General features: G+C 36.0%; 1 protein-coding gene across 3 annotated transcripts; it reads left to right on the top strand.

The window, feature by feature from the left end:
• The first annotated feature begins 46,605 nt into the window (after positions 1–46,605).
• Positions 46,606–59,013, top strand: Pcdh18 (protocadherin 18). Of its 3 annotated transcripts, none has more exons than XM_027926718.3 (4): positions 46,606–49,497; positions 50,246–50,334; positions 50,425–50,588; positions 57,031–59,013. In XM_027926718.3, the coding sequence occupies exons 1-4, from the start codon at positions 47,011–47,013 to the stop codon at positions 57,696–57,698; spliced, it is 3,408 nt and encodes a 1,135-aa protein (XP_027782519.2). In that variant the 5' UTR covers positions 46,606–47,010; the 3' UTR covers positions 57,699–59,013. The 3 variants fall into 3 exon arrangements, with proteins under 3 accessions (XP_027782519.2, XP_027782520.2, XP_071470769.1); XM_027926719.3 differs by having other exon boundaries at positions 50,249–50,334; XM_071614668.1 differs by having other exon boundaries at positions 57,026–57,103.
• Positions 59,014–72,089: the final 13,076 nt, after the last annotated feature.

Here is a 72,089-nt window from a genome sequence, read left to right on the forward strand (position 1 = left end):
TCTACATTCATTTGTATTTGCAAGAATGGATAATGGTGGATGGGATTTTAAAAGATTGGATTTTTTTGTGTCAAAGAAGATATGTTCACCAGCAAATTTCCACAAGGAAACATAAGTAAGCCCATACAGAAGGGGAGAGACCACCAACACAGGCCACAAAAGAGCAATTTAGGGTTGTATCAGAAGTTGGAAACTGTTCCTTCTCTTCTAGCTTTAGGATTCAGTTCTCTAGAATTAATTAATTAAGTTTTCTGTGTAAAAAAGATAAAGTTGAGAACCTAAGAGTCTGTAAAACATGAGATTCTTTTTCTTATTTTTTCTTTTTAGCAAAATGTTTTTTTCCTAACTTGCACTCAAAATATATTTCTTCTGCCTTAGCTGACTCCAGTTTGGCAAATGAAAACTTAATGGAGATTATGGAGCATAATATGTCTTCACAATGGCAGTATTTACAGAACAAATTGCTCTGCTGCTGCAGCTGCAAGTAAGAGTTCAGAGGAACTCTAAATGCCAGGAAACTTACAAAATGAAGGGCCTTTTAAAATCAGGATGTGTGTGTGCATGTGTGTGTGTGTGTGTGTGTGTGTGTGTGTGTGTGTTGTGTTGTGTGTATTAAGGGATCTCATGATTTTTCTTATTTCCCGTAAAATTTTTTTGATATTTCAAAATACTCCAATAGATTGATTTAAATAGATTGAAATGTACATTGAGAAGAAAATCTGACATATGATTTTATAAAATATCAGTGTAAATTATTTATCGTATGCCAATTGTGATAGATATATTTAAGGTAAGTAATAAATATTGTGGTTGCCCAGAAAGCTAAGTTAAAAAGGAATATGAGACTGTCCCTTCTTTGACTTCATTTGTTAGGAGTGCTACGATTCATAACCAATACAATCTATGGGAGGGAAGTAACAGTACTTCTGCTTCATATATGTCATTCGTGTTATGATATTAAGTTTACAATGATTTATTACAGAGGGCTGAAGATATAGCTCAGTGGTAGAATGCTTTCCTAGCATGCGGGAGGCACTAGGTTCAATCCCCAGTACAAACAACAACAACAAAATGCCCCCCCCAAGAACTGGTAGAGTGATTCATTACATAGAAAATAAATATACTTACAATCAATTTCTATTAAAATTTCTATATTTCTCAGAATATTTTCAATGTTTTCCTTTCACTGGTGGTTTTCTCTGTGCTTTCAAATATTTGTAACTCAACTTTCAAGGGAAAATTTATTTGCCTATACCCATGGCCCCATCTGGGAACTTTTTATTCCTGGAATCCTTTGCTTCCAAAAAAAGTGTACTGTATCCATCTGTATTAGGGTTTTCCAGGGGAACACAATCAATAGGATGTGTATGTAATTTGGAGAGGGTGTTTATTAGATTGGATTATACAAACAGTAGCTGAAGCATCCTATAATATCTGTCTGCACACTGGAGAGTCAGAATCTTATATCCATGCAGGATGACAGCAGCAAAAGAATGCTCCGGTTCAGGAAGAGTGGAGCTGGTACATGTGTGGGAGTTTCCCCTTCTGCTTTTGGATCCATCTGGTCCCATATCCATCAGCCTGAGCCTCCCATATTCAGGGAGGGTCTTCCTCACTCAGTTACTGACCCACTTGCCAATGGTCTCTGAGCTCCCTTGCAGACACACCCAGAGGTGTGTGTTTTACCAGTTTTCTAGGCACCTCTCCATCCATTCAAGCTGACAATAAAAACCACCATATCATGTTAGACTTTCTCTAAATCAGTAACATTGAACGCAACTGTTATTTTCCCACTAGGACTCTACATCTTGATTGCTAGATTGTATGCCACTTTATCTGCTGTCTATGAAATTGATAATATTTCCTACATAGTTAGATTCTGTGATCTGTTATGACAGACATGACTATGTCACTGATTTCATAGTCACCCTTTCATTGCTGTCACCAAAATACTTGACAAGAACTACTCAGGAGGGGAAATCTTTACTTTGGCTCACGGTTTCAGATGTTCCATTGCTCTGGGTCCCAGACCATCAGGGCCAAGGGCATGACCAGAGAGCACTACTGTGCTCATGGTGGCCAAGAAGCAGAAAGAGAGAAGGAAGAGCCAGGGAGAGGAGATAAAACCTCTAAGTTGTGCCCCTAGTGACATACTTCCTCTAGGCACACCACACCTGCCTACAGTTACCACCCAGTTAGTCCTTTCCAATTATTATTCCACCAAAGGAATCGAACCACTGATTTTGTTACAGTTCTCATAGTCTAATCATTTCACCTCCTGCATTGACACAGGAGATTTGTGGGGACACCTCATATCCAACCATAATATTTTACCCTTGCTCCCAAAACCTCATGCCCATCTCACAGTGCAACATGCATTTAATCCATCTCCAAGAGTTCCCACAGTCTGAAAAGTTTTGGCATTGTCCAAAAGTTCAAGTCCAAAGTCTTCTCTGAGACTCAAGGAAAACTCTTGTCTGTGAGTCCCTATAATAATCAAAAGCAAGTTTTATACATCCAATATATAATGGCACAGACTAAACATTCCCATTCCAAAGAGAGGAAATGGGGCATAGAAAGAAGGGTTAGGTTCAAAGCAAGACTAAGTCCAGCTGAACAAACATTTCATGTAGTTCCACCTCTAGCATCTGGGGCTCATGGTGACAAGATATATACTCTGCAGGGCTTGGGGAGTCCTGACCATTTATTTGCCTTGTTGGTTGCACTACTCAGGGCATCATCTCTCTCAGCCTGTGTCTATGTAGACAGCAGCTTTTCTCAGGAGAAGAATCCATGTTATTGGTATTTCTTAATTTCTGGATTCTCCATTCCAGTTTTGGCTTCATCTTCACACCTTCCTGCATTGCCCTCTCAGGGGGTGCCTCCAGGAGTTTCAACCCTGACATATTTTGCCTGGCCTTTCCCAGGTCTTCCTTAGAAATCTTGGTGAAAGCCTCCATGACCCACTAACTCCAGCATCCTTGCACTCCTGCAGAATCAGCACCAAGTTGATGATGCCAAGATCAGCTGCAAGCTCAAGTAGTACCTGGGACCCTTAGGACTGCAGTTTCAGTGGTGTCTGAGTGCTAGGAGCAAGGTGGCATAAGTCCTTGGTACACAACTTCCTGGGTACTCCTGTATAAGAAGGGTGCCTTCATTCTCTTTTAAAGTAGTTTTCATTTCTAAATCCTTGGATCTTGGGCATGGTCTTGCTGATTCCTGAGCTGTCCTTAAGGCATAATTCCTGTTGACTCTGTACAAACCATCTCTTTAGTCACTGTAATCTCTTCAATAACCACATCTTCCTAGACCCAATTTTGTGCACACTTTTCTGAACAAACTGCAAGTTTTAAAAATCTTTTTTCTCTGCTTTTTGCTCTTGATTCTTACAGTACAGCTAGCTAAAGACTGCCAGTAATATTAATGCCACAGCCTGAATGCTGTGCTGCCTTGACATTTCCTCTGTCATATTAATTAGTCCATCAACTTTAAATTCAGCCTCATAAAAAATCTCAGGACATGGACAAAAATGCAGACAAGTTCTTTCCCAGAATGTAGCACAGGTGGCCTCTGGTCCAATTCCCAACAGAGTTCTCACTGCTCTCTGAAACCTTGTGAGCACAGTCTCTAGTGTCCACATTCTTAACAGCATTCTGATCTTCTGAACTCCTACCAGAATCACCAATTAAGTTCTGCTTACAGTGTTCTAAGTCTTCTCGAGCCTTGCGTCTCATATCCAACTTTTCCAAACTCCTCCTACAGAGCAGTTCCAAAGGCATCTGAACCCCATGGTCGGGTTAGTCACAAGGATGACTCCACTTCTCAGTATCAATTCCCATGTTAGTCAGCTTTTTGTCACTGTCACTGAAATAACTGACAAGAGCAAGTTAGAAAACAAAAGTTCATTTTGGCTCATAGTTTGAGAGGTTCAGTGTACAGGGGGCTGACCATTGCTTTGCCAAAAGTGAGGTAGCAATTCATGGCAGAAGGGTGTGGCAGAGAAGCACTGCTGTGCTCAAGACATCCAGGAAGAAAAGAGAGTGAGAAGGAGAAGCCAGGGGTCAATGCATAATTCCCAAAGTCATGCTCCACCTCCCTGCTTAGTCCTTTCAGATTATTAATCTATCAAATAAATTAACTCACTAAACTAATCATTTCACCTTCTGAATTTGTTACTATAGGAGCTTTTGGGGGACTCATATACAAACCACCACAGCCACAGAGAGTAAATATCATAAGGAAGTTTGGCTTCCTTCCCCACAATTCTGCTCCTTCCATAAATTTCAATGTTTTGCTCCTTTACACTCATCCTTGTACATAATTCTTCTGGCCAAGAGAATGGTGTATCCATCTTCACAGCCCAATCTTCTAGTTAGGTTTTGGAACCCAACTCTCTGCTGCTGCATGATTCTGCTATTAAAATTTTCCCATTCTCCCTTGTGCACATCACTGCCAATATATTGCCCAGCAATTGAACAAACCTATTCCTTTTTTTAAAAATTACAATCATGCCCAAAGGAATATCTCCTTACACTATAAATCACATTCTTATTCTAGGCCTATTTCCTTCCCTTCTCAGGCAAACTTCTCAAAGTGGAGACCATATTCTCTGTTCCATAAAAGAGGCAGTCCACCATGATGTGAACAAATGGATCTGGAAGTCAGTGGAAGCTGGAATCCTGTTCAACCAGTTGCTTGCCTTCATAAGGCAAGTTATGTAAACCACCTTTGAACTTTCTATATTTATGAAAGTAGAAAGAACGTGCTTTATATGAACATGTGATGACTAAATTGCTTAGACTCCGCAAGGAATTTAGCATGTAAAAGTAACTGCTTTTATACTGACCAAATGAGTCTTCTTTAGCAATTCTTTCCACATCTTTGTCCACTCCCAGCAGTGCCACTGGTTATATTTTTGATTTCTCACCTAGAATATTAAACAACTTCCAATTTGTATTATTTTCCACTACCTATTTGTTTTAATTTATTTTTTTACTCAACTACTTGTGATTTCCCAAAGAAATATTCCTTTGTGATTATCTGGTGAATACTTTTAAAAGACTTCCATTATCAAACAGAGATTTAAAAGTGTCATCTTAATCTAAGGGTGTACCTCACTGGTAGATCTAAGGTTTAGCATGTGTGAGGTTCTGGGTTAAATCATCAACACCAAAAAAAAAAAAAAAGATCTGATTTATTTGCATTGTGTTGCTCAGTGGTAGAATGCTTGCCTAGCACGTATGAGACACTGGGTTCAATCCTCATCACCACATAAAAATAAATAAATAAAATAAAGGTATTGTTTCCATCTACAACCAAATAAATAAATAAATAAATAGATAAATAAATAAAATCACATCAGCTTCTGTTTAAAATGAATATACTAGAGCCATATTTATGGAAACAGGATTTTTAGGCAACTATAAGCAACATGGCTTTACAAGTTGGATTTTCATTTCTCATTTACTTTGCATTAAATATAAGGCTCATTTTTTATCTGGCCATTACTCTCCTTGAACATCTTGTTATAGCATACAGAATTTCTATTGAAGTTTCCCAAATAGAACATTCTGTCATATCTCATGACCTTTGTGACTCTTCAACAACCTAGAATATTTCTACCATTATTTGATTAATTTTGAAAGATTCCTCTTCTCCAAGAAGTTTCCATTGACCATAAATTTCTATTTTTTCTATCCTGATGTGCATTTAATGCTCTTTGTGTATTTATATTCTGTCTTTATTATCAATCTAAAGTATCTGTGTTCAGTTCTATAATATACTTATCACTTTCCTATAAATTGTACTTTTGTTGAAGAAAATTAAGTCTTATCTTTGGATCTTCAATACCTATTATATTTTATTGTTCATAATAAGGACTAAAAACTCATTTGTCCTTCTATCAGTCTACTTACCTATATAGTTGACTATGTATTTATTTGTATATTTATTTTTGTTTGTATATTTATTATAATAGCACTAGTTTATATAACTAAATACATTGATACATGTAACATCTATATAAAATTTGATAAAAAGAAAATGAAACCACTTTCTTAAATATAATCTATATTCAATCCAAAATTTTGATGCTTACCATAAAGATTTACATTTCTGTATTAAGACATGTGAGATTTGTCTTTTTCAAAATGTCCACAAGAAAATCAATACTATCAAACTATTCAAAGAGAATTCTCCTTAGCTCAAGAATACTGAAATTAGAACAAAACAAAATAACAAAACAACAACAACAAAAACCACCTTTCACAATGACATTCTGCTAAACCTATATGCTATTTCTGTAGAATCCAGCAACTGTATATTGCAGAGCAATTAAGTGAAGCCATTTGTCTGTCCAGTGCAATATGGGATAAATAATGTTCATCCAATCTTGGCACACCCCTAAAATAACTTCCATGAGATCTCGCAGGCTAGCTCCATCCCTTTTCTCTGATCCTGTTGCAAAGGAACTAGAGAGAACTCAGACCCTTAAGATGGAAAAGCCACTACATAGAATGACCCTGAGTTTTTCAATCACCTAAGAGAACCTTCACCAACTAGGCACAACTTAATGAGAAAACTTTTATTCTGTTAAGTTACTAAGACTTGTGTTTTAAAGTATACAGAAATCAGCCTATTCTAGCTAATAAAAAAACATTGTTGTAGCAGATTCCTCAATGAGTGCTTAAATGCTTTTGTTTTTACGATAACTTTTTACATAGTAGCAAAATGAAATAAATGCATTTTTTCCTGAAGTTTCAATGAAAGTACTGGATAAAGAACTATCTGGTGATCTAACCAATCTTAGAGTATATTCTCAATTTATGAAGAGTTAATTAGATAACAATGTTTTTATTTTTTTAGTTATAGTTGGATACAATACCTTTGTTTTATTTATTTATTTTTATGTGCTGAGGATAGAACCTAGTGCCTCACACATACTAGGCAAATGCTCTACCGCTGAGCCGCAACCCCAGCCCCACAATGTATTTTTAAAGTAATCTCTCAGTGTTATGTTTCTCATTTTGGCATTTGACAAATTTTACTTGCATGTGAAGCAGGGCACTTTACATTTGGGTGAAAGAGTGAACCCACTTAATATATCTTACCTTCTTTCTATATCTTCAGGTGTGAGAGCAGAGAACACAGTAGATGGAAAATAGAACAGATGTCAAAATCTTCTGCATATGAAGAAGAAACACTAGATTTAAACCTATTTAAGAACAGATTTACAGGAATGGTTTCCCTATACTTTAAAGCTGCAGCATTAATCTTTCTGCTAATTCTGATTCCAACCCTATCCTTCAGGTAAGCTCTAAAATGTCCTGAGGATATAGAGTGACATTAAATACAAATCTAGCTAGAAATTGGTAAGAATCAAGTTTCTTTTCCACTAATAATCCTAAAGGTATTGCAGACATTCATGTAAAGGAGGAAATCTCAGAAACAACAGTATCTTATGTAAAAGTTCATTTAAGAAAGTTCCACAAAAAGACATGTGTGTTTTGGAGGACCCTGGTAACAGATATTGAGACATGACTATTCAGTGTGAATGTGTTCAAATCAGGAATGGAGTCACTGATAGGAGATCCTTTTCAGAAGCAGTGATTAGTTTCAATCTGGGTGGAGACTACATTTTATTTTCTTATTCAGAACAGGCCTCCACAACCATCACCTCTTTCACCAAAGTTAAGGCAGTAATTCTTGCACAGTTCTGATTTTCTCATCAGATTGAGTACTTCCTGTTCCCATTAGTAGTCTGGACAGTGTGACAGGAAGTGCTTCCCAATTTTCCCCTGTTTTCCTTCTGCGACAGAAGTTAAGGAAGGGTGTAGGCATGTGAAACAAAAAGAGGTAGGGAAATGGATGATAATAAATATCTGCAATGTTTTTAGTAAAGGACTGGGTCCGTTTTTCAGTTCATTCCATGTAAACCCCATCCTTAGATTTTAAAAAGCACCTACTACAAGGTCCATGAAAATGGTAGTGAACCACAATGCACCAGAGATACAAGTTTATTCGAGAGGGTCTGAGATCCCCTCATCTTCCTCATCTATCAAAATGGGGGAAAGTACTACAGCCTTTTCCTTTTAGAAAGTGTTATAGCTTCAATTACTTCACCAGGCCGTAAGTAAGTAAGTGGTGTCTATAAAATTGTGAAAGTAGTTTCCATAAACCATTCTGAGAAAGCAGTCTCATTACCGAGGTCTCACTGACCTTGCCTAAGGGAATAAAAACAGGTCCAAGTCACCCTCTCTCTTGCCCGTGTCAAACACCCTGTATGGTCATTGTCTTCCCAGTCTTTTTTTCTCATTTGCATGCCTCTTGGCCTCCATTTCATTAAGCTGTCAGTGTCCTGCAGGAGGAAACGTCTCCTTATCTGAGCTGATAGATAGCAGTGAAGCTTGTTCCCTTGTGTCTGCATCTTTCAGTGAGGAAGCGAGATTGGGAAACAGATTTATAACAATACATGGATGCACTGAATTAGAAAAGACAGTTTCAGAGCAATGACATGCTTTTTTTCCCCTCTAATGCACACTCCACCAAGATATGTCAAAAACAGTGCGTTAAAGCTTTACGAGTTCTGAAAGCTTCCCCGACCTCTTCTTTTGTGGTTTGTTTGCTGTTGTTCTTTTCACTTCCCCTTGTTGTCTTTGGTTTGTGTTTCCTCTAAATTAGGAAGACCCTTTCTAGATTGCTGTTAGGAAGAAGGTTATAAATGATAGTTCCCACTCTTGCATTCTAAGCCTAATTGCTAAAGAGAGGATCAGCAACTATATTTCTTGAAGGAAAAGCTTTCAAAAAAGTAAATCTGTCATGTCAGCAGAGCAGGCCACATCCATCAATACAGGAAGAAGTTCTCCTGGTTTATCATAAAGAGCTGTTGCTGGAATAAAATTACTTTGAAGATCATTTCAAAAGTGAACTTATTCACTCACTTGGAGGAAATGAAAAGTTGGACAGGGCCTACCTGTATCCTAAGTTTGCAATCTTCATAGCCACCAAATGGAATAATGAGCATTTGATAGATGATTTGTTGTAACTGATATTTACCTGATTCCACAAGTTCTGTCTAAATATCAAGGTTGTTCAATCCTTGTACATAAGAGAGAATAAGTGTTATGTTTTCAGATGTCACTTACCAGGTATTACATTTTCCTAAGCAAGATTAAACTAGATAATAAGTTTCTATTTGGTGTCTGCGAATGTTCTTGAACCCAGTATCCTTGTAATATATGAATGTTTTCAACAGTATTCCAGACAGGGTAGGCATACAGCCTGTTTGCCACTCTCCCCTGGAGCTCTATGAGCAGACTGTTGAGTTGGTAATGACCTTCCATCCAGAGTAGGCATACAGCCTGTTTGCCACTCTCCCCTGGAGCTAATTCCTCTTAGAGTAATAAAACAACTGCCTCGAAGTTTACCATTACTTCTCTGTACTCCAAGCACAAACACTCAATAGAAATCCATTGAGGTCTAGGAACGTGGCAGACAGTACACTCACTGTTGAGACATACAGATCTTACCTCACCATTAGGAACCTTATTATCTTATTTGGGATGTAAAATATCTGTAGGTTATTACAAAATAATGTGACTTATAACATGATAATGATATTCACAGATGGCTATGGATGACTATGTGAAGTATATGTGGAAATGATGCCCCATTTTGGACTGGGGTTCCTGAAAAATTCCATGAGAAGAACAATGTGTATAATCAGATTGCTAAATCCTAAAGAAGAATTAGGAAAATGAAGCAAGAACACAAAAGAGAACCACAATTGTGGTTGAAACCAGTCTAATGTGGCTGTTCTGGTAATTTTACTAAGCAAATTAGAGCGCTCCTATATATTCTTTACAACAGTTGAATATAGTTTAAACTCTTAAATCCTGCTTGCAAGCAAGGAAATTAAAGTTCAGAGAAGTAAATAGATGATCTATGACCATACAATCAATAAATAGAATATCGAACTGGTGAACATCTTTCTCTAGGAATGATTGTAACCTCAATGAACAACGGGGCCATTGCACATGGGGTGCACTATATTTTTGAACGTTGAGTTAATGAATGATTTCAATGCCATTCACTTATTGTTATATTATACCTTTATTTTACTGGGCAGAAAAAAACATTTATATAAATGCTTGAATGCTAGGTTATGCATGATTGATGCTTTTAGAGATTTGAAAGTGCTTCAGCTTAACTTAAACTTTTATTTCTTATTTTAAAATTCCCAAATGTAGCATAACACACTTTTTCCTTTTAAATTTTATCGACATTGTATAGTAAGATAGAAGCCTGATACCTATTATTAGATGTCTCCCTGAAACTGTGGTTTAGGGGAAGTAAAAAGTTAGATTTCAGTTTCAAGGGAGCCATTTGCTAGATGTGTAATCATGGAGAAATAAAAATATGAAAGTTTTCCCATGTGTAAAATGTCATAAAATGATATCTGTCCACCAGCTTATTGCAAGGTTTAAATTGCGCTGCCTATGTTTGTTCTCTTTTATAGTACCTGCCAGTATCAGGCACTCACAAGATTTTGGTATCCTTTTTCTTGCCCAATTTTTGAGTTGAATTTATTGCTTTTCATGTGTTGATAGTATTTTGTTATACTATATATAAAAACCCTACAAATCAGCTTTTTCCAAGCTATACAATAATTATTCTAAGGTTTAATTTTTTGGAGGTAGAAAATACATTTTGTAGACCTGTATCTTGCAGTACCTAAACTCTAACTTTAGTATTGAATATAACTTTTATTATAATATTAAACATGATAAAAGTTAATATAACTAATTTCTAGTTGTGTGATTTATTTGAATGAAATCTTCAAATCATAGTTTATTTGTCTTTAGAAAATAAAAACTGCAACTATGAACTGTTGGACTTTGTTTACCATTTTTCTATATCCATATGCATGGATACCTAGTTGGTACAGGGGACTGTATAAGGTGCCACAAGGCCTATAAGATGTGCTAGTGGTCTATATAGGATGTGAAACAACTAGAGTAGGATTGGCAAGAAATGGTAAGAGGACAATGAGAAAGGTGTTTTGGAACATAGAATCACATGATTTAAATAGTGATTCATGGTTGCTAACTCAAGAAGGTAAAAACTGAGATATGACTAAGGCTTTATACTTTATAATGGGAATGGTGAAGTCATTAATGGAGAGGCGAACTGAGCAGAAGGAAGGTTTTGAGAACACTGAGCTCAGATCTGCTCTTGTTGGACTGGCTACATGAGATGGGTAAATTGAGTTGTACTAAAGGACACTTGGAGTTTGATACGTAGCGGAGAATTTCAATGCCATTTGACAAATGTTGAAGTGACCATTAAATGAGCTTTATGTGAGAAAAGATAAACAATGGTAGATATCTACAGACATAAATTCTAAAAGTCCACAATGGAACCTGAACTAAAGGAATATTTTTACTTGCAGGGTTGGAGGGAGAGGCCTATAGAGAAGCCAGCCAAGGAAAACAATAAAGAACAATTTAAAAAATGTGAAAAAGAAAGAAAAAAAGAAAAAAGGATAATCTAAAGAAAGAATTGTTCTGAGAGTTAATTAAAAAATGCAGATAACCTAAAAAGATGAAAACTAAAACGAGGCTATTTGATTCGGCAAATATACTTTTGTTCATTACACAGTACTCAGTTTTTACTGCTGACTTCTTATTTATTATTAAATTACTAAAAGTAGCAATATAAGAGAGATTCATATATATTTGCCAATAGCAAAGAGTAAATAATATTTTTTCATAGTTCCTAATTTAGAGAAGGATCATTAGAACAAACCATATTTTATGGTTTAGTCTTGAGATATGCCCTAAAAACTCATGTGTGAGACATTTCAGGAATGTTCAAAAGGTGAAATGATTAGATTATAAGAGCTGTGACCTAATCAATGGATTAATCCAACTGATGGATTGAAAATTTGGAAAGGACTGAAGGGTATCTGTAGGCAGGTAGAGTGTGACTGGAGCAGGTAGGTCCCTGGGGCATGACTTCTGGGTTTACATTTTGTCCCTGGTGTCTTGTGCTCCCTCTCCCTGCTCTCTGGTTACCATGAGCTGAGTAGCTGTCCTCTGTCACTCCCTTTGCCATGATGTGCTGCCTCACTTGGGTCCAGAGCAATGGAGTTGTCAACAATGGGTTGATCCTCTGAAACTGTGAGCCAAAATAAATGTTTTCTCCATTTAATTGTTCTCATTGGGTATTTTGGTCACAGCAACAAAGACTTGAATAATGCCCTGACTTACTTTTATTTATTTAATTTTTGGTAACTTCGGATATAACATGTATATGTGTAGAATAGGTAGGGTTTTTTTGTGTGGGGGGCACAATGTAATTTCACTGAGATTTATATATTAATATATCATGACTAAAGTATTATTTTACTAGTATTTTTGTCAACCCAATAACTTCAGATATAATAGAATAAAAAGTAATAAAATAGCTCAGTCAGGAGAAACTCTTCTCATTAAAATTACAATGTTAATCATCATTAAAACAATATCTGCTTGTATTTTTATCATGTCTCCTAATTAAATATAGTTGCCAATATAAGTCCCCCCCCACAGTTGTCTTTGTTCTTATAGAATTGAACTTTATATAAAGTTGGTCAGTTATAAAAATTATCTCATTCTACCATTTTGCTTCAGTACCTTAGCAAAATTTTTCTTCCCAAGAAATTTATGTTAGGTTATTCAACCTTTCAAGACTCCACAACACAGGCTTTCTTTTAGGGTTTTTTTTTTTAAAAATATGTATTTTTTGTGTGTGTGTTCCTATATTACTAATGCTTAAAGAATAATTCAGACAAGCAATTTTATAAAACAGATCTTTTAATAATGCATTTTTCAAAAATATTGTTTACTTTTACTAGAATTCTTTGGTTTATGTGGGGTTTTTGTTGTTCAGATCATGATCATTCCAGCTATATTTGCCCCTAAACTCTTAGCATTCTTTAAAACTTATTCTAGCCAATCTTGGCAAGCTAAGGTTTGATGCTTTATTCAATCCAAAATATATAGGGATCGATATATTTAAAATGAAGAGAAAACATAGACAGTTTAATCTATGTAAATGTCAGAGACTATGTGCAAGAATTCGCATACACCTGTCTGTGAGTCAGGACTGCTCTCTTTATCCTGAAATCATTAGCTACAAGTCTGGAGCAGCAAGTGGCCAAGTTCCAATTATGAGACTCTGTCTGGAAATGAAGTTAATGAGAGATAAACAGAGAGACACAGAGACAGACAGACAGACAGAAAAGACCAGGAGGAAGTGGTACTTCGTTGACAGACTGAGCATTATATTACCTCCTGGCTTTGTGAGATGTGAGAACTAACAGATTACATGTTAGTCTAAGGTAGTTTGAGTTGAGTTTATGTCCTTTGGAGTTGAAAACCCCTGATGATTTCAAGCATAATAGATTTAGTTTGAGTTTTTCTTAGAAACATACTTGGATTAGAAGAAAACAGGAACATGATACTGAGCCATTATTCTAAAAGTCTTTTGAAAGTCCAGAAGAGTATCTATCATTTGTTATTTATTCATTTATTCATTTTTTTGGTTTTTAAATTAGGGTCTGCTTTGTGTTGGGGTGCTTTTCTAAGAATTGCAAATGCCAGCATGATCTAGATAGAACCTAAAACCTCTCAGGTAGAGTGGTGTACATTAAATAAACAAACAACCAAAAAAATTCAGGTGACAACAAGTGTTACAAATAAAAGAAAGAAGGACTGTGCACTGTTAGGGATGCATAATTCAGGAAAGCCTCTTGGAGACAAATCTTAAATAACAGAAGTAGCCTAGCACACAGTGATCTGGATTTCAAAGAAAGGATAAGCTTGTCTTACTCAAGAGACTTAAAGAAGGCCAGTGCATTGAAAAGCAGTAAAAAAGGGAAGATCAGTGGACAATGACGTCAGAGAAGAGACTTGGTTTTATATTTATTCTAATTGCAAAGGAAAATTTTGGGAAATATTTCATTAGTGAAACCCTGTTGTTGTTGTTTTTTTTTTTTTTTTTCTTTTTAACTCCTTCTGTCTGTTCTAATGGAGACTATCTCAAGACCAACAAGAAGACTATGAAAGAGAAAGGAAGACAAAGACACTCTCCTGGATTTTTTTTTCTGCTGTAACCAAAAGACCTGACAAAAACAACTTTAGAGGAGGAAAAGTTTATGTTGGTACTCACAGTGTCAGAGGTCTCAGTCCATAAATGGCCAGCTCCATTGCTCTGGGCCCGAGGAGAGGAAGGACATCATGGTGGAGGGCATGGCGGAGGAAAGTAGCTCAGGACATCACACCAGGACACAGAGAAAGCCCCTCCCCTCACCATGGACAAAATATAAAACCCAACGACACACCTTCAGTGACCCACCTCTTCCAGTCACCCCTTACTGCCTACAGTTACCACCCAGGTCGTCCCTATCAGGGGGGTTAATGCACTGATTAGGTTAAGACGACCATAATCTGTAATATCACCTCTAATTTCCTTACATTGCCTTACATATGAGCTTTTGGGGGCCACCTCGTATCTAAATCATAGCAGAAGTTATGGATTTGAAAATGAGTGCTTAGACTAATTACGTACTTTGGAAAATGGCACAATAAAACCTATCAATGGTAAAAGGAATTGGAAGAGGGAATGGTCTATAGTTAAAAGAAAACATTACCAAAGGTGAAACTGATGTGGATCAATGGGAAAGGGAAAGAAGTTTGTACCCCTTGACTGCCCTTGTATTCAGACTGCAAAATGAAAGAATCATGGTGGTTTAAATATTTCCTTTGAATTCAGAAAGATCTGAGTTTGATTTCTGCTACCATTTCCCAGATTTGTACTCGCTGTCAATTGGTGCAGCAGTGTTGATCATTCACGGCCTTCTGTTGTCATTGTGGGTGAAGGCGAGACAAAGATGAACACGGGGAGTATAACCTCTGCTTTTCGATCCCAATACAGAGACAGGTGAAGGTGACATTAAAAAAGAAAAAAGTAAAAAAATTCTATACAGCAGATAAATAGGGAGTAGGAGAGATTGACTTTACGTGGTGTGTTAGCCACGACGGTGCTTTCTGCTGAGGTGATACTTCACAGTGAAATCCCAAAGCTGGGAGGGAACAAATCAAGCAGATTGAGAGAAGAATGTTCAAGAGGTCAGAGAACATACAAAACTGGCTTGGGGTGTGAAGTCCTTCAATAAAGGGAGCTGTTGATAATCTTCATACCAATACATGAGAATTAAATAATAGCAAGATCATGCAAAAGTACATGTAGCTCTAGCAGCATATTCAATATTAAATGAAGAGTAAGAAATTCTCCTCATTAGCAGTCTTGTTAAAACTGAAAGTTAGTATTGTATCAGCATTATGAGTTCTGGTTTTAGACATTGTTCCTAGCTACGAAACCCAGGTCTCCTATGTACAAGCTGAATAATCTTCATTTTCTTATTAAGGAAGCTTAGGTTCCTCTTCTGGAAAATGGGAAAATGTGTGAAGTCCTGGGAGTCCAGCCACCAGTTAGGGAAGACAAGGCCAGGGGATGTTTTGGAGAAACAAAAGAAAGTAATCAGGACAAGGTCATTATCCCATGACAGATGAGGAAGCTGATGAGGTTCATGCAGTCACTAAGGACTAGAATCAGAGTTCAGATCCAGGCAGTCTGGAGCCAAAACCCATGAGAGATTTCTGATTGCATAACTGGCTCTCATTACCTGCATGTTTTAACGCTATTTTACATTAAGTTCTCCTTGAAGGAAACTTTAAAGCTGAAGACTGTGGAGGTGACCTTACATCTACTTAGGAAACAAGGAATCTTTCAAGGCTTCACAGCAGTCACTCTCAACCACAGAGTAATTTTCACCCTTCTGCTCACTGGAGGACATTTGGCAAAGTGCAGAGACATTTTTATTTGTCACAGCTTGGGAGTGGGGAGAGAGTAGTATCACCAGTACCAACAGAGAGGCCAGGGAAGCTACTCAAAAGACTCAGCAGACACCTCCCCTCCCCACAAATGGTTATCCATCTCAGTCTGGCACTGGTATCCAGGTTGAGGAACCCTGAATCAAGAGGTAAATGTTCTAAGAAAGGAGTGAGCGGTGTATACAACAAAAACAAATTCCAACCCTACTGAAAGGTGTGAGAGAAAAAGATCCAGGAATATTTAGAAAATTTTTCCTAAACCACAATAGACAAGAATTTTCACTTCCTCTGAAAGCTATAATCTATAAGAATGGCATGAGGGATGGCCTCTATAAATAACTGCCTTTTGATGTAACTCACTCTTAGAAATATAATATTGCTTTTCAAGGTTGTAAGATGGAGGAAGGAAAAGAGTTTTAAAACCTAGGTATTTTGCAAACCCATCATTCTTCTGTGTAATTTTTGAAGTATGTGAAGACAAGTAGTTGAAAGATCAATCAGCTCTTTCAGGAACGAGGGCTAAAAGCTGGCGTATGTTAAATCCTATTGATACACACGCTTCTGATTAGAAGTATGAAAATTCATATTCAGTACTTCAAAATCTTGTTTCCACCCTGCAGGGCTCTTTGTCAAATTTTACAAATTGAATAATTATAATTCCTTTGGTGTCCTCACACTCTGGCACAATTTTTTTTTTTTTTGTAGAATGATCTATTTCAGATATTATGGGGTAACAAGGTGACAATGAGATGGAGAGCAAGAGTTGATTGACTTCACCAAAACTTTGAGTCATAACAATCGTTTCAGGTTTCTGACACAAAGTAGGAAGAGTTTTTGTTAAAGTTGGCATATGTTAAAGTCAAACTGAGGGAATGATTAAAAGCATAGGCTCTGGATCCAGATTTTCTGGGTTCAAATATAAATATAAATTTTTACTATTTTTATTGTGTCTTTAAGAAAGTTATTCAAAACTCTACTGGACATTAATGATAATGCTTCCTTCATAAAGTTTTTTTAAAGAAATGGATTGCATAAAATTTGTAAGTATTACTCAAACATGGTTTAATACTTTTCCATAAGTATCATCCTATACAGGAGTGTGTGATCAGCTAATAGAACAACTGGAATATTTGAATTTATTCCAATAACAAACCACATATATGAAGTTAGTCTCCACATATGTATGAATCCAAATTAAAGCTATTGAGACTATCAAAACAGAATCTTCTGGAATTTGACAAAAATATACTAAGAAAATCTTTTCAAAAACAAAAAGAATTATCACCAAATCACACTTGCTATGACTTTGCTGTAAAGGATAACTCAAGAACCAAAACTAATGTGGTCTATTTTTTTTTGGAGGGGGGGGGGTCTTAACTGATTTTAAATCCAAGTCCCTTGAAAAGAATGATAAAATGAATAAAAGTGAACAAAGGCAACTCTAACACAAGCTCTTCCTTTGTAGATTCTCGTAGGTACAACATGAGGAGCTCTCCTTCTTCCTTGGAATGGGGAACATGGATTTGCCTAAGTAACAGTGATACTCCAGTGAGATGCTGTTTTGAAAAGCGATAGGACACTCCTCATTTACAGGTGGGATAGGTTATAGGAAGAAGAGAGTTCTAGGATAGTGTTACCTAGGGAAGTGAAGTCAGGAGATGCATAGGATGGAGAAGGTTATGGTGTTCTCCTGTGTTCTCATCTTGGGAGCAGTTCACTCTTCCTAATACTTGAGCTGGGAGAATTGGATATTTAGTGATTTTTGAAAAGGGATATGGAAAGTTTGTTAACATTTAACAGCAAATACAGGTGCCTAGGATTTGAACACTCTTTAGACTCCTTTTAGGGCAGTAGCACTTCAGTTTTAGTTTCTCCACTAGTAATGGGAGAATAATGCTTTATCTAAAACCAAAGACAAGCAAAGTGTCTAGAGATAGAATCAATAAGAGGTCAGCAGAAAAGCCAGACAATTGAATTCAGAAGGGAAAGATGGGTCAGACCATAAGAGTTGTACACATCTGGTGAGCAGAGACAGAAGCTTTGAGTCAGAACTAGATGACAGCACAAGAAGGCTCTGTATTTTTTGGTAGTGGCTACTCATTGCTTTGACTCATACCTAGGAGTAGTGTAAGGAGCTCTGACAATAGGACAGTAATGAAATCAACACCAATATAATGGAAGTTATTTTTCTTTTGGTTTCCTCTGAAATAGAGGGAAATAGGAATGAGAAGTCACTCTGTGATGAATATAGAACATCAGAAAAATCATTTCCCATCTGCTAGCTAAATAGACAAATAACCATAAATCTTTTAAATGATAAAAACACTGAAAAATAGTACATATATCAAAAATATTATTTTGACATCTCCTACCAGAAACCTAAAAGGAAATATTTGTTTAATATTTAATGTGCTGATTATTTTTGTAGTGAAATCAAAGCTAAATTAACATTTTTAAAGAAACAATGTTATTGATAAATGGAGAATTTTAAGTTATTTTAAGTCTTTCTAATTGTAGTGCTCCTTAGGACACAGTCTTTATGCCTGACGAACGTTTCCTTAGCTCAATCTCATAGCGACATTTGTAAATAACATTACTATGGGTTTTTAATAAGGTGCATTAAAGCTTTTCTTTGGAAAGAGAGAGAGAGAGAATTTTTAATATTTATTTTTCAGTTTTTGGCGGACACAACATCTTTATTTTATTTGTATGTGGTGCTGAGGATCGAACCCAGCGCCCCACGCATGCCAGGCGAGCGCGTTCCGTTTGAGCCACATCCCCACCCCTGCATTAAATCTCTTGCATTGTCCATTTACTTCATGTGTGATATTTTGAAAATTCAGGTTTATCAGGGTACAATTTATATAATTCTTGCCCCGTTTAAGTGTATGGTTCTATTAGTTTTAACAGCTACCTCTGTGTTGATTAACACTAGTTTAGAGTCTTTGTGAGAAAAAATTGTTAAGACAAAATCCTGAATTCCTAGCTCTTCAATGTTGATTCTGAAGCTTGCTTGAAAATTCTCAAGAGAATTTCAAAATTGAACCTTTGAGACAATGAATACACATTAATTTCTCTCTTTGAATAGGAATGAAAAAAATATAGACATACATGTATACACGTATACACACACACACATATGTATTCACAGGTACTAAGCGTAATAATATGAAAAAATGTTAACACTCAAGAATAATAGATAGAAAATGATCACTGCTTATTATCATATTTTGATTTTAAAATTAAACATCTTATACTACAGGTATATACTTTTTCATACTTTCAATTCAATAATTTGATGTGTTAATTGAATACTATTACCTGTTCTAAAAAAAATTATATTTTATTGTCCAAACATGGATTAAATGTTTTCTCAGTTTATTTCAAGTTGGATAAGCTAAATATTCAGGGCATGTATTTATAACTTAAAATATAAGTGGCTTTTGTAGCTTAATAGTTTTCAGAAAAGGACACACGTTCTTTATTAAGATCCATAAATGGTGAAATTGATAAATTTTTCAAGTGTTTTAGGTTGGTTGCACAAGAAAATAATAATGATAATATATGATGTCAGAATAATGTTATATATTATTGCAAACTAATAACCTCCAGGGTGCTTGACTTCCATGAAATTCATTTCATATCTCATCTATTATGGAGGATCTGTGAAAAATAGTTTACTATTCCCCTTCTGAGATATTTGGCAATGCAGGCTAGGCTCATGAAAGCAAAGAGATTAGATATTGTCATTTTCAAAGGGTAAAATCTGTGAAAGCTGTTTTCTAATTCTAGAAATGTCTGAGTGATAAAAATCCCTTTATGCAAATAATGAGGAAGGAACAAAGCCCAGTCATTTTTTTTCTCAGCTTTCAAAGTACACATATACTTTTCCTTTAAAGCAGCACACTTATCAGAGAGGATTTTTCTAGATACACACATACAATCAGGGATATATGCTCAATCAGGGCTGGTTGATGTTCATTTCTTGAAAGCACTTACCCTTAGTATTGCGAAAGGGTTTAGTCCTTCCACACCTGGGTAAGAGTCATCAGATTTCTAAGTCAACGTTGCACCCCAAGTTCTGGTTGGTGAAGATGACATTCACAAGGAACACAGGGCTTGCTGACCCTTTTTCAGAAAGCATGTGGCATCGTTCATATTTTCACTGACTTCCACTGTCTACAACCAGGGTTCCTTGATGGCTCAATAAGGCCTTCCCTGAAACTCTAATAAAACAGTGTACAGAATATTACCTGAATGTGCATATGAATATGAGAAGCAAGAGTTTCCATTGAATCCCCACAGGAGTTTGAAACCAATATGCTACAAATACCTTTCAACAGGGATGAAATATAGAAAGTCTATATTTACTTTTCCTTTTTGACCTAAAATGCTAGTTTTGTCACCTTAAGAACGCACCTACTTGGAATTCGCTCTCCATTTTTATATACCTGGGCTTCTGCTGATTCCCTTCTTTCCATTCCCACCTACATAATTTCTACAAAATACTGAGGATCAAATATATATATATATGATCTCATCCATTAAAAAGGCTTGTGAAATTCCTAATAGAAATTAAGCCTCTTGGTGCCCAGAACCCCATCTCCTCACCATGACATCAACCAGCACTGTGATTGTGTTACTCTTATATGCACATCTCATCTCCAGTGCAAGAGTGAATCTCTGTGAAGCCTTGTTTATTCTGTATCCCCAAAAGTATACCTCATCCAGAGACTTTCACAGAATGAGTCATACATATTTATTCAAATCAAACTGAGGTCCCATTTTATTTCAAACCACGTATTCTCCATGCATACAGTGATGAATTAAGAAAAAAAAGAAGTAAAAGAAGAACCATCTCATCTGAGAAATCACCTCAGATTTTTTTCTGTCTTCATTCAACAGTTCCTTTTCTATTTTCCTTCTGTCCTTTTTTCTCTGGATGATGGTATTAGAAAGTAGGTTTTGCTGAATTCCATTACTTTTTCTTATCTTCTAGTATCCTGTATGAAATAACACAATAACTTATTTCATGAAAACTTAATGACAACATTTTTTTCATTCCTTGAAGTCAAAATGTAACTACAAGATTGAACATGCCATACTTTGGTTTTGTTGATTTTCTTTTAGAATCTCAGAAGATGTGAAAATGCAAAGAAAGTAATAGAAAGGTCTCACCCATTTCTGACTTTCCAGTCATTTTTGTGATCACAAAGGTGACACAGAAGTTCTTTCCAATATATTAATGTCTAAATTTGCTATCTGTATATGTTCGGTCTTTTTGTTCTTTCCAAATTTGAAGATGATCCTACAAAAGCTCAGGACTCCTGAGTCATTAATTGCCCTCCCCTCTCACCTCAGCACTTTACGTGGTCAACTTTTTCCACATCCACACTCGCTGCAACTCTTGATCTCTTCTCCGACTATTCAAAGTGATTTTCTCTTCATTCCTTTAGTACCCTCCTGTCTCAGGAAAATAGCCTCAGACATTTCATACAGTAGAATGGTACCTGAAACTCACACTTGCGTCTCTGTAAAAAATGAATGCATTTCTTTGACAGTTCCCTTGGGTCTAGAACCCTAATTCTCTCTGCCTTGACATTATTGGGTAGTGTTAGTTTCCACTGAGCTCCCACTGACATTTTTGTATAATTAATCTGCCTCTTTGGACAGACCCTTTCTTCTTTGAGGCTAACTTCATTTGGTTATCTCATATATGATCGTATCATTGTCTATGCTGTTTCTATGTCTGAAAGTTCTAATCCTTCTACATCATTCATGATATTTTTGGTGCACTGAACTATTTGATTATTTTCCATCCCAACTCTTTCATTACCATACATGTTTCTATGTCTAAATGGAATCTTCCAAACAAGGACCTCATAATTTTTTGAGATTCATTAATCTCTACTCATTTTTAGTAACTAAGTCCCTTTTAACTCTATGATTCTTAGAGTCAGAACATCTATTGTAAATTATTAGGAAAATTTTGGTCATTTCACTGAGGCATCACATTTACAAAGTGGAGATATGGATAGTTGCTCTGCTCAACTTTTGGTAACTCTGGGAAGATAAAACATCTATGTGAAAATATCTTGGACACAATCAAATATTGAATATGAGGTAATATAACTCTGAAAACCAACCTTGAGTCCAGGATCACATTATGGGAGTATTGGTAGTCCATGAAGGAATTTTGACTTTTATTTCAATGATTATGAAATGACCTGTTTCATTTAAAAATTAGACATCTAATGTGAAAGTAAAGTCATCCCAGTAGTAAAATGGTACTGCCTGAGAATGTTCAGCAAATTCAGAGAATTCCAAAAATAAAAATTTTGAACCAAAAAGTTGCTTTGACAATCACTCACTCTCTTACTTGAGAAATGAGATATAATGTTTGTGAGAAATATATAGCAATATCTCAAAAACCATATATAAGTGTCACTTATCTGGTAATGAAGTCTAAATTCAATGTGGTTATAGGTAATAAAATACATAGTTGGAGGATTACTTACAGAAGTATGATTCCTTATATTTTCAAAAATATGGTGGAAATATGTTTATTCATTCATCCATTCATTTATTTATTTTGGTTTTTTCCTTTTTAGTTTTTCTTTTTTTATTCCAATTTGTTATATATGACAGTAGAATTAATTACAATTCATGTTACACATATAGAACACAATTTTTCACATCCGGTTTTATACAAAGTATTTTTACACCATTCGTGTATTCATACATAGACTTAGGGTAATGATGTCCATCTCATTCCACCATCTTTTTTACCCTCATGCCCCCTTCCTTCCTCTCCCTTCCATTTGCCATATCTAGAGTTCTTCTAATCCTCCCATGCTCACCCTCCAACCCCATTATGAATCGGCCTCCTTATATCAGAGAAAACATCTGGCATTTGGTTTTTTGGGATTGGCTAACTTCATTTAGCATTATATTCCCCAACTCCATTTGTTTACCTGCAAATGCCATGGTTTTATTCTCTTTTACTGCTACTATTTCATTGTGTATATATACCACATTTTCTTTATCCATTTATCTACTGAAGGTCATCTAGATTTATCTATTATCTATTGTGAATTATGCTGCTGTAAACATTGATGTGACTGTGTCCCTGTGATATGTTGTTTTTAAGTCCTTTGTGTATAGACCAAGGAGTGGGATAGCTGGGTGGTTCCATGCAGCCAATATGGACAGCAGTATGGAGAAATTATTTATCAAAGTATATTTGGCCTTCATTACGGGCTAGACTTTTTGCTAGAGATAAAATAATATGCATAACTACTCGTAATCACAGCCCTCTTGCAATTTAGAATCCGATGAGAAAGAAAACCAAAGAATCTTAAAAACAAATGAAAAATCACTATTTTGGCAAGAGGTTCATAGGATTCCTATAATAGATAATAGAACACTTATAATAAGATCACCTGTAATAGACAATTTGACCTGGTCTGGAAGATCCGGGAAGACTTCTTTGAAAAAGCAATGCTCTAAATAAGGTGAAAAGACTAATTAATTTTTGACTACATACAGAGAAAAGGAAGGAGAACCAAGTGGAGATAATGATAAGTACAAAGGCCCTGGGACATGGGATCATGAATAGCACTCAGGATCAATGACATTTAGTGTTCTGCAAGAGGCAGACTGAGGGGAAGGAAGCATAAAAAGAGAAGCTGGATGTTCGGGGAGATGACTGGACATGTGTCATGCAAAGGCTTAGGAAGTTTTATGCCAAGGGGTGCTGATTCAATTCTATCTTTTTAAAAAATTTGTTAGAACTTTCTTTTATTTTTAATTTTTTTAGGGGTGCTGAGAATTGAACCCAGTGCCTCACATGTGCTAGGCAAGTATTCTACCACTGAGCCACAACCCGAGCTGTAATTCTATTTTATTTTTTTATTTTAAAATTATGTATTGTCATCATATGTGTACATACATGTATATAAATATATATATTTGTGCATGGTTTTATATATTGGCAACTGATTTGATTACATACTTGTTTTTCTCTGACACATGTATATTAATGATATAAATTTTATTTTTTAAACTTTTAAGTTGAAAATACTGAGTCAATTTGACCAAAAACAAAACTAATTTGGGAAGTAATGATAAACATGGTGCCCAGATATGCTAAAACCTTACTGTTGCTGCACAAATTAATAAAGTTTGTGAAGACATGCTTTTGTATAATATGATTGTTTTGAGTGAAAGAATTGAGATTTTTCAGAGCTTGCTTGTTATTAAGTTTGATATTTTATTATAATCTATCAAATTTATTAAAATAAAATGAAATAATAACAGTAAAATTGATGCTGTTTTTAAACATTTTTAGATCATTTGACAATTGAATTTTTTTTATTTGTAGAAACCGATGTCTATAACAAGTAGGCCAGATATTGGTCTCTCTTTGTGTTCTTAGATATTCCTCGGGAAATATTTAAATGAGTTCTAATCTGAGAGTCCTGGTTTATAGAAAATCAAAGAGTAAGTTTGATCATTAAGTATGCTACTCGCAGGAATGGAAAATGTTCACAGAATTCTGAACTCATCTTTACAGCATTACTGGTTTGAAACAGCATTTTTTTCTGGTTCACTGAAGATAATCCAAGCAAAGGACATAAAAAATATTGATAAACCTTTCCTAAAAACTTCATCCCTTCTTCTATGCATAGCTAACCTCTTTCTATTTTGTACCCTCTAGTAATTTACTTTAAAAGCTGAGATTAAGTGATTCATGTTAAGTTTACTAGTAGTGTCACTAAGTAGATGACTAGGTGCCAAGAACTGTGATAAATTCTACAGCTTCATGATCTCACTTAAAATAATAAGTCTATGGGGTTAGAATTTTTAGAAACCCATTTTAAAGAAGATCATTGAGACTCAGTGAGGCTCAGTGCTTCAGTTGGGATGTGAGACTGGCCACTGCCAATGCAGAAGGGAAATCAAACCCAAGGAAATCTAACTCCAGAGTGTCTGTGCAGTTCACACTGAGCTTCCTCCCTCTGTTCTCTCCTTCCGTCACTCATTGATACACACACATACACTTACACAAACTTAAGGGTACACACACTTATAAAGATTATAAGATTATATCTTCTTCTAGATAGTTATAAAATGTAAATATTGGAAAATAATATCAAACGATGTCTTATAGTCATGACCTTGCTTAATTAAATGGAAACCTCAGAGAAGGAGCTGGATTGGTAATGAATATGCATCAACTTCCCTTTACCATTTCACCCTCATATATTCCAGTTACTCTGGGATCTATTTCCCACTGATTGATTCCACATTCTCAGGCATCGGTATTGCTGTCTGACCAAACACAAACACGGGCACCAGGAACAGCCGGAAATGACTAGTTAGGCTATAAATCAATAAGAGATTAAAAATTCCCAGTACTTTCAGGTTGTAAGTCAGAGTCAGGAAGGATAGTTGCCAGAAAGCTACATTGCTTGGAACAGTCTCTGAATTACTGGCACTAGATATTGCCATATTGACTTATTGATTAAAACAACAGCAATAATCTATAGGCTTAAGTGGCAAGTGAATTAAGTGAGTGATTTTTGGTTATTAATTGTGAATGTAAATTTTTAACATATAAAACTGTTACCACACTCTTGACTATTTCTTTAGCAAGTATCTTCTAAGGTACCTCTCAGAAAACCCAAGGGTTAAAATTATGCTTCTTCATGTAATGATTTTTTTTTCATGAGGACTGTTTAATCAAACTTACCATAATGCCATTCTCATATCTTGAAAAAAAAACTTCATAATATTATAACAATTTCCTAATTGCTTTAAGTTTACTTTGCTTGAAACATGGATGGGAATAAAGACCATATTTTATGAGGAATTGAAATATTTTTAGTGTAGAGCTTGCCACACAGCTCTGTAATATTTCTGTAATTTTTTATTGATGATCTGGGTTATTACTCCTGCAGAATTTCCCACATTCTGAGTTTTGCTGATTGTATCACAGCAGTGTCTTTAGCATGATTTTCTTACACGGTATTTCTTGTAATTTGGAAAATAGCTCCAGAAGATTGAGCAGATTCCTTTTAAATGTTTCTGGTGAGTTTGCTTCTTAAAGAGTGGGTGTATTTCCATCAGGAGGTATACGATTTTTCTGGGGGTCTTTTTGTGATATTGTCAGTCACTGATGATCATTGCCTAGATCCCTTATTTCAATACAAATTTAAAAATGATCTTATTCTCCCTTTAACATTAACTTTTATTAGATAGAATAGCTCTAAAGAAGGAATGTTCTCATATTGACTCTTTGGTTAATCAGAAGTATAAGTTGTTTAGAAAAGGGGGGATGGTTCTTAATTCTTTCTCTTTATTTACAAGATATGTGGTTCTCTTTCATCTTTAAAAGGTGATCAATAAAATTTTGTGTTTTTTTAAAATTTTCATTGTGAATTCATGGATTTATACTTGTCTTATGTGTTTTAACACATTATAGTTATGATCCTTCATGATGCTCAACTGAATCCATCTTTGGCCAGTGGGAGTTTATTTAGGTGTGACCCAGAATCATTAAGACATTATTTTTAAAGGTTTTGTTGATGTTTTTGATTTTTGTTATTACAAATTGATCAAGGGTGATCTTATACATTTCCTGTCTCAGACCAGAAGAAACTATTTCCACAATAAGCTCTGGATTCTTTCAATGGAAATAATATTAAGAGATCACAATTAGAACATCTATGATCATTTATTTCAAGCTACATTTATTTTAAGATATTTTTAAAATTTACCTTTGTTTTATGATCACATAGCATACTTTCACGAATTTCAAAACCCAATCGACAAGTAGAACATAGGCAAAGAAATTTAGCTTATATTCTCACTATTACCTTATTCTCATTTCTCCATTGATAAACTATTAAAAAAATTGTGGACTATACTTCCAATATTTTCTAATTTAAATAAGTATATCCAACATGCATTATGATATCCAACCTTTCCTAGATAATCTGCACCTTATTCTATATGATAGCCCCAAGATTTGACAACAACTTCACAGAATGCTTCTCATTCTAACTGCATAGTCCCATTTTAGATGGATTTTTTTTAACACAACTTATTTGAAAAGTCCAGTGTTGATAAGTACTTGAGTTGTTTAATTATAGATTTATTTTTATATCTTGAGATTACATGTACTGCTATAATGGATAGCTTTGTCCAATAATTCATTTTATGCTATTGTCATTCAATTACTTGATTTTTATAATAATTATAATAATTTTTAATATTTTACGTATTTTACCAGGTAGATAAGTCATTCCTTTTAACAAAGAAAAAAGACCTGCCTATTGATCAGAAAATGAAGTACTAAAAAAAAATTTAATTTTTGACCGATTGATTGATCTAGTCAAATAATTGTAAATGTAAATTGGAGAAAGAAATCAGGGCAGGAAGAGAGTAACATTACTTCACCTTTCATTTGGCTGAAAGTTAAATATCACAGACTGATACATTGGAGCAATCTGAGCACAATGTCCATCAGAAATCTTCCCACCAGCCTGATCTGGTCCTCTGATGGCATACCTTGCCTTCACAGCATTCATCTACTTTTTTTTTTAACAGTGCCCTTTGAAATTTTGTTTGTCAATTGTCATCTGTAATATATGATTTAAGAGAAAAATTAATGTTTAATAATTTCAGTACTTGAGCTATTGAGAGTAAGGTATCAATTCCACATTGCTCAAGGCACTTGGCACACTGTGAAAGTACTAAATAGTCTTCCAGGCACTCCCTCATAGTGATGGGAAAAGGAAAAGTCTTTAACTCTTTAAAACTCTACCATCTGCCATCCCTGTGGCCCTAAATGTTCCATTTCCCTTACAGGGGTGACCCAGCCCATTTCTTTCAGAGAACCACTAACTGAGCCTAAATACATGCTTTCCCAGGGCCATCTTCCCAGCTTGCCTTACACAGTCCTTGGCATCCCCTCTCACAACATTTCAAGTTATTTAAAGTGTAACATTTGTATTGGAATTCATCTATCACCATTTCTCTTTGCAATCGCCTCTGAATTGACAGTTCATTTTTCAGGGAGAGCGAAGGTGACTTTTAAGCAGGAATCAAGGATGTGATTTGTATGCTGTTAGCATGGTTGCATGGAAATCTGGAATATCATATACACAACTGAGTCCTAACTTGTCCTTCATCAAGAAACAACTCTTTTCTAGAGAATTGCCAAAGGCAGATTTGTTTCTTTTTTTTTTTCCTTAACAGACCAGCTAATAACTATTGTTTAATATGGATGTTTGTCATTTTTTCCTCTCTGTGTACTATCATTTCTACTCTTATGTGCATTCCATGAAGATAAAGAAAAAGATTGACAGCTCAGCTTTTATCCATCCTATTCCTGTCCTCCTCAATTACCCATGTGCATGCTGACTTCTGTAATTCATAAGATTCTTATATCCCTTCCCCTTATATTTTTATCATCATGACCATTTCCTCTATGTACCTCTCCACTGTTATATTCCAATGTGGAAAAGAAACAAATAGCAATCGTTCTATCAAATTAGAGTTTAGTTTACTCGTTTTCATATTTTATGACTACTACAAACATGTCTTTCAAAGGCAAGTTGCTTGTTTTGAGAAATTACCTTGTTTGTAAGATTATAGTCCCCTGGGGGAAGTTTTTGAAATGTCCAGGCAAAACAGACAATGAAACCAGATACCCTGGGCACGGGGGGGGGGGGGGGGGGGGGGCAGGCATCAGTGTTTTGTAAAGCCCCTTTGGTGATTCTAGGTGAAACCAAGGGGAAGAACCACCAGGCAGGGGCATTCATCTCTTGAGTATCCTACATCTACATTTCTGAATTCTTAAGAATAAGCCGCTGCTGGGGCTGGGGTTGTAGTTCAGTGGTGGAGCACTGGCCCATCTGGTGTGAGGCACTGGGTTCGATTCTCAGCACCACATAGAAATAAATAAAATTAAAGTTATATTAACAACTAAAAAAAAAAGAATAAGCCACTGATAATGTAAGGAGACCATGATGACCCTGAGCAGAATAATCAAATGTCATCAGTTTTATAAAGCAATCATTCATTACAAACCTCAATAACCAATCTACCATTTATAAACAAAATAACTGAGACAAAATAATATTTTTAAAAAATAAATTATAACTCTATTTTGACTGAATTGTAATGAAGAAAGAGTTAAGTGATGATATTTAAACTACCTATGCAAGTTACAGAATAAAAATCACCAGGAATGATATTCAGATTTTGATGAGTGTAGCGTTCATAATAGTTAACTTCCAAATCCATTTAGATTCTAATACTCTCATTCTATAGAGTTTGACTTTTATCCACATACCAACTTCTTTAATAGAAATTGCCCATATGCTGTGCGATGCATGGTTGACATATTTTGCATTTGCTTAACAGCCATATTCCATGATTTAAGGTGACGTTCGTAAGGGCAAAACAGTCAAATAATATCTTAATAACAAGATGGTTTTAAAAGGGCACTCAAGGCAAAATGTGAATGTGGCATTTTAACATTGATTAGTAACATGAGTATAATGTAGATATTCCATCTAAAAGCTAAATTCAGCATGTCGATTCTGTTACTGACTTACGCAGATATTCTTTCCTTTTGAGTAAATGGTAAAATCTTATTATGAGGAAAATCAATTTTTTTTTAACACACAAGGAGGAATAAGGTAATTACTATTATATTTTTATGTATGTTAAAGTTTAAAGACTCAGGTTAATTTTCATTCTCATCATGGAAATATTATAATTTGTATATTCCTTAAGTGTAGGAGGTGATACCAGCTGTTCCATTATACATTGTATCAGCTCAGGGACTTAACTCATGTGCCTGGGAGCATATGCTTTTTAGAAAACATTTTAGTAAATGTTTAGTAAACATTTGGATGTTGTCACAACTCTGGAGAGAAAGTGCATTCTATTATTTTAATTATATTTTTGCATGTGGTTGTGTATCATTACATTCCTCTAAAAAGTGATTTTGACATATGACTATACATATACATATAAAACTAAATAATGAAAGTATGCATACACATATATATGAATTGTACTCATGCAAGGTGCATTCTTTAGAGAAAATATAACATATATGTGCTATGAGTTATGATCAATTCTTATTTCTTTTAGCATAAAAATGCTTAAACCAAGTATTGAAGTAGTTCTAGTCAAAATATCTGTCCTATTAATTAATATAGGTTTGTTTTGGTTTAGGTACACTACAACTAAAAAAAAACAATGATACCTGAGACAATATCAGTAACAAGATTCATAAAGATAAAACACTATCTGTTATTTTTGGAGATCTACTTATATTAATAACCTATCTGTTTGTGTTTCATCATTTTCCACAATATCCCATATTATAGAATTCTACACCATTTGAAATGGAAGTTAAGTCATCGGCATGTGTTCCAGTTTCTATGATGCTCACATTCAATGTGACGCATGAACAAGCAGAAGTATTACTAAAAGTTTATTGTAAGCATAAGCAAGCATGATAAGCAAGGCTTGGCTAACCACCATGACGGTGCAAGTCCATGAGAAAGACTAGAATAAACCCTGTTTCAGAGCCGAGCAAATGAGAGGAAATACACCTAGGGGCATTGAAAGATAATCAAGTGCAGAGAGCAGAACATGAGCAGGGTTGGCAGCAAGCCACATACCCTCACTCAGTGAGTGCTTGGCAACACCACAGGAGATCATGAGTACTCTCCATGTGTGTGTTGTGTGTGTGTGTGTGTATACACACAGGTGCACAGAGGTAGCGCAAAGAATGAGGACTCCAGTGGAGATCCCCAAAAGAGAGTCAGCATCATAGTATTTCACCAGCTGGTGGAGAGGCAAGAGCCAAAAGAATTTAGAGGAGGATTAAGTAACTTGGAGTTGGAATGGTGGGGCAATAAAGTGAGTGAAACCAAAGAATGTGTGAAGGTCAATTATCAGATGGAACATAAAAGGAGAAAGAGGTAGGGAACAGGCTTAGTGTCCACACTCAAGGTGAGCATCAGTTACTGCTGAACACCAGCTTTCCTATATCTCCTGACTCAGGACAGGACTGGCTCCAGATGAGCTGGGGCAGAGGTTCCAAGCTCTGATGGAAAGGGGTTGGGGTAGTTCAAGTGATCTGAGATGGTAAAAAAGAGAAATGCAAAGATTGGATACCAGAATTCTAGAAACAAATTATAATAAAATTTTTATTCCTATGGGATGCAAATTTTAGCACTATCTGCAAACACACTTCTGCAGAAAAAAGGAACAATCAAAATTTGAGTTTTATAGTTTTGTCATGAGTCATATAATTAACCAGAGATGTTTGTACTAGACCCCTAGCATAACAGAAATAATTTAAATATTTTATCCTAACCTGTCAAGAACATTTAGGTATGCAGAGTTTCTTAATGGAGTGCTATCACTTAAGTCAGGACAAAAATATAAAGAACTCAGATACTGCCATATTTTTGGTCTAAGCAGCCTGGGGCAATACACTTTCTGCAGACTCAACTATCCATTAGTTATTCTTCACATAAGAATTATAACAAATTATAAGCATTAGAACGTCTGAAATAAAGATTTCTTTCTCCACCCACATGCTGGTGAGTATGTTATATCTCACTCCAGACATTTACTTTATTTTCTCTTGAATTTTATTGGAGGGAATTTGCATTTTGAAGGGCAGTACAAAATGATATATAAAATTTAAAATTAAAACAAGCTACATAATTCTTACACAGTTTGTTTATTCCTGATGCCAAATTTAAAATATGCACACTTGCACACACATAAATGAAATTGTTTGACTTTTGGAATTCAAAGGAAAAGCAGCATAATTTGAATCAATAATATGAAGCTCAATGAATGCCAAATTTTCTGTTGTGGTATCACAAATATTATCATTTTTTTCCTAATTGTAGTGATTGGAGTAGAATTTTACTCTTTGCCTACAGGTCTGTCAACTTTTCTGTCAGGACCTAATTTTTTCATAAAAGGACACAATAAAGCTTCATAGCTTTCATGGTGTAGGGCCTCTTCAGCTCTTAACAGCCTAATCGTTCTTTTGTTGTTTCAAACAAAGAAGCCTTATTCCATTTGAGCAGATTGTTTTAAATGTTTCTTTTTCAAAATTAAGTTTTATCTTTAAGAAAAGGTACAGCCTTTACATCACTATTCTATAACAAGAAAGCAGGTTTCCTTTTAACCACTTTGTAGTCTACATGTCAATAAATGACAGACGTCTGCTATTTAAGCCCTGGGGAAAAAAATAATGTATTATCACCTCATTCCTGGCTAACATAAACTTGTTAATAACTGAGGTTTATGAATATTTATCACAAGACAAAATAGTTAAAGAGACAGACTGTACCACCTTAATTTTCAGGTAGCACTTCTGATATTTGTGTCATTTAACACTGGTTAATCCGACGACTGTGGCTTTAAAAATATAGATATCTGAATTTGTCATATCTTTTGTGAATCTTTCCCTCTTTGCATAGCAACACATTCTGTTTAATTTCCACTGAAAATTACTCAAAGTTTTGTTTGCAGACAGTTTTAGTCTTGGCCAAATCTTCTATAGGAAGCAAAATCAGACCTGTAATCAGTAAAAAGAGTAGAAATAGCTACAGTTGTTAAATGAAAATGTTAGAAGACTCAGCACAGGCCTTTGAAGATGCAATCTTGGAAGATGTGCATGTTTTTATAAAGTGAAATGCAGCCCCACATTCCAGAACCTCCATTGCTTTCAGGGGTTGGTTGGAGCCTCTATTTGCTTCTTCATTCTTCACTCCTAGTGATTTCTTATATGTGCTCTCTTTTCCCAGAGAGAAGTTTCCACTGAGCTGAAAGCCTGAGAACTCTAAGTTCCGATGAATGGTAATGAGCATTGTCAAAGACCAGGAAAATTGACTCCTTGGTTCTGGCTGCTGAGCCAGAGCCGCAGGAGTTAATTGTGTGGATGGTAATGAGACCAGGAAGGCAGCAGATGCTCCTGCCTTTACAATCCAAATCCCACCAACAAATTCCTCCCACAGAACTCTGAGGAACATCTTGGCACCCTGGAGATGGAGATAGACCCAGCCATAGCCACATGCCACCTGCTTGACCTATTGTTTAAAAGAAAAAAAAGAAAAAGAAAGGTTCATTACAATAACAAAGTTGTTTGCAGTCCTTTGCCATGACTTTATGGCACCAGCTTTACCACAGTAGAGGAATGGAGCATCTGATTTTGCATCTGATTTTGAAGATGCGCTTGCACACAAAACAGCCAACAACTAACAAGGAAGGTGTTCCGTATATGATGCATATTCTTCTGATAAACCATGCCTGCCCTTTCCTCTTGTGACTTTGAGGCTATTTTTTTTCAGTAGCAGATTTTTTTAAGACTATACGTTTTTTGATGATCTTAAGAAAAGGGGTCTTTCTTTTTGTCCCTACAGATAAGTCAAAAGTGAAAAAGTTTAGAATTGTTGTAAAAATTCATGTCTAAATAAAAAGCTTAAATTTGGTGTTTTGAATCGTTTTAGCCAAAATGTTCTGTGAATGACCTATTTTTATCGAGTTTGAGTTGTTGCCAGTGATCATTTAGCAAATTATTGTTATTAGCACTTAGCAAATTATCCCTGTTTTAGGAAAATGAATGAACAAAATGGAGACAAGTAAAATTCGAAGTGACCCTCATCCACTGGCTATTCAGGTACCTGTGGCAGTTTTCCATGTGACAGTTGGACACTTTCTATGAGAACAGCAAAATGGCATGAATTCTAAGAACTCAAATATATGAGTTACTTTCATTTCTAAGGACATTAATGTTTGCTTTTTCAAGAAATTTTGGTATTATATTCCTTATAGGAAATAGTGGACTTATTTCTAGTATCAGAAGAGAGGATTAATTTAAATGACTACTGCAGATATGGCAGATTTGTTCTGCTTATATGGCCCTAGGAGGGAGCCTTCCTGTTTCTATGTCAAACAAAAGCTGCTTAAGACCTCAAGTTTTGATTCAACTAGTTGACTCTCATTGCTATAAATGCAATTAGTTAGGCTGGAAATTCTGAATGCATTGTGTAAAATCTTTGATAATCATGCATTTAAGAATGCAGATTTTAGATTGAAATATTTACATGCTTTGTCAATCTATAACATTATTATGAATTCAGGTATTGGCTACATACACTCAGTGGTGCTGGATTATTCTGTTTGTAAAGATCCAAGATTCTATAGTAAATAAAAAACTGTGTTATTTCCATAACAATAAAATATGTGCTTCTGACTTACTGAGAAGTCAGATATGGAAGCATGTGGGAACAATATGTAAATGCCAAGCAAGCTGTTTATACTGGGATATGCTCCTGCATAATAATCATAATCCAATCCTAGCAGAAACCTTTTGAATTTAAAACATTGTGAGTTACAGCAAAACAGAATGAACCACAGCAAATGTTGTACTTGCTGATTATATGTGAAAAAGCTCAAATATTTTTATTTTTTATTTTATGCAAATTAGGGATTTCTATAAGTTTACCACTATCCAGTAAGATCTTTTAAATTATTTTATTGTGCTTTGGTGAACTGATCTGGAAAACAAAAAGGAGCATTTTGAGATTTGCTTTAATATATTCCTATTACTAGAAGAACACATTAAAACAGGAATGTGCAGCCATTTTGTCTATAAAAAATTTGTATTGAGAGTTGTGGAGAATGTGAATATTGCTTTATGATTTCTTTATATTCATGTTAGAAATTCAGAAAGCTTATGTAGATTATTTGTTTCTTTAAATTTAAAGAAAGTTTTGTGTTATTCACTTCGATGGTTAAATCCAATATTTTTATCTAAGATAAAGCACATTTGCTTGCCTTAAACTATATTGTTTTACCAAAAAAATTGTAATGTCTTTCATTGAGCCTCACAAAAGAAAGCCAAGTTTCTAGAAAAGTCTCTCAAAATAAATGATGCATTCTTGAATAGTCAAAGTATGTAGGATATCCAGGTGAACATTTTAGGCCTTCCTCCCAAATTTAGAATTCAATCATTTATTAAAAAATATATTGTGGAGAGTATAACTTGTCCCGTTGGAGCCCAGTGGTGGTGCACACTATGACACAGTGCCAGGAGGTCACCAGGGGGGAAGTGGGGGGTCTCTGATCTCAGGTTGGCATCACCATCCTTCACTAAGCTACCCTTCTGTGTCCCCGCCCTGCTCGGCTTTTACTCAGAGTTCACAATGTTTCTGACTCTAACATAAGAATCTAAATATTTACTTTCCTTTTCTACTCACCTTCTCCTTGCACCTGTTGCATCTGTTAATTTAGAGATAATTAGGTTGTGATTCTTTCTAGAGGAGCCTGGTCTCAGGAAATATGAAATGGTTTGTGCAGATGTCCTTCCTAAGGGGTCTGAAGTATTTGGTCCCCCCCCCAAAAAAAAAGTATCATCTCTAGCTTCACCTCCTCAGTGTTCCTTCACCTCTGTCTTGGAATCACTTCCATTAATCCTGTAGAATGATCATTCACATGGATAGCATTCAAAGTACAAAATGGAGATGATTTTTTTGTTTTGTTTTTATTTTTTGTAGTATAGGTTGCAATATTGTTCCACAAGACAATTCACTTTACAGCATATTGGTATTCTTTCCTTCATAGCTTCACAGTTTTGGAAAAGGAAATAATTTTTAAAGTGGTCAATACTACAAAGAAGTGGATTTTGGAGGGTGACGAAGTACCTAAATTTATCACCTACTATACTTTAGCTGTGTAAACATCTACTTAAACTTTGTGACTTTTAGTCCTCTTATACATTAAATGGTTCTAGGATTAAATTGGTGGACATACCTTGTTCTCCATGCAACATTGGGTCTCCATTCAACCTTGTTAACTGAGCCCCAGCACTTTGTTCTATACAAAGGGACAAAACTCTCCTTTCACCCCAGGGTTAAGACAGTCTTAGTTTATGCCAATCAGGACAATTCCATTCTTGTTGCTAGAGATTGGTTAAAGAATGCCTGTGACACAATTCTGACCAATGGGCTTTTAGAGAATATCAATAGGAAACTTCTAGAAAACACTTTATTTCTTGATGAAAGAAGATATATTAGGAGATATTATCTTTTTGGTAACTCTGTATCTGAGTAAAGATACATTTCTTAGAACTGCAGCAGCTATCCTGAGATAATGAATGAACCCATGAAGAGTGGACAAATCAGAACAATTGGAGATCAAAGCTCAGGAAGGTGAGAGAGACCTGGCTCATGGTGGTGTCAATGAGCTGCTTAATCATTCAACATTGGAAATGTCTTATCTTTTGTATCTTGTGTTTAGAGATAATAAACTTATTCTTGACAGCTTTGGCTTGGTTCCTTTATTTATATGCTACATGACTCTAACAATTGTAAACATTGCATTATTAAAATTACAGTAGAGTAATAAAAGAAGAAATATATGTAAATTGCTAGCACAAAATGTGCAGCAACTGTAATGTTTGCTTTCATTTTACTCTAAGGCTCTTTAAGCATTAGTCGAGATGTTGCTATTTTAGATAGTACTTTTATAGTAAACAATCTATACTGTTAAATTTGCCCTTTTAATTACATTGTGGAAGATATGTTTTCTGAAATGGTTTACTGATATTTTGCACGTATTTTATAAGATGCCTATATGAGAAACTGTTTTGGAAGTCAAATTCTCTTGGATAGCTAATATCAGCTATAATTGATTGATTAATTTTTTTATAATTAACTTATCCAAATTTAAAATAAATATTAGATGATTAAAAATGCACTATGTTCTCATAAATGGTAGCTTGCCAAGTGTCTTAAAATAGTCATTATTTTCAATCAAGGTCTAGCAATCCTTTGAATATCTTTTATATACAGTCATGTGTCAATGACAGGGATGCATTCTGAGAAATTCATCATTAGTTATCATTGTGTGGACATCACAGAGTATAATTACACAAATTAAGTTGACTGAAACTTCATTAGGCAATATGATCTTTTTAAACCACCACCACATATGGTCTTAATGTTTTAAAATATTCCTATATGAGGAATCTCCATACTGTTTTCCATAGTGGTTGCACCAATTTGCAGTCCCATCAGCAATGGATGAGTGTGCCTTTTCCCCCATGTCCTCGCCAACACTTATTGTTGCCTGTGTTCTTGATGATTGCCATTCTGACTGGAGTGAGATGAAATTTTAGTGTAGTTTTGATTTGCAATTCTCTAATTGCTAGAGATGTTGAACCCTTTTTCATATATTTGTCGCTAGATTGTATTTCTTCTTCTGTGAAGTGTCTGTTCAGTTCCTTAGCCCATTTATTGATTGGGTTATTTGTTTTTTTTTTTTTTTTGGTGTTAAATTTTTTGAGTTCTTTATATATCCTAGAGATTAATGCTTTATCAGAGGTGCATGTGGTAAAGATTTTCTCCCAGTCTGTAGGGTCTCTCTCCTCACTTTATTAATTGTTTCCTTTGCTGAGAAGAAGCTTTTTAATTTGAATCTATCTCATTTATTGATTCTTAATTTTACTTCTTGTGCTTTAGGAGTCTGGTTAAGGGAGTCCAGTCCTAGGCCAACATGGTGAAGATTTAGGCCTATTTTTTCTTCTATTAGGCACAGGGTCTCTGTTCTAGTGCCAAGTCTTTGATCCATATTGAGTTAATTTTTGTGCAGGGTGAGATGTAGAGGTTTAATTTCATTTTGCTACATATGAATTTCCAGTTTTGCCAACACCATTTGTTGATTAGGTGTCTTTTGGCACCTTTGTCTAGTATGATATAACCATATGTATGTATGTGGGTTTGTCTCTGTGTCCTCTACTCTGTACCATTGGTCTACAAGTCTATATTGGTGCCAATACAATGCCTTTTTTGTTACTATAGCTCTGTAGTATAGTTTAAGTTCTGGTATAGTGAAGCCTCCTGCTTCAATTTTCTTGCTAAGGATTGCTTTAGCTATTCTGGGTCTCTTATTTTTCCAAATAAATTTCATGATTGCTTTTTCTATTTCTATGAAGAATGTCACTGGGATTTTAATAGGAATTGCATTAAATCTGTATAATGCTTTTGGTAGTGTGGCCATTTTGACAATATTAATTCTGCCTATCAAGGAGCATGGGAGATCTTTCTGTCTTCTGAGGTTTTCTTCAATTTCTTTCTTTAGTGTTCTGTAGTTTTTATTGTAGAGGTCTTTCACCTCTTTTGTTAGATTTATTCCCAGGATTGTGTGTGTGTGTGTGTGTGTGTGTGTGTTTCTTTTTGAGGCTGTTATGAACAGGGTAGTTTTCCTAATTTCTCTTTCAGTGGATTCATCCTTGATGTATAGGAATGTGTTTGATTTATGGGTGTTGATTTTATATTCTACAACTTTGCTGAATTCATTTATTAGTTCTAAAAGTTTTCTGGTGGAATGTCTTGGATCTTCCAGATATAGAATCATGTCATCAGCAAATAGTGATAGTTTGAGTTCTTCTTTACCTATTCATATCCTTTAAATTTCTTTCTTTTATCTAATTGGTCTGGCTAGAGTTTTCAGGATCATGTTGAATAGAAGTAGTGAAAGAGGACATCCTTGTCTTGTTCCAGTCTTTAGAGGGAATGATTTCAATTTTTCTCCCTTTAGAATGATGCTGGCTCTGGGTTTAGTGTATATAACTTTTATAATGTTAAGGTATATTCCTACTATCCCTAGTTTTTCTAGTATTTTGAACAGGAAGGTAATGTAGCTATCCCACTCTTCAGTTTATACCCAAAGGACTTAAATTAAACATATTACAGAAATGCAGCTACATCAATGTTTATAGCAACTCAATTCATAATAGCTAAACTATGAAACCAACCTAGGTGTCTGCCGCAGTCCGGCTGCAGCAAAATAACCGGGGGGTGACGAACAACTTGTTTACGTTGATACAGCAGGAGTAGGAGCCGTTTATTGCAGGACAGGAGCAGTATTTATACATTCCACAGAGCTTATCTAATTAGCATAAACTAGATACATCAGTCAACCAATCAGGAATCTCTACACTTAATGACTCGCTTTTGTTACTTCTCAAACCACTCCCTCTGGCATTTTGCCAGGCACCATCCAGACTTGTTTACGAACTCTAACATTCCCCTGACTAAATGCCAGGTGTTATTTTGACTTGTTTACAGACTCTAACAGGTGTCCCTTAATAGATGAATGGATAAAGAAAATGTGGTATGTATACTCAGTGGAATATTACTCAGCTTTAAAAAAGAGTGAAATTATGGAATTCGCCAGTAAATGGATGGAGTTGGAAAATAACATGCTAAGCAAAATAAGCCAATCCCAAAAATCCAAAGGCCGAATGTTTTCTCTAATATATGAATTCTAATTTACAATAAGGCAGGGAGCAGTAGAGAAGAATAGCACTACCTTAAATTAGATAGAGGAAAGTGATGGGAGGGGAGAGGGGATGTGGTGATAGGAAAGATAGTAGAATGAAACAGACATTATTACTTTATGTATATATGTGACTACATGACCAATATGATTCTGCAACATGGACACTCAGAACAAGGAGAAATTATATCCCATCTGTGTATGATATGTCAAAGTGCATAAGTGTATTCTATTATCATGTGTAACTAATCAAAACAAATTGAAAAAAATCTCTCTATATGAGCTGGGCATAGTGGTGCATGCTTGTTATCCCAGCAGCACAGGAGGCTGAGGCAAGAGGATCCCAAGTTCAAAACCAGCCTCAGCAGTTTGGTTGAGCTCTGAACAACTTAGTGAGACCCTGTCTCAAAATAGAATAAAATAAAATAAAAGGCTTTGGACATGTCTCAGTGCCCCTGAGTTCAGTCTCTTGTACAAAAAAAGAAGAAAAAATCTCTGTATGGTTCATTGCTGTCATTTCAGTTATTCATATATTTAACTGCTTGTTTCCCTGTAGGTTACTGAAGGAATCATAGACACATGCATGTCCAGAGATCACATTTATAGCTAGGTATCTGCTGCATGTTGTCCATCTATTAATCCATTTTCCCTTTATTTTATAAAGTTTTAATTTTTTAATGGAAGTTATTATTTGAAAAAAATCCTCCTTTTTTGAAAAATTAAGCATCTCACAATTTGATAACTCTGCTCTTAAATGCACTATAAATATCCTAGATTTTGCCTTCTTGGAAGAGGTCCAGATGATGACTGATAATCAGGAAGTGAATAATTTCTAACAAATTCTAAGAAAATAAGCAAATGGACCCTAAAATTCCAAACTACTTAGCTGTATTTACTAGTAGTATGTTTTGCTATACAATTGATGGTAATGTTTCAACTATTACTTATACTTTACACGCTATACTGAAACATCTTTTCAAATGCAAATAATGAAATAGATCCTAAAATAATTGACTTGAATTCCATCATTTAAAGTAGATGCTCATATTTCCAAGTCATATTAGCTCTTCTTCATCCTTTCAGAAGTTTTATCTTGAGAACAATCATCAGTCTGTAAAGAGTAAGATACTTCTAGTTGGAATAAAACGTGATTGGATAAATCAGACACTTATTGGGAGCATCCAGAAATATTGTACATTAAATGGATTTAATATCAATGCATAAGAGCCCACCATTGGCCATGAACTTTTGTCCCACTCCCACTTGCTTTCTGAGTTGGAAGTACTTAAGGATAAATAAACAGTACTCAAAATTCCCATTTGATGAAGGATGAGGAAGCAGTGTTTCCATGAAAAAACATAAAGCAAGCTTGTACCTTATATACTCTTGACAAATGCAAAATATTCAACCTAAGAGACTTAAACATATACACATGTACCAATGTGTGTATACACACACACACACACACACACACACACACATATATATATATATATATATATATATATATAAATGGCACTGGAAATATTTTTGCCTTGAGAAATAGCTGTTAAAAAGAATTAGACCTCTTTTTCCGAAAAGTGTTTTCCTTGCTAATGAAAACTTCATTGCCTTAATGGATAAACAGCATAATACATGTATAAAACATTGGATTCAGAGGGAAGTTTAATTTCCCTTCTCTTTCCTCTTTCTATGAATTTACCTAAATAGACAAGTTTCTTTTTTATATATATCTTCGACTTGTGTTTGTGAATTAGTGATGTTTAGGTCCTAGTCCTTTCTATGGTAATCTTCTCCATATGCCAATTGTCTCTGAACTCCCTGGAGGAGCAAAATCTCACAGTGTATAGAATTTAAGTACCATCATGGTAGGATTTCTACCACTTCAGACAATAGATTACTCCTCATGGCAGTGTGTCTCAAACTTTAATGTGTATGGAAATCACCCGAGGACCTTATTAAAATGCACAGCGTGTTTGAGGAGGTCTGGGGTGCTGTCTGAAATTCTGCATTTCCAACAATCTTCCAGATGATGCCCAGTCTGCTGCTTGCCAGACCAGGCTTTGAGTAGCAGTGCTTCCAACTAAGAACTGAGGCTCAACTCACTTAAAGTCTTATTGCCACTTAAATCTTCACAGCTCCAACTGTAGGTATATTCTTTTTAGACTTAGATTCTGGCCTCAGGATAACACCCTGGTGAGAGGGAATTTAAGGGATTCTAGAATAGTTTGGATGATCAATCCTAAAATCAGACTTCCTGCCACCTAGTTTAACTTTGTGATCTAGTCTCAAATTTTGATTAAGATCTTCATATGTGTTCATTTACAAAATACTGGATCCCAAAGTGGCTGTTTTACTCTCTTCATTTTAATCTCCAATTTCATAACCTGCCTGGTTCAGAAGAATTGGAAGTATAAAATGAACAGCAGTTCACCTACCTGCTCCTTGCTTAGACTCCGTAGAGAGCCTCTTGCCAGATCCTAAGTCACCTGCTGGAACTTGGCATGCTACTATTGGCAGGACATCCCAAATACTGATTGCCTACTTGGATAAAACTGACCTAGCACCTGTCGCTGTATTTCATGGACTCCAACTCTTGCTGGCCCCAGACTTACGCTATCTCCTGGCCTCTGCATAGCTACGTCTCCAGGGGTGTGGCCCTCTTCTGGGCACTTAGCCCATATAGTTTTGATCAGAATCGACTGAAGTTTATTTCCTCTATACAAGTCCAAAGAGAGTTTGGGATACATTCTCATTTCCTAACCCTTGATCTTATGTTGATAAATTGATTCCAATAAAGAATTCATACTGTTCAGTGATTTCTTTTTTCATTACTATATTCCTGAGTAGATGGGTAAATGGAATGCAAAGAGAAAACAGAAAGATAAAATATGCTTGATAGATGCTTAATAGTGCTTTTTCAGTGAAATGTTATTTGACAAATTTTATTTTTGTCATTGCCAAACCATCATGCAAAATTATATCCTTTTGTCTTCCTGTTATATTTGGACATATTTAAAAAATAAGACTATTAGCTTATATGATTTGGGAACAGGAACAGACAATACCAGATGTGTATCTGGTCCTAATATAAAAGAGGATAATTAAGCACCTGGCAGATATTCTTAGTAGTACAATTAGATACTTTTTGGTGGCTTAGGATCTGGAGGTATACTTGAGTATACTTGGTTGATTTTGTGGAATTTTCTTTTGGGAAGCAGGAACTTTTTGAGAACATCATAGTTCAGTATTATAAGTTTTGTTGATTGTTTCACAAGTGACCTTCATAAATCAAATGGAGAGAACTTTATCATTCCAGCATAAAATTATGCAAGCATCTAAACCAAAAAATCTAAAAAGCTATAAGGACTATAGATAGAATCAACACATTTTTCTTCAAGGGTGTTAGGCAGAAAATAGATGTACAGAGCCTAAATAAAGGAAACCAAGCTTCATTTTATGTCTACTCTGACCCAGCCTTTGTGAAAAATCCTAATCATTTAGTTTCTTGGGAGAATTCTTTACAGCAAATCATTACTATGCCAATCTTGTACAAGACAATATAGACTCAGAGAAGTTAGGCATCTTTTCCAGGATTACACAGCTATCCGCTTTCAGCAAATGAAACCATGCATGAGTTGGGCTCAGAAAAAAAGCAAACTCTTTACTTTAGGTAATTCTGGAGTATTGGAATTCCTTAATTTTACTAGCCTTTGTGTGGTAAAGCTTTTTCCCTCTCCTAATTTCCCAGGATACATAGTAAAGTAATTATTTGGGCTTATTATGGCCATATGGTGCCACGGAGGACCATCCATTCCTTCTACCAGGCATTTGACAACAAATGCCAGGAGGAAAGATGGAACTGTGTGCCAATCTGCAAGAAGATTGTGAGATCCATGTTATATTCTTGGAGGTGAAAAAGATATTCTATGGTGAAGTGGAAGTGAATATTTGTTACTTCAGCTTTTTTTATTTCATATATTCTAACAAAATACAAATTATTAGCTAAGGTAATTAAATAAAATCCTCATCTGCTGTTTACAAATGTTAGTGACTTTAATCTGGCATTTCAATACTAAAAAAAAAAAAAAAATAGTGCCTAGTAGTATTCATGTAACACAGAGATGTTTGAGCTTTTTTTGTCAAATCCTAGGTTTCCCTTTCACCACAAAAGGAAGGCAAACATTAAAGAATTATAAATACAAAGATTAACTTTCCTCAAAACAGAGGTAATTAAAATAAATGTCATAAGGAAGGTGACAGGATTATTAGAGGTGCCATATTGCATATACTGGCTGGTATCTTTTCTTTAGGTTAGTAATTTTCAGACATATTAGGCTAATGTGGTTAAAGGAGGTTTGTAGATAAAATATGCACAATAGGGTGGATGTAGCCCAGTCTCCTCCCAGAAGTCCAGGGGCACTTTGCTCTCAGGCCTAAAGACACTGACAATGCCATGGACTTCAAGAGGTGAAACCACATATTTTCCTTGTCAGCGAAGGCTGTCTTGTCATCAAAGGCAGATGGAATTTTAAGAGCAGTCAATACAACCATCTTTTCAAGACTGTGTAAAATTCTAGAAAAACTTGAGCACAACCAGGTCATCATCAGATCACTACTGGTAAGATATTATCAGTTTTCTTCCCTAATGCAAACCCTACACAGATGATGAATAACTTGGGAGTTTTAATTAGTATTTTCTTTGAAGGGATACCAAATAAGGAAATTTTAAAATGCTGGAACTATCCAAAAGTATAAATAAAAGATGAATTTTGTGATTTTGTTGAAAGAGAAAAATCAGATTAGGGCTGGGGTGTGACCCAGTGGTAGAGCATTTGATGTCCAGGACCTTGGGTTCTAACCCCACCATGGCAAACAAAGGAAAAGAATGTGTATGCAGAACAAACTAGTATATCTCGAGGATCAATCAAAAGCACAGTAATTTCAAGTAGATACATATTACTTCTCAGGCAGAGATTAGCAGGCTGAAATTGAAATAATATTGGGTGATGATAATATCGCAAGGGAAGAAATCCATTCTTCATGAAAGGATTTGAAGTTTTTCAAGGATTTACACCTAGAAAGATATTCTTTATGACCACATATTAATTTACGGCTTATTTGAAATATTTTGTTAAGTTACATTGAAGCTCTTTTTCACAATTAGATTTAAATACACTGTTGGAAATAAAAGAAGAATTAAAAAAAATACTTTTACTTTTTTTTTAAGCATAGCGAAATAATGTCCTCTACATTAAGGTAATCAAATCCAATGCTCTTGGATTTTTCTGGGGTAGACTTATCAAATTCACAAAGAAAACTCTCCTAGAACTAATGGAATTGGATTACCTTTGAATTCTCACCCCAACTTTGAATAGTCACTAATGCCTTTCTTTGCTCTTTTGGAGTTTGCAAAGGGGTTCACTAAAGCCTGAATTGATATAATTATTGGCTCAGATTGTTAGAGATCTAGGCCAGATGGCTATGGGTGTCTAACGTCCCAGTTGCTTATGGTAGTTTTCCTAGTTTGTCTATAGGGTTTGGGGACCAGCAATTTGAAAGGACTACAAACTTGTAAAACAGTATTATTCATGGGGGCAGAATGTTCATCAGCGTGACCTAGTACTAAATACATTCATTACAGCCATTTCTATTCTGCACAATTTGCCACACAGCACTGGTTTCAGGAGGGGGAAAAGAAGACAATGGCTTATAAAATGCTTTTGAATGCCTAAAAAGAGGGAGAGTTCACGCTGAGACTCCTCTGCTTTCTTTTTTAAAGGAAAGAACCTTCTTAGTGACTTTAGCTGAGCTCTTCTGAGAGTAAGCAAAGTGGAAAAATCAGAAAATTACTTTTTATACAGATATATGTTTCTGGGGGGCAAAATAGAGACTGGGAGAAAATAAATGGAAAAAAAAGTGACAATGTGAAACAGCCAATTCGGAAGTGGATGGAGACAGCTGAGGAATCATGCAGCAGGTAGGGAAAAGCAGTAAGAATGGAGCCACAATGATAAACTTAAAAGGAGTTGCAGAGCAGAAAGAACATCATAAATAATCATATTTTCAAATAAGAATAGCATATCGGTTTCTGTGACCTGGATAGAGCACAGCCTCCCATGGTATTTCCAGCATTTTGATGCACACAAAATGCAATTTTCAGCTCAGGCATTTTATTTGTCAGTGTAAACAAGCTTTGGGTTCTTAGAAATGCATATCTGAAAAGTATTTTCATAAATAATGCATATATTATAAAAATTTGACTTGTAAACGATTGAGTTCATGTCCCCTCAGTATCATCGTGGAGACTCACCACGTATAGATAGGACTTTTTGGTAGAAATTGGCAAGCTACAGCTTGAAATATCTTTTACCTAAGGTAAATGGGATTTTTTTGAAGTACAGGACAAAGAAATAAAGAATTTTGTCCAGACTCAGGAAAGGAATGACATAAGGTAGAAGTCTATTGTTAATTAGTTCCAAATTCTGAGGTGTTCCTTTACAACTCGCTAATTAAGAGAAATCAAGAGTGCATGATAGCCCTTTTCTTATCTTCAAAGAATTAAGATGAAAGAAAACAGAAAATGAAACCTCTTTACTTGTTCTGTTCTTTAACACAGAGCCCCAAGAAAACCTGCTGGTGAACAGAGGCAGAGAAAGACCCAAGAATTTGCAGAGGGGGAGGGGAAGGAGGCGGTCGGCGAAGCATAATTAGAAGCAAGTTTTCAAATTTTATTAAATTCCTCCACCAACAAAATGCACTTAGAGGTATTTTAAGTTAAACCAGCACTCAAGGACTATGAAAAGCAAGACGAGTGCATGTTTGTGGCAGAAGAAAGGGCAATTAAGAAAACAAGAACAATTTAGAGTGCCATAGAAATAAAGGCGACCAGAAGTTGATTTAAAGTTTTTCTTCTGTAATTTGTCTCCCCTTTGTCGTGGCACGCTCAGAGAAAGTGAATGCATTGGATTGAAAGGAGGGAGGGAGGGAGGCGGGAAGGGAGGGAAGAGCTCAGAGGAAGGGCGCCCTCCTCCCCGGCCCCCAGCCCCCAGCCGGGTCCCCTCTTCCCGCCGCGCGCCCCCGGCCCCCGCCTTCCTCCTCCTCGGCTCCTCCATCCCTTCCCAGCTCCCACCCTCGGCTCGCGCCCTCCCTCGCTTTGGTGACTCCATCGGCTTTTGATTTGGAAGCAAGCTGATTGGCTGGAAGCGATTCAACACACGCCGGGCAAGAGCTTTGTCTGAGTTGAAGTGAAGTTGTACAGATTTTCGACTGGAGTCAGCAATCACGGGTGTTTAGTCTGCAGCCGAGCAGAGAAAGCGAGAAGGAATCGCTCGGGGAAGAGACACTGCAGACTGCGCGGGCACCCTGCAATAGATGGATTCCGACTCCACCAGGGGGACAGCGACGCGGAGGTGACACTCTTCTGCCTGGAGAGAGAGAGAGAGGACAAACGGCCGAGCAAACGCAAGCCTCGGACTCCCTGCCGAAATCTGGAAGTCGTGACACGGTGTGTATGAAACAAAAGTTTGGGAGCTATTAATTGCTGTGCTGGATTATTAAGAGACGCTTTCAAGTTTCAAGTACCAAATGTCGCTTAGCTTTAAGTTGCCAAAGGAAGTTGAGGGAATTGCTTTGCCGTTTTAACTTGCTCTGTGAGGGAAATCTCATAAACTGACCAATGCACCAAATGAATACTAAAATGCACTTTACATTCGCTTTTGCACTCCTGATAATGTCTCTCAACCGCGATGTACTGGGCAAGAATTTGAAATACAGGATTTATGAGGAGCAGAGGGTTGGATCAGTAATTGCAAGACTATCAGAGGATGTGGCTGATGTTTTACTGAAGCTACCTAATCCTTCTGCTGTTCGTTTTCGAGCCATGCAGAGGGGGAATTCTCCTCTACTTGTAGTAAATGAGAATACCGGGGAAATCAGCATAGGAGCTACAATCGACCGTGAGCAACTGTGCCAGAAAAACTTGAACTGTTCCATAGAGTTTGATGTGATCACTCTACCCACAGAGCATCTGCAGCTCTTCCATATTGAAGTCGAAGTGCTGGATATTAATGACAATTCTCCCCAGTTTTCAAGATCTCTCATACCTATTGAGATATCTGAGAGCGCGGCAGTTGGGACTCGTATTCCCCTGGACAGTGCATTTGATCCAGATGTTGGGGAAAATGCCCTCCACACCTACTCCCTCTCTGCCAATGATTTTTTTAGCATCGAGGTTCGGACCAGGACTGATGGTGCCAAGTATGCAGAACTCATAGTGGTCAGAGAGTTGGATCGGGAGCTGAAGTCCAGCTACGAGCTCCAGCTTACTGCCTCAGACATGGGAGTGCCTCAGAGGTCTGGCTCCTCCATACTGAAAATAAGCATTTCGGACTCCAATGACAACAGCCCTGCTTTTGAGCAGCAGTCTTATGTAATACAACTCTTAGAAAACTCCCCGGTGGGCACTTTGCTCCTGGATCTGAATGCCACTGATCCAGATGAGGGCGCTAATGGGAAAATTGTCTATTCTTTCAGCAGTCATGTGTCTCCCAAAATTATAGAGACTTTCAAAATTGATTCAGAAAGAGGACATTTGACTCTTTTCAAGCAAGTGGATTATGAAATCACCAAATCCTATGAGATCGATGTCCAAGCTCAAGATCTGGGTCCAAATTCAATCCCAGCTCATTGCAAAATTATAATTAAGGTTGTAGATGTTAATGACAATAAACCTGAAATTAACCTAAACCTCATGTCACCTGGCAAAGAAGAAATATCTTATATTTTCGAAGGGGATCCTATTGAAACATTTGTTGCTTTGGTCAGGGTTCAAGACAAAGATTCTGGGCTGAATGGAGAAGTAGTTTGTAAGCTTCATGGACATGGTCACTTTAAACTTCAAAAGACTTATGAAAACAATTATTTAATCCTGACCAATGCCACGCTGGATAGAGAAAAGAGATCTGAATATAGTTTGACTGTAATCGCTGAGGATAAAGGAACACCTAGTCTCTCTACAGTCAAACATTTTACTGTTCAAATCAATGATATAAATGACAATCCACCACGCTTCCAGAGAAGCCGATATGAATTTGTAATCTCGGAGAATAACTCGCCAGGGGCATTTATCACCACTGTTACAGCCACAGATCCTGATCTTGGAGAAAATGGGCAAGTGACATATACCATTTTGGAGAGCTTTATCCTGGGAAGTTCCATAACTACATATGTAACCATTGACCCATCCAATGGAGCTATTTATGCCCTCAGAATCTTTGATCATGAAGAAGTGAGTCAGATCACTTTTGTGGTGGAAGCAAGAGACGGAGGGAGTCCGAAGCAACTTGTAAGCAATACCACTGTTGTGCTCACCATCATTGACGAAAATGACAATGTTCCTGTGGTGATAGGGCCTGCACTGCACAATAATACTGCAGAGATCTCCATCCCCAAAGGAGCTGAAAGTGGCTTTCATGTCACCAGAATAAGGGCCATTGACAGGGACTCTGGTGTTAATGCTGAGCTCAGCTGCTCCATAGTAGCAGGTAATGAGGAGGGTATCTTCATAATTGATCCACGATCATGTGACATCCACACCAATGTGAGCATGGAATCTGTTCCTCACACAGAATGGGAGCTCTCAGTCATCATCCAGGACAAAGGCAATCCTCAGCTGCATACCAAAGTCCTTCTGAAGTGCATGATCTTTGAATATGCAGAATCAGTGACAAGTACAGCCATGACCTCAGTCAGCCAGGCATCCTTGGATGTCTCCATGATTATAATTATTTCCTTAGGAGCAATTTGTGCAGTGCTGTTGGTTATTATGGTGCTATTTGCAACTAGGTGTAACCGAGAAAAGAAAGACACTAGATCCTACAACTGCAGAGTAGCAGAATCAACTTACCAGCATCACCCTAAAAGACCATCCAGGCAGATTCACAAGGGGGACATCACATTGGTGCCCACCATAAATGGCACTCTGCCCATCAGATCCCATCACAGATCATCCCCATCTTCATCTCCTACCTTAGAAAGAGGGCAGATGGGCAGCCGCCAGAGTCACAACAGTCACCAGTCACTCAACAGTTTGGTGACAATCTCATCGAACCATGTGCCGGAGAATTTCTCATTAGAACTCACCCACGCCACTCCTGCTGTTGAGGTAAGATCATATACTGCATAGATTGACTGATAATGTCAGGTGTTAATATTCAGAAGTTGTATATGTATCAGTTCTTAAATGTCTTCATTAATGAGTAACAATATGCAAATTAAGCAGGATTCAAGCTACATGTGTACATGTAGCAAGTACACACATCTTAGCATACTGCTTTCAGTTTTTCATAAATAATTTATTTGCATGTAATATGTATGATATTGAAAAATAAGCAGGAAGCACACAAGGAAATATCTAAATATAGACCCTCACTTTCCAGGTCAAGATGCAGCACAGCCAAAAGTTAAAGGGTATTGTTATAGTCTCTCCTGGGAAAAAAAAAAAAGCATCCAGAACCCCATCTCAGTGAATGTTGTTTTATTTATCCAACTTTGTATATTTTGGATATCTAGATGTTTTACAATGCATTTTACAGCATTTTTTTTTTTAGATATGTTTTGCAACTGACCATGTTGAACTATAAAGGAAATCAATCAGTTATTTAAAAGGGAGTCTTTTAAAAAGTCAATTGTATTATTAGATCACCCAACTCTCCCTGGGATGGAATTCAGTTATATTTGGTGACTAGCTGCACAGCCTGCCACAATCCAACATATGCAAATCTTTAAAATGGATATAACATGTTCCATTACTTTGTATGAAATAACAAGTAACTGTTTTTCTTTGCTTAAAGCCTGTGAGTACTTGGAGGATTTTTTTTTCCAGGAATCAGTTCTGTCTATTTGGTTTCCAGCAGGTCTCCCAGCTTCTTTCCATGCTTCACCAAGGGCAATATCAGCCAAGGCCAAGTTTTCGAGGAAACAAATACTCCAGGAGTTATAGGTATGCATTATCCTTGTGTTCCCTGTTATGTCTCAGATAACATAAATGCTGAAGTGTAAAAACCATATTTTCTATGATTGATGTTTCTAGATATGCCCTTCAAGACATGGACAAGTTTAGCTTGAAAGACAGTGGCCGTGGTGACAGTGAAGCAGGAGACAGTGATTATGATTTGGGGCGAGATTCTCCAATAGACAGGCTACTGGGTGAGGGATTCAGTGACCTGTTTCTCACAGATGGAAGAATTCCAGCAGGTAAGAGAGTAATGACAGATAACACTTTATTTCTAGGTCTACTCTAACACCAGTAAAATAAACATTCCTCCAGTGCTTCTATTTCCTATTTATTTGTCCTTTGCACTAAGACATCTGTGTCTGCATACTATTAGCACAATGAACAGAATTGAAACACTTTTAAATTATTTTCTTAAAATTCATAGTAAGCAGTTGGGAGAGAAGGAGTGAGAATGTAGACTTAATAAGACAAGAAAGAAGGGATGTGAAGGGAAGAATAGAAAACCAAACCACTTCCCTCCTCTTTCTACCCCAACTAGTGAGCCTTAGGACACTCTTGAGCAACTCTGTATAAAATTACTGGGTGGTTGTTTTTATTCAGTCTGTTTTGGTGCATGGTGGTGAACTGAACTGTAATTTGAAAGATGCATTTCCTGTGATGGAAACCAACTCACAAAATCAGAGACTAAAATACACTGGAAAGGGTACACTTTAAGCACTAAAAATAAGAGAAAGAAAAGGTGGTGAGCATAGAATATGTCTTGCTACCTTTCATTGTCCGTCTATACCGTGATGTCTCAGAACAGGGAGCCAGAGGGAACTATACAAGCACACAGTTGGATGGGGGAGAGTCTGCTAAGTTTTGAACCACATTTTCCTTAGTTTCCCTTCTCTCTAATTGTACAGGAGAAACTGAACCAACTGGGTAAATGCTGACTGCCTCATTGTAGCAATTCTATTCCTAAAGGCTACAATGTTAAGTCAACTTACAGGAACACAGAAGTGTTCTTTTGGCTACTTATATTCTTAACTTCTTTGAAGGTGGAGCAAATGACTGCCATTTGACAAATGAAAGAAAGGTAGAACAGAATTCTATTGCTCATCTTGGTTCTAACATTTTCAAATACAGATAAATAAGAGAGTGTAGAAAATGAACACAGCTGTTACAAGTTGTAGAAGTCATGGTGGCAGGACTCCAGAGCAGCAGTGGCAGCAGGAATGGTTACCAGCCATAGCCCAGGGTGACTCGGGGCCAGGCTCAGCACTCTGGGCCCACTGGAGTTCTCTACCTGCACTGTCTGCTTTGACACTGGATTTGGTTGTAGTGGTGGTGGCTACAGGATGTTCATATCTTTTTTTTTTTCCCCCAGATTTGAAAACCAAAGCTTATAAAGGTTAGAAAATGGATCCCATATCAGGCATTTTGTACATGGTAGACGGGAGATTTGAACCAATCTCCACCTTTCTAAACACTACTTTAGCATATATATAAAGTAACAGGTTTCCCCCTTAATAAATTGAATGGCCTACTTGTTTTTATAGGAGGACTTACTAGCCTCCCTATTACCATTAAATGTTGCTTATTTCTGTTGTTCAGCAATGAGTGGGGCATCTCTGGAAGAATGAATGTGCAGAAAGAGCTGTGATGTCCATGACAGCTTATATTTGCCCAATTATCCATTTTTTTTTTATATTAATAGGCCCTAGAGACCACTTTTAAGGGAAATCTCTGACTATGTATGACCCAAGATACCTTACTCAAAAACAATGAGTTTTATTATTCTTATTTGGGTAATGAAGAAACTGATTTTCCATGACTCTGTGCTACTGTGATTCTCACAGAACCCCACCCTTGAAAACCATAATAAGTTATATTATCTCACAAAAATGCAATGGGCATGATATCATTCTTGTATTATATATTAAAATTTGTATGAAGTTATTCATTAAAATTTAGATTTTTTTTATCACAGTAAAATGGAGAATAAATTGCCCTTAGATAAATAACCTTGCCAGTTGTGGGACTAAATTATGCTAGTGACTTTATAAATTCTAGAATCATATAATTTTAATGGCTAATCATAAGTCTGTTTTTTTTATTTTCTATTTTTTAGAATTAATTAATTTATTTTTGGTGCTGGAGATTGAACCCAGAGCCTTGTGCATGTTAAGCCCATGCTCTACCACTTAATTATACCAACCCATATATATATATACATATATATTGTGTTTTTTAATTTTATGAAGAGGTGAAGACTCCTCTTTGTTATTTCTCATGTTTTCAAATTTACCACCTCTCTAATATATTTATGGCAGGAGAGTTATGTACCAATTGAATAATAATAACAATAAATATTAAGGAATAAAAACATTGGACAATAGGTAGACCAGGACTCTAGGAAAACTGTGTGTATCTTGTTCAGTACATAACTTTGAGCTCCAACTGTGTCACATTTCTTTTCAAAATGAGAAGGGGTCACCACGAATCATTCCACTAAGTTGTAGACAACCCTTTACCAAACATTCCATGTTTATACAATCACACAATCCAGGGATATAATGAGAACTCTTTTGCTGGTGCATGGTGTTGTATTACAGAAGATTATATTAAAAAAGATAGATTTTCACCTCACTAGCTAGCTACTTGCCTCTGCATGGTGCATGGTCTTAGCTCTTCTGGAGGCAAAGAGTTCCAGGAAATCACCCAAGGTCCATCAAGGGAGTGTGTTCATGTTTGGCCAGCATAGATGGCAATGTGACTATTGAGAACCTTTAGATGGTTTCTCTTAATTGGGTGAATCATTCTGATTATTATTTAATCCTAGCAATTTCCACCGGCACATTAAGGTATAGAACTTGTCCTTTGTAAATGTAAATTCCCAGGAAATATTCTAAGTAGAGAAAAATGTAAGTCCACATCTGAATATCATTAGCAGAGTTCAGGACCGTTTTCTCTAAAGCATGTATGTTTTTAGGACTTAAGTATCTTATTCCAACTGTTCTGCTGCATTAGCCTGTGAACAAATATAGATTATGTTGTGCTGCATTGCTTGCCAAAAGGGAGGGTCATTTCTGGTCACTCATTCTTTTAATTCCCACACAAATACACTACACTCTGAGCAGTCAAGTCAGCTTGCATTTTTGTCTTTTGGCTTGTGTTTGTCAACTATTTTCTTTCTTATTCATTCAACTTTGAACTATAATATCAAGCATATGTCTACAAAATCTCCCTTTTCCCAATGTATTTTTGCTCTACCAGGATGATTTGTAACAGCTTTTGATTTTATTTCTTTTGATACTCCTCCTTCATTGAGTCTACTCTACTTTTTATCATCAGTCATCTGTGAGTACTCACTCTAAGCATTCTTTCTCATTTTTCTCTGTTCTCCTGGTAGATGTCCAAGCTCTGTTCTGGCCTTTCTTCCATGGCTGGCTTATTATATATGAGCTAATATTCCTCTCTAGTGGCTCCTCCCTCAGTCAAATCTGTATTTCATACAGCTTAAGGAACATTTTCAGAGCATTTTAATTTACATGTTTTTTTTTTTTCTTTTTTGGCTTGAAATTAATACCTGATTCTTGTTGCTCAGCAACACTGAACAAAACTAGCTTGGTATTTGAAGGTCAGTGAAATTCACTCTTAGCTTCGCAACTCTCAATTCTGCCGTATCTGTACCTTTTGCAATAGATGAAGGCACCCCTTCCCATACCCTGATCCTTTGTTCATTTTGCCCTGCCTTCATGAAAACCTGATTTTTCTTGACTTTGACACTGTATATGCTTTTCATTTCTCAAAGTTTATTTCAAGCTACTCTTTCTTAATGACACCGACCTCCACCTCTCCTCTTCCCTCTTTCTTGGCATGTACTCAGCATCATCTATTTTGATACATCAGGCTTTTATGACCTCATTGATTACCCTTGACTCAGAACGAGATCTTAAGCCTTTTGAGGGCAGGGTGCTCTTTATGTGTTGTGGGCTCTTAGTAGATAAATGACTGGTCACCTTGTGACTAATGGCTTGATAGAAGCTTGGCATTTTTTTTTTTGCCCCTTATATTCTATGTTCTGCCTTCTGCCCCACCTTTACAATAAGACACACAGTGACAAAGTATAGATTCATGTGATGGTAAGTCTCCTTTTTCACCATGCCCTCCATCCCCCAAGGAAACTAAACTACCTGATTAGTTTTCAAGGAGTAACAGAACAAATAGACACTTACCAATGAATCCTGATCCCTGGAGTGTGGGATGGGACCTTGGCAGCTGAGTTACATCTACACTGAGAATATTTTCCAACAGTTGAGTCTCCAGGAAGAAGGCACAGAATATCAATGAAATTGCAAGAAACGCTGTCTTCTGCACCAATTCTCCTCCTCCTCCTTCTCTCTTCCTCTCTTATTGTTTTTGCTATCTTTCTGTTAGTCATTCTTCATCATTTTTCTTATTAATTTTCATTTTGAAGTCGATTTATTTATAACTAAAGCCCCATTTACTTATTGTGGTAGAGCTGTAAAGAGCATTCACTGTTTAAAGGTAATTCCAGTGGTCAATATAATTTGAGTGTGAACTGTCAGATTGTTTTAATGACCCCATTTAAAAAAAATTATTGCTGTTTACACATTCACTGTATTCAGATATCTAGGAAATTTGATCATGTTCAGGATTCTTAGAAGCTTATGTAATTCTCCCCCCCCCCCACCCCATCATTAAACTTTAAAAGAAAACAAAGCCAATCAGCTATCAAGGGAGTCCTTCCCAAGCCTAAAGCCACAGAGTTTAAGGCCAGAAAAAAACAACTGAAGAGGTGTCAGCAGGTCTGGTCTCCTTCCTTTTGACAGGATGTGAGTAAGACAGTGGGTACAGGTTCCATTTCCATTTTCAGAAACCCTAGGAATTAAGGAGAAAAAAAAATCATTACTACTATGCTAGTCATTTCACTGATGAGAAAACCTCACTGCTATGTAAGTTTTTCCAGTTACGTTCAACTTGCTTTGCTGTTGTCCACATCAAATCATCATTTGGTACAGATTTTCAAGTAGGAATATAGGAAGTCAAGACATCTAAGTCTGCTTTGATTCTTCAGTCACCCTTGCTTATTTGAATTTAATTGGTCTAAATAGCAAAGTAACATAAATGATAACCCATGTGTGTCCTCTTGCACCCCCATCTTGATTCACATGCTATTTGTATTCACACTTCTCTGCATTTCCCCACACTGCAACATATTTCTGTTGTATTTCCACCCTTAAAAGCAGTCCAGCTATTTCCCTCACAGTACTTGCTCTCATTTTTGTTCCTCAAATTTCCCCCCTTTCCATGAAGGTCTGAGGTCCAGAGGGAGTTTAAGAACAGAGCTATCTCAAAGTTTTCAAGGTTGAAGAAGAGTGGTTCCTACACCTTTAAATGAAGACGATTATTTTTCTTTTCCTGAAACTCAACATCAGTTTCTTCACTTTTCATCAGAAAAAAACATAGTGAAAGTGTATTCTAGGCAGATAATTCACCAGGTGGTGGGGATACCACAGCCAGCAGAGTAGATGACTTTCTCCCCTGCCAAGGGGCCTGGCATCCCTCAAAAGCCATCCCTATTGCAGTAGTTTCGAGGAAGGGAAATCTTTCTTAAGTAGCTAAATCTATTAACATGGCTCTGAATATCTGCATATGGCTAATATCAATCCAATATTTTTTTTTTTTCAGATTTAAGGGAGTCATTTAGCATTGTCCAAAATTCTGTTCTTTAGTCTAATTTGAAATCATGATTCTGAAAAGACCTCACTTCTGAAATATGGTTCCTGGAGTATAATTTCCATCATTTCATTTCCTATCTTTCATGTGGGTCAGTTTTTGTATTTGCCAAATGTGGAGGTCTTTTCCCCCTCTTTTTCTGCTTTTCTCCTGTGTATTATTTGCACTGAGTGTGGCCACTCACATTTCACTAGGGCATCAGGATGTCTACAAGAACCCAGTAATGGATTTTTCATGTTCTTTGACTTTTAGTGACTTTTCCATGCATTTGACTATTAGTATATTTTGAAGCTTTAAATGAAAGCTTTATAACAGGGTAACTGCAGATGACAAATAAGTTAAGGATACTTCTCACTGCTATTTTAAGTAATAAATCAATCAATAAATTATATAACATTTGAGAGAAGTTAACAAGGATAAGTACCTGATAGCCAATTATATTTTCAGTGACTCCATTAAGACTAAAGGTCAGATAAACCTCAATATCAAGAAAGTCATCACTGAAGGAGATCATCTGGTAGTATTCTAAAGTTATGGATTTCACCTTCCAAGCTGACTTTTTAGAATTATGTCCAGCTTTTCGTTCATTACCCATATCTTAGAAGTTTTCCAGTCATTTTCATGTATAAATTATCCATTCGCTTCTCATTATTTAAGTAGAGGATATTCCTGCAAAGCATGAATTTCCTCATTCAATAAATGAGAAAAAAATACACCAGCAGATATGACTTATGGAGGTCTATAAAAATCGTATTCAGATTAAAACCATTATCGTGGTCTAGCTAATGTTTCCCAGAGCAGGTTAGCATCATGGTGGCAGTTGAAACCTCTCTCATTGTATCTAATTAAAAAATATAGATATTTATTGCATGTTCCCACCATTTTGAGGCATGCTAACTATAATAACGAACCCTCAATGCTTTTCCTTGAGTGCAGCTATGAGGCTGTGCACAGAGGAGTGCAGAGTCCTGGGCCACTCTGACCAGTGCTGGATGCCCCCGCTGCCCTCGCCTTCCTCGGACTACAGGAGCAACATGTTCATTCCTGGGGAGGAGTTCCCGTCGCAGCCCCAGCAGCAGCATCCCCATCAGAGCCTTGAGGACGACCCCCAGGCTGCAGAAGCCGGTGAGAAGAAGAAGAGTTTCTCCACCTTCGGGAAGGACTCCCCAACCGACGAGGACCCCGGGGACACCAGCACGTCCTCCCTGCTCTCGGAAATGAGCAGCGTGTTCCAGCGCCTCTTGCCCCCTTCCCTGGACACCTACCCAGAGTGCAGTGAGGTGGATCGGTCCAACTCCCTGGAGCGTCGGAAGGGACCAGCACCAACAAAAACCGTGGGTTACCCACCAGGGGTGGCGGCCTGGGCAGCCAGTACCCACTTCCAAAATCCCACCAGCAACCCTGGGCCTGCGCTGGGAACCCACTCGAGCGTGCAGCCTTCTTCCAAGTGGCTGCCAGCCATGGAGGAGATCCCTGAAAATTATGAAGAAGATGATTTTGACAATGTGCTCAACCACCTGAATGATGGGAAGCACGAACTCATGGATGCCAGTGAGCTGGTGGCTGAGATCAACAAACTGCTCCAAGACGTGCGCCAGAGCTAGGAGATTTTAGCCAAGCTTTTTGCTTTCCATATGTGTATGGAAAATGGGGGACAGGAAAAGCCCTGAAAGAACTGGCGTTGCCAAATAGTTGCATTTATCATAAATGTGTCTGTGTATATTGAATATTAAATACTGTATTTTCGTATGTACACAATGCAAGTGTGATTATTTTAATCTGTATTTTAAAAATACATTTGTACCTTATATTTATGTGTAATTTAACAAACAAATTTTATTTTTTTACTCCCATGACAAACATGTCTTTCCTAATCATATAGAAACTAGCCACTGTTTCAATCTGATATACTATTCAACCACAAAGTGTAAAGGTACTGCTTATATTAGTTGAGCTGGGGTGGAATTATTATGCCCTATGAACAACCCCACTAATGCATTGCGTAATTCTTAGTTCCATTAACCTCTCCATCTTTTTTTTTTTCCCAATGCTTTAAAAAATTAAGCATTAGTAAAAAATGTTAAGCTATTTTATTATTATTATTTTCACTGCTCTCTTGTAGCTCCTACGGTTCAACTCTCACAGCTAAATTGAAAAGGGAAGTGAAATTTTATTTGAGGACTAGAAAGCATCTGAAGAATATTTATGAGATGAGTATTTCAAATAAATTTTTTAGACAATGATGTAAGCAGGAATAAAGTCAGTTTTTTTTTGTTTGTTTGTTTTTGTTTTCTGACTCCCAGGCCATGCAAGATGTCACACTGGCCTGGTCTTAAGAGTATTGTAGTGAATTTATAATTAAGGCAAAAAGTGGATTTCATTCCATCCTTGTAATACGAGATGCCATTGAAGGAAATGGAATTTGTTCTTTAAATGGATAACAGTATGCATTTGAACAGTGCCAAGTATTAATGGACAAAGTTATGCCAGTGTCCCTCCTAGTGTAGTAAATATAATTGATTTATTTTGAAACCATCTATTTGAATCTTTCCTTCCTCTCACAATACTTGAATGTTTTTATCCTTTGCAATGTTTTCGTTTGCTATAACTATTCACTTTTAGCTTTTTCTCCAGTGCATGACTTCATATTTTGTTATATTTTTAGTACATGAACATTTATGAAAATCACATTTTTGTTATGGCAATTTTGTTCTATTTGCTGTGTGACAAATGAGAAGTTCTTTATTTATTGTGCTGTTATCTCTCTGTGTGGAATGCCTTGCTAAGAGCGATCCTTATTATGACTATTATCATTTATGATCAAGCTTCTATTAATGTTATTTCTCTTAGTACACTATCTTGATTGTATTCTCCAGAAGATTTTACTGTCAGTGAAAATAAAAGGAAAATTAAAGTAAAGCTAAGGAGCTGTCCATAATCAGTGTCCTGTTCGTATACATGTGTTGGAAAGGTTTGCCTGCACCTCACCTTCTTGAGAAGGTGACTCAGTGCTGGCTTCCAAATAATAGAGAGGGGACTTCCAACTGCCCTGGCAAACAAGAACCCAATGGAAATGAACCTGACATCTGTCATGGGAATGAAAGTAGTTGATCAGATTTTAACTAGTTTAAGTAAAAGTATTTGGAATGTAAAGGTTAAAAAAAAATGGGAAATAACTATTGAAATATTATTCACATCACACACACACACATACACACACACACAAAATGCTGTATCAGAATATTTTGTATTAAGTTGTAGAAGAAAAAAAGGTATCCTCAATATTTTTTTCCAATAGGCTAAAATATCCTCCCTAGCTTATCCGAGGAGAATTAAAATACTACGGAAAGTTAAGTAACCTAAAAGTGGCTAAAACTAAGATATTTGAATTCTCAAATGAGTACCACATTAAATAGAATGTATTATCTCTTTCAGAAGGCACATTTGCCTTCATTGGAGGGATTGCAATTACAAGTGAAATTTCAGTTTATTTTTCAGTAGATTACACACACAAATGCTAACCACATTTAAATACATTTTGCCTTTCAACTTCACTTCCTTTCAATACATATTATCACGAAGGGAAAGTCTTTTATAACCTCACTGTTCTTAATTTAAAGCATCAATAGTAATTGAGGAAACAAAGCTGGAAATAGATATTTTGAATATGTGAAGTAAATAAAATGCAGTATTATATTCCACAAAAAAAATTCTTTGTCTATTGTTCTTATACCATTTCATGCCACCAACTCCTTGCTTCCCCAGGCTTTTCCTTTTATTATTTTATTATTGCTTCTCCTGTTCACCATTTAGGGAAATATTAGCGCAGGATTTTAGCTTTCATTCATATTCCTTTTACTAGTTACACACACACACACACACACACACACACACACACACACATACGTTGTATACCAGAGATTGAACCAGAGGTGCTCAACCACTGAGCCACATCCCTAGCCATTTTTATTTATTTATTTTAAAAATTTTGAGTCAGAGTCTTGCTAAGTTGCTCAGGGACTTGCTAAATTGCTGAGAGTGACTTGCAACTCGGGATCCTCCTGCTTTGATCTCACAAATTGCTGGGATTACAGGCATGCAACACTCTATTAGTAATATTTTAGCAAAAGCTGGGATGTCTGAATGTACCATAGCAGTTGAACCTCTCAGAGAGTTTGTCTCCTCTTTTTTGATGTCACACCTCTCTTCAGATTGAAACAAACAAAAAAGCAATTGAAGATTCCTTTCTCCATTCATTATTCCTTAATCCCTATGACCACACTGGATTCCTTTAAATATTCTTCGGTGATAACCATCTATTAAAGAAATTATCTTCCATAAATGTAATTCAACATTACATCTGTTGCTTACAAATCCTCTTTGAAAATGTTTGTTTATTGAATGATTAGAATTAGCTTTCTTCAAACTATTACAAGTTATTAACATTATTATTCACTTATCATTCATTTCTTTCTAGTATTAAAAAGGCAAGGCTTAAATTTTATTAGTCATTGAAATTCTTCTCCTTTCATGTGTATATCAAATTTATCCTTTATTTTTAGGTAATTATTAAGACAAAATCTGGGTGAATGGTCATATTGGAGGCACTGATGCAGTCACATTTATGCAAATCACCTCGGTGTTCTTGTTCCATTTGTTTAGTACTAATGCCCTAAAATACTCAAAGCTGAGTTTTATTATTGACAGGTTGCAATTCAAAGAGGCCCCCATTGTCAAGCAATCTTATAATGAATTATTTTCATGGGAGAAAAGTGTATGGCCACTTTCAATCTCATGTAATCTCATATTTGGGAATTAATTTATTTTTTATATAATGTCCCTTTATATTTCATAATTTTGTATAGCCTTTCAAAAAACAATTCAGGACTGTTGAAAATGTGTTTATATTTCCATTCCAATTCAGGATATTTTGATAATGTATCATCACAACATTGATGATTAAGGAGAGTGAACTGTGAATAAGCAATAAATAAAATTAAAATCAAATTATGTGAAATCTTAAAAATTTATGACAAATTTCAAAAACAATTTGAAAAGTGTGGGCATTTCAAAAGAGCTAACATTTTTAAATTATTAAGAATAATTTCAGGTTGAACTCACAAAACAAAACTTTCCTTAGGTTTGGAAGCTGCCTTATGATGTGAAAGTGTAAGATAACAATAAAGTGTAAGATAACAAGAGCATTTACAATGCTCTAGGATGTCTCTAACTGTGATTGATAGAAATAATTATATGTGCTTACATAAGTTAAGGTTTTAATTTGATAAATTAGGCAATATTTGGGTCACTGAAAAATCACTTAGTTCAGCTAGATACCTAGAATATTTTTTTTTTCTGAAATAACTGAATATTTATAACATTAAACTGTGATTAAAAACTTTATTGCCTATAATGTGTTTCATTTTTCTGTCTAACTGGAGTCATAGTCAAGTATATATACTCTTAATACTAGAACAAAGACAGATTGCTAATAATCTAAACAACAATAACAAAAAAATACTGCAGAGACATTATATAACAGATGTGAAAGTTGTTGTTTATATTCCTCTTTAATTTATTATATTTTTATTATATGCTTGCTTATATGGCTTGAGGAGCTGTTAAAAGAATTTATAAGGAGCTAGCATCACAAAAATTGCTACCAAAATTTACATACTTTCTGACTTTTAAAATTGCAATAACACATTCTACTTTGGCATTTTAAAATAATAGTTTCTATTTCCTTTTATGACTTCTAAAGATGCTCTTAATTCTTGCTGTTTTCTCAGATTTTATTTCTTTAATTTATTTTTTCAATGGTACTCATCCTTGATAATTTATTCTACTGTCCCCATTTATAGCACCGCTTTTCAAATTCTCACATGTTTACAGTTTCTCCTATAATCACCTAGATTTTTATCAACTTTCCTGGTGTCTTTTCTTTATTACTGATATAATAGGGGTCATATTTTTGATAAAGCTATTACTTTTCATTCTGAATAAAGCTTGCTTTTCTGATCTTCCAATTCATTAATTTAACTGAAAGGTAAGTTTATATGATCAAGAACAAGGGGTCATTTTTTCTTTGTCTTAAATTTTAAATTAAATATTTTAAATGCATTAAAACACCAGTATAGAAAACCTTGTTTATGTAGGGAGGGAAACTTTTTTTTTTTCCTAAATATAAAACACTTTTCTCTATGTATTAAAGGTTGGGCTGGAAAAGGTAAGCTTGGAATTTGACTATAAGGTGAAGTTAAGTTCAGGCATAAAAATAGAATATTAAGTAAGGAAGGCCCCTTGCCACAAGAAAAAAAATATATAGCTGATTGTTGGGAATATAAAGCCTGGGAGATGAATAAATTGAGGAGGGAAAAATATCAGATGTTATTATCTTCTTTATTCCCACTGCCAATGATCTTTCAAGAAGTTATAGGACAAAGGTTGGAATCATGGTACCCTTTCCCTGGACCTCCTTACAGGAGCCCAGGGTGGGGAGGTAGTGTTGAGGTACTTGTACTTTTGGAAAGCAGGTCACCTTTCAGTGCCTTTGGATGGTTGGATGGCCTGTGTCTAAATGGGGGAGGGGGTCGATAGTATAAACCCTACTACAATTCAGAGTGCTTTTATCTAAATGAGGGCAGGCTTTCTAAAAGCTCCAGGTACATTCTTGTTTTATTAAAAGGTACATTCTGCAGCTTAAAATAGCTAACCACAAGGTATTCCAGGCAGAAACAGCACAGAACTTTCTTATGGAAGAGGACCCTTGTGTTAGACACTGTTTTAGGTTCTAAATTATCTACACAACTTCCAGTAAATGGTGTTAAATGTGAAGAAATAAATCTGAAATACACAGCTCAGAATGTGTTATGAATTCTAACTAGAGAAGTGTTTTGCCAGTTGCTACCTTGAGATTTGAATCTCTCCTGTAAACTTGTCCTGGAGGCTCTCTGTTTTAGTTAGCTTTAGAATATCCCTGACCAAAATGCCCTACCAGAATAATTGAGAGGAGGGAAAGTTTATTTGGGGATCACAGTTTTGGAGGTCTCAGTCCACAGATGGCTGACTCCATTGCTCTGGGCCTTAGATGAGGCCAAACATCAAGGGAGAAGAGCATGTTGGTAGAAGCTGCTCAGCTCATAGCGGGTCAGAAAGCAGAGGGAAAAAGAGGCCATAGGAAAGATGGACCCCTCCAGGGACCATCCCCAGTGACCTTCCTCCACCAGCCATATCCCACCTGCCTATAGTTACCACCCAGTCACTCCATTCAAACTAGAATGGGATGATTAGGCCACAGTTCTTATAGTGTAAACATTTTACCTCTGAATTTTCCTGCACTGATACAGGAGTTTGGGGGGGGACACTTTATATCCAAACCATAACACTGTCAGAGTGCCACAGTCTGGCTGGGCACAAATCACCGAGCTGCCACAAAGCACTTGTATGTTCAAACAGGAAACTTTATTGCCTGAACTCCAACAGCACTCCACGCACACTCCCCGGGAACTCTCCCAAACGCCACCCACGTGGCGGCTCCTCTTCCACACCAACTCCCCACACCGGGTTGAGCGTGCACTCACTCTCGGAACCCCGGAGAACTCAATGGGAACTCCAAAGTAGCCGGCGCCCAAGGCAGCAAGAGCGGCCCTATTACTGCACAGTAAAGGTCTACTATACAATTGAATCAATCCAGCATCATCTTAATGGCTCGCCTCTGGCATCTCAACCATTACTTCTGGCAAAATGCCAGGGGCCATTCCGATTAGGCTGTGGCTCTCAACATCAGAGTGGGCTTTTCCAGCTTCCTCTGCAGACCCATGTGATTGCCAAGAGGTTGGGGGACAAATACACAAGGGGGGCACAAGGGGTGATGAGCTCAGAGTCTGTTGCTAGAGGAGACAGCTATAGAGCATCGGCTTCCACCTGTCCCACATCCTTCCCTTTGTTCCCCTCACACTCTGTCCTCACCTTCCCCTCGGCTGGAATCTAAATAGAGGGTCAACCCATAATCATGCCTCTGCTCAACACATAATCGCTGCACTTACTCGGTGTCAGATTCTGTGCTTGGTGTTTGGGAGACACTGTTGAGCAAATCAGACCAAAGAAATGATGAGGAACAAGCCAAGAGCACCAGGCTGTAAGCATTAGGGCAGAATGGGCTGCACTCACCTGCAGGAGGACACTCTCCAGCCAGAGCAATGAGCGGGAGGATTATGGACAAGGCCAGAGGCCCTGATTTGCTTACCAATGCACCCTCAGACCCGCAAGGAGACCCTGTCCCTTTATTCATTGTTAAAGATGTGAATGTTTTTATGATACTTCTTATAGGTAAAAGGCTGAAAAACTATTGCATTATTATCATTAAAACTAGTTGTTTCCTAGTGTCATTTTGCTTGTAAGGGTTCATTACCTCAGGTATGGGAGCAGATATAGAGAATTCAGTGATAAGGTTCTCCCCCTTCTGAGATCATGCCAAATGAATTGAAAGGAAAAATGTAATTTTATAGAAAATAGAGAAACCATATTCCATATTGGTATTGGTGGAGGAAGGGTAAGAGTTGCAGAAAATATAATAAGCTCAAAATGAATAACTTTTCATATATCAAATAAATTTCTTTTTTTTCTCACATAACAGCTAGTGTTAAGGGAAGGTACAAATCCTGAGGGAGCTACACTCTTTTAAGAGCTCATTTGGAGACTGGTCTCCTGGAGACTGCACCATCTTTAACTCATAATATGGGAGGGATTTCATTTCCAACCAGACACAGGGAAATGACAGTCATGAATGCTCAGAGGGTTAGGGACTAGTCCTGAAAATGTCATGTCACTTCCACTGAGAGCTCATTGGCTGGAAACAATCACATGGCCACACAGGGAAGCTATGAAATGCTGGATGCTGAATTTTGGTGAGCAGCGCTGATTGCACAATGCCATTTTTAGAAGGTCTCACACATCCAAATGTCTCTGTGAGTCTTTCATACAATGTCTGCTGCAATTATGAATTCACTTTTCTAAGTCCCACTCGACAACAGCAAAACTTTGATAGAAGGGGGAGTATATTTTTATTTTCTATTTATTCTTGTGTCCCCAGAGACAACTACACTTTTGTCCTTTCAAAGGCATTCAATCTATGAATAAGTAAGAAATATGATAAAAAGAATAGCATTTAAGTTCTATTCTCATCCTACACAGTCATTTCTAATTTCCCAGAGGTAGAGGGCAAGAGTAGAATGTAGAGTTCCACAGGGCAAGTGTTGGTTGATCTAGTGATTATTAGAATCAACATATTTTTAAAAAATAAATATAATAAGTCACTCTTTCCCAGATTCTGATGGATGTCCTAGAATTGATTCCCTGGGCTGTGTGGAGGAGAAATTGGAGGGCAGAGATCATCTGTAAAATGAGGAGAATTTTTAACGTTAAGAAAATGTTCTCTGTCCTGATTAGGAATGGCACATCACATTGGTCAAAATTCATGAAAATATAGATTTAACCTCTGTGAGTTTTTTGTATGTAAATTATACCTCAAAAAATTTTTAAAAAGGAAAATGACAACTTAAAAAATAGGAAAAATTACCAAATAAGCAAAAAAAAAAAAAAATAGTGAAGAATATGGGTTCTTCTTACTGAATCACATCAATTTAACTATGATTCAACAATAATTCAGTTCAGACAAAGTAGTTACAGTGAGATGTTCTCTGCCATTCTGCATGGGCATAGATTTGGTTCTGCAATTTAGTTTCTTGTCTTTCTCTTAAAACTTCAGGCTGCGTCAGGAAGAGAATATCTAATTAGATCCAATGAATGCCATCTCTACACCATCACTAGTGACAAAGGCCACAGTGTTGAAGAAACTATCATGAACATGCAAAGCAAACTTCATTTAAGCCTTCCCACATTTAGGAGAATACTTAAATTTCGATTTTGTTCTATTTTGACAGAAAACCAGATTAGTTCCTATAGCACAGGGGAAAAATCTACTTACTTTTCCAGGGTATGTGATACTGTGGGAAAGTAGGTACACCAACCTCCATATATATACACACACAGTATGTGTGAAAGAGACAGGGAAAGAATGCGTGCACAGACAGAATGTTTACCAAGTGCTCTGAAAATATTTTTGTAGTATTTCCTGACAGCTCAATAGAAGAGAAACCGGAGGCTTACCCAGAATTATCACATGAAGATTTTGAAAAGCAATCACATTATTGCCTTAAAATTATAATAATGAAACAGGGAGAAAAGCTGTCCAACTATGCAGCAGCCCCTAGCCTGTGAATTAGACACCACCCACTAGGCCCCTGCTTGATGCTGCAGTGTTGGAAAATACCTGTGGAATGAATGAACAAAGATGTCCCTCAGAAGTGTTTGCAGAAACTTGCTCTTGAATTGTGCAAGAAGTCCACAAGTTGCATTAATTAGTTCTTTTATGAAAACAAATAAGCAAATAAGCAAAGGGAAAAAAGCAAAAGCAAATCAATAAACTAAGAGCACAATCTGCCCTCCCATATCCCTCTTGTTATTATAATGCATCCAGTTTGCAGAAAAGCAATGACACGCATATATTAAATTCTGCCCTGATGAAGGATTGCATAATGCAAAGGACTTAGGAAATAACTGGAAAGCTAGAAGGATGCTCAAATCTCCCTTGATTTAACATTCCAGATTTCTATGAAAATAGCTAAATTGCAAACCACTAATTGCTGTTAGTTTGGGTGGTGGTTTAGACTCTGATTCAGAATAATTCATTTCATTTTTTGCAGGAAAATTTTCTTAAATAAATTAGAACTTTCATTCTAAGTGTCTTTCAATTTTTCATTTTTTGCTAACATGCCTTCAAAAGTTAATCATTTCTCAGGATATTATATCCTGAATATCATCCCCCTTCATGAGAAGAAAATTTGATTTAATCACAACTCTCCGTGACTCTTCACACTTTTCTCTTTTTATTTGGTTCTAATTTAGGCAAAAGCTACTGCTGATAGATGGTTTCTTTAATTTGTATTTTATATATTTTTGTATACAGTTTGACTTTTCATTTGATAAATCTTCTGACTAAATATTTATTAATACGTGAACACTATAATGTTGAGCAATTAATTGGTTTCAGATTTAAAGATGATAATAGTGTAAAAAATTCACTGTGGTCGCACTTAGCAATACATGAATTGCCTTTCTATTCAGTATCATGCTGTTTTAATTATTGTAAGCTTAAAATAATAGAACTGGGAAAACATAACTCTCTCTTCCTTTCTCTCTCTTTCTATATTTAGGGCATTTTTGGCTATTCTATTCCTATTTTAGTCTTGGAGTTGTCTTGCCTAGTTTCCAAAAATACACTGTTGGTATTTTAACTATGATCACTTTAACTTTGTAGATTCATTTAAGGGGGAGAGCAGATAATCTTATGATGTTGCATTCCCAAGTCCCAAAATGTGTCTTTCCTTGTGCTGAAACTTTCTTTTGTTTCTCAGTGGCATGTTTGATTTCTTCGTAGAAGATTGTATCTTCTTCTTGTTTTCTATTTTATCTTTTGACATTTTATTCTTGTACCTAGTTACAGTCCATATGAGAACCCCTTTATTCGTATTTATCAATTTTCTGCCCATCCCTGCAACTGCTTTTTCTTATTACTTATAAAGGTCTTCCAATGAATTCATCTAGATTTTCCAAGGGAAAAAAAATCTATTATTTTCAAATAATGATAATTTAAAATTCTATTTTCACCTTTTATTCCTAAATTTACTTCCCAATTAATTATCCAATTTAATTAGGTATAATCTGCAGAAAAAAATATAATGAAAATATTAATAGCAAATAGTTTTAATTTTTAAATTAATAGTTCAGATAATTCCTTAATTCAAATATGTAGATTATTTTTCATATGCTATACTGAAACTATCTTAATTTATTATGACTTTTTGTTTGTTTGTTTCACACCAGGAATTAAAACTTCAGGCTGCTTCAGGAAGAGAATATCTAATTAGATCCAATGAATGACACCATAGGGGCATGTAACCATTGAGCCACATCCCCAGCTCCTTTTCTATTTTATAATGAGACAGGGTCTCACTACACCGCTTAGGGCCTTGCTCAGTTGACTTTGCTAAGTGGTTGCTGAGGCTGACTTTGAAATTGCCATCCTCATGAGTCAGCCTCCAAACCTGCTGGGAATATGGTATGTGCTATTGAGTCTGGCTTATTTTGACTTTTAAAATCAAGAATAAATGTTAGATTTTATTAAGATTGTTTTTTGTACATCTGTTGAGATTTATGTGACTGTCTTTTCTGACTTGCTAAATATATTGATTTCTATTTTTCTCTATCCTCATTTTTAACTTCACTAATATTCCAGGAATAAATTGCATTTGCCTTATTAAATCAGCAGCTGAATTTTGCTAATTATTTTTAAATGTTTTTATTTTAAAATGCTTGAACAAACTGTTCTGTAGTTTTCTGTGTGTAGTTTAATGGAATTGGGGATCCATGTGATATGTATTTTAAAGGAATTAGGAAATTTTTCCTTTTTTTCTCTGCTCTGAACAATTGAAATTTAATTGCAGTTATCTGTTATTTGATGTTTTGGAAGAATTCCCTTGTGAAACCATCTGGCTGTAGCTATTAGAAAACTTTATCTCTTGAATGGTAAATGATTTGTCTACTTTTCCAGACTCACATTCTGAGGTCTTTTTGGTAGTTTGTAGTTCCTAGGGAAAGCATCCCTTTTCTCAAACTGACTGGCAAAGATTATTTTTTTATATATAATTCTACTAACCTTTACAATGTTGTTATAATTATATTTGATAAGGTCTGATAATTATTTGTCCTTCCTATTTATATTATCAACTTTATCCCTAAGAAAGAGCAATGAGATTTATTAGTTCTATCATTTAATATTTGATACTTACTCAAATTTTGTTTTTTATCTTTATTTGTCATTTCTTCCCTTATATTTGCTCTTTTTAAATCACATAAAATGAATGTGTACTGTTTCCCTGATTATGTTTCTTTTTTGTTCTATGAAAATTTTTATCTGACAGGTTCTAAAATGTGTTTCAATTGGCATATTTTCCTAAATCAATTCCTAGTTGCTTTGATTTCCCTTTATTCTCAAAGATGTATGGAAGAGAGAAACTTTAATTTTGCTGGTGAGAGAATCATTTCCTTGCTTTTTTTAAAAATTAATTTTTATTTAGTTTCATTGAGGTCCTGTTATTTTTATCTTTTGGGATTTATTAAGCTGTTCTTAGGGATCCAATATATGGTTAATTTATGAATATTATTTAGTAATTTGAAAAGTGCATGCACTGTCTTGTCTTTTGTAAGTGTACACAAACAGACATACACAAACGTTTAGAAATGAATAGACGGGGCTGGGGAGTAGCTCTATGGGTACAGCACTTGTCTAATTTGCATAAGACCCTGGTCTTGATCTCTAGCACTGTAAAAACAAAAAGTATATGATAATATTATATTATTTACTTTTTAAAGCTTATTTATTTTTGGTGTTCTGGGTCTGTTCACATTGAGAAATATGTGTTTCTATTTCTCCTTGTTTTTTTCTGTGGAGTTTGCTCTATCAACGTTGATGCTTTGTTTTGTTTTGCTTTTATTTTGTGGGGAAGAGGTGTGTAGATAATGTCTAATGTGCCCTTGACTATTTATACATTTTAAATGAATAAAAGTGTTTTTGTTTTAAGAGTGTTCGCTTATTATAGCATATTTTATTTTATATTCCAAATATTTTATTACTTTAATAAACAAGTATCATCCGTTTATATTTAGTGGCTTGACCTATGTGTAGGCCAATATTAGATGGCTTTTCCTATTCTATGCTTAGGCTACCCTATTTTTTCTTTTTATGAATTTTGGTAACCTTTAGTTTCATTTTTTATTGTGAAATATTTCCAGGTTTTATACATTTATAATTTGAACTGTATAACAACTTTAATCCTCTTTGTTTTTGTTTAGACATCTATTATAATAAGCAATGGTATTATTCAATATTTCTCCTCCCTTTCATTTCCTTTTATTCCCTGTTTTTCCTAATTTTAATTGATTGCAATTTTACAGTTTAATTTTATACTGGGTTTTCATCAGTGTCGATTCATTAGTTCCTAATCTAATGAAGCTTAATTTTGCTAATAGTTTTACGAGTGTTGAATTCACGTAGTTATTTTTCTAGGCTTTAATTTGCTGTTTTGTCCATTATATTTCCTTTCCTTCTGAATTCTCACCATAACTTGCCAGACTTTTGAGCTATAGTTTGTGCATTTGGTTTAATTTAGTACCACTTCACTGTGCTTCCTGCACATATGGTTGATGCCTGTAACTCTTTTTTTTCATCTCTGTCTTCTATGAATCTTGAGGTTTGAATCCAAAGCCATCCTGCAAGGTCTTATTGTCCACTCAAGTTTCCAAATTATTGTTTAGTTGGTAAATTGTCCCCAGAATTGGCCTTTGAAGAAGGTGTTTTAGTTCTTTTTTTTTTTTTTCTGATTTCTAAAATCAAAGAAATCTGCATTGCTATCCTAGGTCTACCTTAACAAATTATCACAAATCAGTTATGTTGAAATCATAGAAATCTATTGCCTCAGAGTTCTATAGGCCAGAAATCTGAAATCATGGTGTCAACAAAACCCTGAGCTTTCTGAAGCCACTAGTGGGGGATCTTCATGGCCTCTCTAGCTTCTGGTGGCCTACAGCATTTCTTGGCTTATGTTATAACTACTCCAGTCTCAGCCTCAGTCTTCCCATGAGTGCTCAGGTGGCCTTTTCCCATTTGTCTTTTTTCTTTGCTCCACCTAAAAGGACACATGCCATTTGAATTGAAGACTCTGTCCTCACCCAGGATATCTCCTCCTAAGATCTTCAAATTAGTTACATCTGCAAAAAATAGTTTTCCAAGTAAGGTCATGTTATGGTTTAGGAGGTATCCACCAAACACTCCTGTGTGAGACAATGCAAGGAAGTGAAATGACTGGGTTGTGAGAGCCTAAACCTGATCAGTGTGTTAATCCCCCAATCTGGAATAACTTGGTGTTGATTTAGGCAGGTGGGGTGTGGATGGAGGAGGTGGGTCTTGGGGTTATATTCTATCCTTGGCAAGAGGACGACACTCTCTATTTCTCTGTTTCCTAGTGCAATGATCTGAGCTACTTTCCTTCTCCACACCTTTCTGCCATGTCCCAAAGCAATGGAATCAGCCATCTATGGACTGATACCATGAGACCCAAAAGAAATTTTTTCTCCTCTAATAGTTCTTATCAGGTCTTTTGGTGACAATCACAAAACAAACAAACAAACAAAAAAAAAAAAAAACTGACTAAAACAGGTGATGTTGAAGGTGCTGTATGGACATATCAGTTTCGGGACCATTTTTCATCCACTCCAAAATATTAATATGATCTTATTTGTCTTTTAACTATGGATAAGGTGGCAATTCTTTCTTCCTAACATATGGATGAAGGTTACAGATATCTCCAAGTTTTTAAAAAAATTTAGTTGTATTTGTTTCTTATAACTTTTGGTTGATTTTTAGATGATATGTCAGAAGGGGAAAATGTTCTGTCTTTAAGCCACTATTTTAAAATTTCCTGTCTCCATGTTCTTAAACTTGCAGTTTAACTTTACAGATGAAGTATAATCATTCAAAATGACATACTTTCTTTTTGCATGCAAATCTACAACTGTGTCTCTAATTTCTACTGTCTTTAGATTAAGATGGATAAATTATCTCACCACCACTTTTCTTTGAACTTCTGTTCCCAGGGATTATGGTCTCATTTTCGCCTGCCACCCAGTATTTTCAAACTTCTACTTATCCTCTCTACATGTCAAATCCCATATTGTCAACTCATTTTCTAGTCCATTCTTTTTAAGTAACCCTTTCTGGAGCTCACACTATTCCAATAACCATCCTGTCTCCCCTTCCCCTATTCCTCTCCATAACAAAATTTCTTGAATATATTTTTTATACTCACTAGCCACATTAT

This window comes from Marmota flaviventris, chromosome 7, assembly GCF_047511675.1.
Source record: "Marmota flaviventris isolate mMarFla1 chromosome 7, mMarFla1.hap1, whole genome shotgun sequence".
Classification (NCBI taxonomy): Eukaryota; Metazoa; Chordata; class Mammalia; order Rodentia; family Sciuridae; genus Marmota; species Marmota flaviventris.

Bases quoted from the DNA above. Each gene is read 5' to 3' on its own strand.
- Pcdh18 (XM_027926718.3), top strand. From the start codon at position 47,011: ATGCACCAAATGAATACTAAAATGCACTTTACATTCGCTTTTGCACTC. The intron at 49,498-50,245 runs GTAAGATCATAT...TTTGGTTTCCAG, and splicing joins ACGCCACTCCTGCTGTTGAG to CAGGTCTCCCAGCTTCTTTC. The intron at 50,335-50,424 runs GTATGCATTATC...TGATGTTTCTAG, and splicing joins AAATACTCCAGGAGTTATAG to ATATGCCCTTCAAGACATGG.